The following is a 72089-nucleotide window of genomic DNA, read 5'->3' as shown; positions in this document are numbered from 1 at the left end:
TGCATATACGCTCCCTAACCAACGACTCTGAGACTCAAGCTCATATTGTGGTATCATAAAAATATATTTAAAGTCCTACCATATCCATCCATAAGAAATCCAGTTGGCCATTCAGCTTGTGCAGCTTATTTGACTCAACATAGATAACAAGTAATCAAGCTAGTCATGCAGCTTGTGCAGCTTCTTTAACTTAGCATAAATATAAGTAGGATTTATTTATAATCCATTCCCTTATTCTAGTATAGGTTGGATTTAGTATTTTTTTGAAACTAAACCATTCCTGGTATGTCATCATCCCATATCGGTGCATACAATCCAATCCATCCAGCAGTTGATAGAATAAATACAAATTATAACTATCAACTAATCCATACAACCTGCAATTGATAATAAAACATTATGTACAAACATCAATCGTTCCAAATTAAGCATGATAAAAATATTGTCAGTTAACAGGCTTAATCCATACTACTCCGCAATGTCCAATAATTGATACAACAGGCCATATATGTAAAACAATTATTTCAAAACAACTATAACAGAATATAGACATTCACAGGCTTATTTTTATAACCCTGGAATGTAATTTAAAATAAATCATCCATAAGAATTGCTATCATAAAAGTAAGCAATATAAAATCCTTTCTTTCTGGAAACCGTAAACCAACTATGTTCCAAATAATCATACTATACTATATATATCCACATGCTTATTTTTATAACACCGAGATAGATTTAACTATGAATTTTATTACTAAGAATTTCCACCCTAAACTTTAGGCAATTCAAAATCCTTCCATCCAGAAAAAAATAAATTGATTTACTTAACCTTTGCTTACAGTTGCATTAAACAAAGTCGCTCTATTTTACATAAATCTTCTCTCAAGGATTTTAATCAAGCTTAAACCACCTCTAAACACCTCAATATAGCTTCCAACATAAACTGAAAATTCCAGAATCCAAGTTCTGTAGCCTACACAGTCATAGAAAAACTGAAAAATGCACATCCAAGGGAAGAGAGGGAAGAACCTGCTCTACCCAAAAGAAGAGCCTGCTCTTCTTATCTTAAAGCCAGCTCTCCTAGCCTTAGAGGATGCTCTAAGACCCCTTAGAGCCAGCTCTCCTTAAATGAGAGCCTGCTCTTTGGCTCCAAGAGCTGTCTCTCCTCTGTTCCTTCATCTTCTCCACGTCCTGTGAATTTCTGATGAACTGTCTTCCAATCCTAAGGTTCTTAGCTGTTTAAACTAAGTTCCACGTGTTCCAGAATCTATTAAATTCTCTGTTCAATTACCAAAATCAATTTATACATGGATTTTGCAAAAAGAATTTAATACGATCAATTTAAGCATGCCTGAGCACCGACTATTGTAGCAAATCAAACTTGCAAACTAAATTAATTCTAGTGGTTTCCAATATGTTATAGAACTAATTAAAATCATTACTCATCAATTTACATAAATTAAAATAGAAGTTACACAAGGAAGAAATTAAAACAAACAGTACACACGTTACAACTATAATCAGTTTTAAATCAACAGAGGTACAAGAAATCCAGTTTAATTTTAAACCTTAACGGTTCCCTTGGGTTGTGTTAGACATGCAAAGAACACGAGGCAAAGGGAAGGAGTTAGGAGTAGAACTTGCCTGCGAGATTTTGAATTAAAATATCTACGTCGTCTTCCTAAGTTTTCCGGCGTAACTAGTTCCCTCTGCTTCCCAACCTTCTCCAAATTTTCTCTGCCTTTACTATATCGTGACTAAAATCTTAAACCCTAGGCAGAGCAGTCATCATATATTTATAGGCCAAATAAATCCTAGGTTCAATTTAAACCCTAATCGACTTACCTGGCCCATAAACCAGCCTATGATATAAACATGTTGGCACATACGTGAAATTTAAACCAAATGTGTAACTATATGAGTGCAACAACAAATACAGTAACGCTAAGTAAGAAACAAAAATTAAATTCAATTAAAGAAATTCAATTAAAACAATATATTAACTAACACAATAAATTCAATTAAAACAATTAAATAATTAACACAATTAAGTCATAATCTAAATAATTTAAATAATTCACATACAACAAGAAATCAAATAATCAATTAAACAAACCAAATTAACAAATAAACAAATAAAATGCAACTTAAACAATAAATTAAATACCAGAACTATCCTTTTGAAATTAGGGGTATTACACTGACCCCAACGGAATCCCGAGAAGTTCTAAAACAGATACATGAAAGGGAGTGCGGGAATCATTCTGGGGGCAGGTCGTTGGCTCATAAAGCTCTCACTCAAGGTTATTTCTGGCCCTACATGGCGAGGGAAGCATAAGAATACTCTCGTAGATGCGACAAGTGCCAAAGGTATGCCCCCCTCGTCCATCTACCCCCGGAAGAAATACACACGATGAGTAGCCCATGGCCGTTCGCGCAATGGGGAATGGACGTGATAGGACCCCTACCAATGGCAACATCACAGAAAAGGTACACCTTGTTAGCCACTGATTATTTCACTAAATGGGTAGAAGCAGAGGCATATGCGAGTGTGACTAATGTCCAAGTGAAGAAATTCATTTGGAACAACCTGATATGCAGATTCGGAATCCCAAAATTTATCATCATGGACAATAGGCCAAATCTGGATAATCAATACACTCAACGTTTCTTCGACAAGTACGGTATCAACCAGAAAGTGTCAACTGTATACCACCCCCAAGGCAATGGGCAAGCGGAGATAACCAACAGAACGATTTTTGCCTATATCAAAAAGAAGTTTGAAGATAAAAAAAGGGAAGTGGCTAGAAGAATTGCCAAATGTCCTATGGGCATATAGAACCACCCCGAGACGTCCCACTAGTGAAACCCCTTTCTCTCTAGCTTACGGCACCGAGGCCGTAATCCCTACCGAAGTAGTGGGACCTACCATCCGAAGCTTAGCTTGGAACCAGGAGTCAAATAATCAGCTTCTGGAACACAGTCTGGATCTATTGGAAGAAAAAAAGGAAGCCGCAGCCATCCGGCTAGCAGCCTACCAGCAGAAGATAGCAAATAGTTATAATAAAAGGGTCAGAAAGAGAAGCTTCAATCCGAGAGATTTGGTGCTCCTGAAATCAGAAAAGTACATAAGCAAATTGGAACCTAACTAGGAAGGGCCATACCAAATATTAGATGTAATTGGAAAAGAAGCTTATAGACTTCGACACTTGGATGGCACCGAAATGACCAAGCCGAGGAATGCAATGAACCTGAAAAGGTACTTTTAATAAAGTATATCGTACAGTGCTTTCCAGTACTCTACTTTTTGAATAAATAAAGCTGCTGACAGTCTCTTTTTAAAATGTCCCACATCGTATAAAAACAAAACTTTTGACTATTATTTAAATTGGAGTAGCACGAGATCTAAACAGTGGAGTGGACCCCCTGATGGTAGGCAACCCATAACGGGACCCACCATCAGGGGTCTCCACTTCACACTTTTTAACTTTTTATCTTACCACAAAAAGGTCTTATCACCTACGAGAAACGATGTCCCACATCACTCAAAAAGTAGAATCTAACCCTTTTCTTATAAGGATCCACACTTAAGTGCCTATTAGTGTGTGGGACCCATTGACAATGGGACCCTACTTACGACACTAAAGTGCCCCATTGTCAGAGGTCTCCATACACTCCCCCCACATATTTTTCCTTTTTTTAGAAAGTACGGTCCCACATCGACAAAAAAGGAAAAGAATCCCTTATTATTATAATATAACCGGCCGGGTATACAATCAGTGGGTGAAGGCCCTAAATTATGAGGCCCGTGGATAATCTCAGCTCATTATAAGAGGGGGCCCATAATGTACGGTCTTCCCCGCTTTCTTTTGGGATAGGTCACTTCTTTTCAAATCCCTATCTTACTTTAAACAGACAATGGGTTTTCTATAAGACAGGAATCGTTTAAATTCTAAACGTCAGCAAGGGAACGCCCACACAAAGAAGGCCCAACAAAAAGGGGTGCAACACGAGGACTTCCCACTCAAGACGGACTTACAAACGGGCTTGACTGGATAAACCGCTCAAGTCCAAAAAAAAAAAAAGCCGAACAGCCCCAAGAGCCGATCGCAAAATAGGCGAAGGCCCCAAGAGCCTAACGCCTGAACAGGCCTGACCAGATAAACCGCTTAAGTCCAAAAAGCCAAACGGCCCCAAGAGCTGACGCAAAATAGGCGAAAGCCCCATGAGCCTAACGCCTGAACGAGCTTGACCAGATAAACCGCTCAAGTCCAAAAAGCCGAACGGCCCCAAGAGCCGATCGCAAAATAGGCGAAGGCCCCAAGAGCCTAACGCCTGAACGGGCTTGACCAGATAAACCGCTCAAGTCTAAAAGAGCCAAACGGCCCCAAGAGCCGATCGCAAAATAGGCGAAGGCCCCAAGAGCCTAACACTCGAACGGGCCTGACCGGATAAACCGCTCAAGTCCAAAAAAAGCCGAACGGCTCCAAGAGCCAATCGCAAAATAGGCAAAAGCCCCAAGAGCCTAACGCACGAACAGGCTTGACTGGATAAACCGCTCAAGTCCAAAAAGCCGAATGGCCTCAAGAGCCGATTGCAAAATAGACGAAAGGCCCCAAGAGCCTAACGCCCGAACAAGCTTGACACGATAAACCGCTCAAGTTCAAAAAAAAAAGCCAAACGGCCCTAAGAGCCAATCGCTAAATAGGGAAAAAGTGCCTAACGCCCGAACATTAGTTGCAAAGCAGACAAATACATAGAAACACAAGCAATAATGTAAGCAAAAGCAATTCCAAAGATCGTCTAAAGAAAACCTTCATGTTCTGAGTAAGGGTTTTTACAAAAGAGGCAGGGCATACCCAACACCTCCAAAAAAGGAAGCTACGCAGGATCACCATCAGGCACAGTTCCACCCTCCGCATTGAACCTTTTCGTAAACCAAGTCTACTTTAGTAGGAACAGAAGAAGGGGTATCAAGCGACAAGGCGAATAACCCCTGAGAACCCGAAGGGTAATGGAGAGGAGGCGGAACCTCACCAGACACCTCACCCTTCAGCAGAGCAGCAAACTCTATCTCTCTAGGGCCAGCCAAAGGCTCGGCATACTCACCTGCAACCAAGAGCCCCTGTTCAGCGTCATGCTCATCAACATCACCATAATCTCTCTCCTCAGAAGGAAGCTACCCCTGAGCAAAACCAAGCCTGAAGCCTTTGGCATAGCAAAGATTCGCAATATGGGAAAAGCGGTTAAACATCTCCAAACCCCCATCCTTTCAGGTTTGAATAAGAGAGTTGGCCTTCCCAAGCTGCAGGTCAATCTCAGCAGCTTTGTCCTCAAGCTCCCTAGCTCTCTTGCTGAAATACTCAATTGACTTCAGCTACTGAGCTTTTTCCCTCTTTTCCTTGGCGAGGGAAGCCTCTAAAGCACTTACCCTCTTCTGAAGGGCAGCAGACTGGTTCGCATGAAGGGAGTCAGCTGAGAGCTTCTTCATAAGAGCAAACATCAAGAAAGAGCTCTGCGCAAAAACAGCATGGAATTAAAAAAAAAAAAAAAAAAAAAAAAAAAAAAAAAAAAAAAAAAAAAAAGGGTTACCTCCATTATGGATTTGGGAGCAAGGGACAACAGATCATCAACGCTCATCTGTTGTTGTAAGATTTCATCTCTGGGAGGCCACATCCCTCTAGCCAAACCCATCAATGTCTCCGGGTCTTAGGCTCCAGAGTCGCCAATGGTGATGGGGACCCATCAAACTTCATCATTTCGGGGAACCACTTCTTGATAGACCCCGCGAAATCATCCCTAGCGACATTAGTAACGCTAGGAATCAAAGCACTTTTTCATCCGAAGGCCCCAACCATCAACTTGGGATGCTTCGAAGAAGAATCATCCTTCGCTGATGGACGCTTAGTCCCCGACTGGGCCCCTTTTTGCTTTTGAGAGGGAGAAAGCCGGCCCACCTCGACAAGAAGGTTCTTCCTTTCTTGTAACAACTTAGTGGCCGCTTCCCTCTCTTTCTTCGTCGTACGAGGTTTTGGAGGAGGAAGTTTCATCACTAATTGAGAGAGGGTAAGTGGGGCAGGCGATAAGATAGCCTCAGAGTCGGAAGCGTCAAGGTCAATGGGCTCTTTAGGATTTAAAGCAATTATTGGAGGGTCTCTCGAGATAACCTCAAGAATAGAATAGGATAGAAGGGACTTGGCAGAAGGAACGTCGCTCCAAACTCTCTCCTGCAAGTAGACAAGACGACTATTTGTAAATTTCGAAGAGAAAAATTCAGTTTTGTAACCTAAGAAGTCATATATACAACAAAAATGCTTCACGACGCAAATAAAGCAAGAAGACTCGCCCGAATCATCAAAGGCGGGGACAGATGAATGGAAGAAGACCGCCACGCCCCTCCGACCTTAACAATTTTGTACTTCCATTCTTTGTCAGAGATATTAAGATGAGAGAAGAGAGTTCTACCCGGTCTAAAGTGAAGGTGAAACCTACCCTCACCTCCCTTCAACCTATCAAGCAAGTAGCAAAACAGAAGGTCGGCAAGATTCAAGGTTAAACCTCGAACCCTGTTCAGAGCAAGAAGACAAGAGAGAATACGGAAGAAATTAGGGTTAACCTGCAGAAGAGCCAAATTCAACACTGACAAAACCCGAAGATAAAAAGGGTTCAAGAGGAATCGAAAGGTGGGAAAATGCAAAGTCGAGAAAAGTATTTCGCCCTCCTCCAAACCCTCACCTATGCTAAAGTTTAAATCATGGTCATGCTCCTCAAGGGTAACATCAGAAGGAACATGATTCTTCTTTCTCAACTGAGAAATCAAAAAGGACTTCCTTTCTACAACATCTGCAAGGAGGACTATGGGACCCTCAGCATAATCGCTCAGACTCGCCGCCATAGTACTTGACTCAGAATCAGACATGTGAACACTACAAGTTCGTTCACTACTTTCTTGACTCATTATATAAGAATGATGGAGCGAAAAAAAGACTAACTTCGGCGGATGGAATGAGACGTCGAAGCATCTAGCAATCAGGTTCTCACCAAAACTCAGGAACAAAATCACAGATGTAGATGCCCAAATCACAAAAACGCAATATATAAGCTGAAAGGGGCGGATAGCGGAAGGGCAAACACGAAGTCCCAGAATCGACAGCACGAACGGTAATGATCAGCCGTAACAACCGCGAAAACTTCTCCACTTCCCGAAAACGGTTACAATTCCTTTTATGAATCAAATGCATAAAAAGGAATTGGGGTAAAAGTGTGGAGGGAAAAAAATCACACCAATCGCAAAACAACACGTGGCGACAAAAGGCAGCCCTTAAAAAGGCTAAAAGCCCATAATAAAACATAAGCCCAGCAAAGGAAGGCCTACTTAAAACAGAAGCAGAATAAACAGGCCCAATTCTGATAAGGCCCAAACTCCATAACGCTCGTAATAAAGTCAAATGCACGACCTGTAGGCATAAATTACCCACGTTTGGGAATAAAATCCAAGAAACGGCTTCATGTAAATTCCTAAGCTAAAACACACTTATAAATAGAACCTGAACAAAGGTAAAAGGCATAGGACTCTGAATACAATCACTATCTCAAAGATTTACTTGTTCCCTTCTTAATTTTTTCTGTGTGTTTTCCATAGTCGATCCCTCTAGGTGTTCGGGTGTAAAAAATTGCACCCATACACTCTAAGTCTCTCAAAAATTGGATTAAAGTGTGTATGTATGTAGTTGTAAAGAGAGAGAGCACTAGCCAATATTAAGAAGAAGAGGAGATGGTCTTGCGAATCAAAAAATGTGATGTGGTCCTCATCTTGCCAAGTGTCAACATGTGGGTGAATACTAACTTTTACAAAGATACTCATTTGCCCTCTCTTATTCATTGCAATGCCATTTATATTTCCAAAATATCTCCTCTAATGCATAGATACATACATATATATATATATATATATATATATATATATATATATATATATGTATGTATGTATATGCGTGTGAAATGTCTACAATGCCGCTCACTTAAAATGAGAAAGCCGGGAGAAATTCCCAAGCTCGGAAATCATCCCGACTACCGAAAAATTCTAAAAATAATCCTTTCACTCAAATTGGCTTAAAATAAATATATAAAAAAAAAAAAATACATTTCTAAAACTCTTGGCTCGAGAAATGACCGCATGGCACACAAAACGAGGCATAAAAAATAATTAAAATAAAAATCTAGAAAATTCTGGGACATTACAGGTACCAACCCCATTCTTAGATTCCAATTACACTAAGACTTATAGCTGTTTTAGTAAGGAAGTGTCGGAAAATCCTTTAAACCGAGAAGGGGTATTTGTGGGAAACCATGACTAACTCCCTTGAAACCTCTTAAAATGTCATGAAACGACTAAAATGGATTGTATACACGTCATTTGACTTACTTAGGGTCAAATTATTCCTCTTTGATGTAAAACGACCGTTTTACCCCTAGAAACCTTAGGAAGTCTAGCGTGAACCTGAGGTCATATCTTTTACCTTCTCATGGTCCTATGTGATTAGAAATGACCAAAGCAACTTCATTTTAACTCCTAATGCATTGAAAGGTTCATAATAACCATTTTGCCCTTAGTGTCCCTGGGTCGAGTTAGGACCCGGTTAGCAATCCGGATCCCCCGGATTTGGGTCATTACAAAATTAATGATGAAGTATGAGTCATTCTTATCTTAGGCATGGTAGAGGGGTTGTGTTGGTTGGTCAAGGTTTGATTGAATTTCAAAAGTTTTTGTGAAAAGCTTTTAGGAAAGGAAGGATCGGAAGTCGTAATCTGGTAATTAATTCAACCTAGAGGGAGCACTTGTTGATTTAGGATGTGTATAATTGAACTAATCTAGGCCTCAAATGGTCGTTGGTTTTGAGGCTAGTTAGTCAATTTCGCCTCAGTAAAGTTGATTAACGATTTTTGATGTGTGTGGTGTGAGTTGGTTTCAAGTCGGGATTACATGGCATTGCACGATCCATTAGCATTGACATTAAGCATATTGACAAATATGAGTTGTTGTTTAGAAGTTATGTGTTGACTATGTTCTATGTTTTTCCCTAAGCATGATCCCTAATTCACCTTACCCTTTCTTTGGGTGTTTGGCTCACAAGAGGCCAAAGTATGTGTTTTAGGCATTTCCTACTAAGTCGTCGTGCTTACCCCTTATTTTTACATTTTCAAGACATAGGAAAGAAGTGGCGGATGACACGCCTCCACAAGTATAGACGTGATGTTTGGCTAGACAGATAACCTTATTTTGATATTTTGATGTAAGGCATTGTAACATGACCTTAGTGGTCTTACTTTTGTAACTATATTCTTTTTAGACACGAACTGGTATTGTTTTTGGACATGTATGTGATGAAATTATTCATACTTGGTATAAAGGATATAAATGATCGATTTCAAGAACCTTAATGAATGAAATGACTCTTATTTAGTTAAATTTGTGTATTAAGGTGTGTTGATGAACCTATGGTTTTGCTAATGTTTTGGGACAGGGTTGAATGAAGGATTTAATCGATTATGTTTAGTTCAAGATCCCATCTGATCGGTTAGATGATTGATCTGATCGATTATATTAGATGCAAACCACCATTTGATCGAGCACATCTGATCGATTATATTAGATGCAAACCACCATTTGATCGAGCACATTTGATCGATCAGATACCCCTATCTGATCGGTTAGATGACCCATGGCATTTTACCAACTCTGTGTTTTAGTCATCTGATCGATCACTTCCTTGGATCTGATCAATTAGATGGACTAGCATTTGCACCCTTGACTTAAAACTTAATTATAATCTCATAATTGACCCAGGATTCCACTCTAATCACTATAGGACCATAGTAAATGATCGTTATACCCCTATGATGATGTAAATTAATTGTAATAGTGTAAAGTGACCACTTCACCCTTAGATTACCCTCAGGTTCGGGTAAGGACCCGGCTTGTGTTGCACCACTCTATAGCGATTCGGATCCCCCGGATTTAGGTCATTATTGTTACGCTGACAAAATAAAGAGAATTTTGGGAGGTTATGATGTTGTTAATGTGAATCCTAGAGATATTTATGGTGGTTTAGCTTTGTTTTACTAAATAGATAGTCACTAATTAGATTTTAATGATTTTAAAATTTCCTATAAAGTTGATTTCAGGGTTGGGATTGTGGGCTTTTTACAGCTCTCTATGCAGTGGAACTATTTGGCCTCACTAGGTTGCATCCCAATTCAGACCCATTACCTTATGCAATGTGGCTTATAAAAAATAAAAATAAAAAATTCAAAAGCCTTAGCCAATAGATTGAAACCATGGTTACAGACGTTGATTTGAGAAAATTAAAGTGTCTTTGTTCCATCAATGGTTAGTCACGATATTGTAATGGCGGCACATGAAATTTTACACTATATTAAGACCAGAAAAAAATAAATTAAATTTCTTTGCCTTAAAGCTAAGACATGGCTAAAATTACAAATTTAATGCTTCAAATTTGTAGCAGAGGGGGTGGCAGCAAAGGCAAAGTCTCTGAAGGGAAAGCTCATTAGCAAAGCGGGAAGGGAAGTCCTTTTTAGATCAGTCCATAGGCAAATATATTATACTAGTTATCTCATGACAAAAAGAGATCCTCAAAAATGAAATGGATTAATTGAGGATTCATGTGTAGACAAAAGAAGTTTGGTGGTCGAGGTTCACCATGGTGGATATAACGTCACTGGTCTTACCATCTTCCCGCCAGCTAGGGAATCTTGAATCCACGTACGATTCTTTGGAGCTACCTCTAATACCAATTAGATGGAATGACACTTACCCAATATAAATCCCATATTTCTTACCCAATATAAATCCCATATTTCCTTGTTCACTAATCGATGTGGGACTCAACTCGTTCAACTACTCAACATCAACCATCAATTTCATACTTCAAAATAAGAAGACTTGGTCAGAAGCATTTTTAATTCTAGAGAAGCCAATTCTATTCTACATATTCCTTTGAGGGAGTTTGGAGGTGAAGACACTAAAGTTTGGGGTTTAATGGCAGATTCAGTGTTAAATCAGCTTATTAGTTCTCTAAATGTTGCTACCTTCTGTTATCTGAAAATAGAAAAATATCCTTTGCTAGAATCAAGTAAAATATCTAATCAATTGTTGTAACGTCTATATATATTCACAAAATATAACATAAATTGTTGGAAAAAAAAAGAACCATATTCATCAACAAAACTAAGCCCATGGTTGGTCTAATTCTGGCAATTCAAAAGCCTGAGAGCAAGTACCCAAAATTTTTATAATTACCAATGGACTAGGAGCTGTCCCCATGAAACTTTAAATCCACAATAACATAAGCAAAATTGTAAGAAATTAAAAATAAAAAACTCCCTTCAAAACTAATCATCGATTTTGGTATCCTTTATAATTAAACTTCCTTTGAAAAAAACAAAAAAAAACCAACAAAGTACTTATAGCATATTAATTGTCAACTATTCTAAACACCTAAACTGTTAAAAACAAGCATTGCAGAAATCCCATGGCTGAATATAAAGAAACTGCCTTCATGATGCCTTGCTCAGCATTGTAAGTTTGCAACATGGTCCCGAGCACGGAGTACATTTTGCATCCAACAATTCGCTTTCGAAGCGATATGACAAGATCAATAAACAAACAGAGACTATGCTTAAAATGTCTTTTACATTATAAGATTGCTAATCAGGTAATAAGAAAGCAATCATCCAATTGTTGGAGTGACACACATACACACACACACACATATTGCTTTTAGAACCACCTTTCTCGAGAAAGAACATTCCGTTCTATGTGCATCTCCACAATGTTCACATCTATCATAAAACATTTCCAGTTAAAATCCCAAGGTTTTAGTTCACATATATTCATTAATGGGATCTTATTCAAATTAGTAATGCAAATGGGTAGCTAGTTCCTAGTCCTAACCAAAATAAAAAATAAAAAATTTGGATAATGCAACTAAACAGATCATTCAGAAACATGCTGAAGGAGCATGTTACACCCTTCCGAGCACAGCTACGCTAATGGAAGATATCCAAAGTTGTATACACCAAATCTTTTAATTGACATGTAAAAAAAAAGACTTATGGCCTATTTGATGTTAAAAGAATAACACCACCACAATACTTTTCAAAGCACCAGAGCATGTAAGTGCCAAAGAACACTTTATTACACTAAAATTTGAATGTGTAAAGGGGGGATTCAACAGATCAAACCTCCACAGTTCTACAATCTTATATTGTTATGTTAATTTCTTCTCTAAAAGCAACATAAAATCCTAATTACTAGCATTCCAGAAGCCCAAGATGAAAGTTAAAAAGTCACTTCAATTCTTATGTTTTTTCTCCCTAAAATGCTGCAAAATCAAAGCAAGCGATTGAAAATCAGAGTGAAATCCCAGATGATTCAGCTTCAAGATACTTACACATCCTCTCCATAACTTCTCTACCTTTCACACTGTTCTGCTGGAACTTATCAACACATCGTTGCTCGATCTTCTCTGCCATTGACGCCAGTGCTGACAACGGCTTTATACGTATGCTAGTCTCCTGCTTGCACATTGTCCACCCTTGTGGATTATCAGGATGGGGTTCATACCTTATTCTCTCCTCCACCTCTATAAACTTTTGGAGACTGATATTGCGGGTGGTGAGCTGCATCGATCGAGAATGGGCATCAACAACTGTTGATTCAACACAATGGCAGATATCCTGACCGACAATTTTGCGAATGAACCATGGTCCTGGAGCATGAATAGTAATGGCACGTGTGGTATAGAGCTTGCCAGCTTCAGGGTCAAGCTTGCGGCTCAAAGTTTCAACTTCAAGGATGTGGGATAAAGTACGCTTGTTCTCAGGATCAGCAAATTTCCTCCACGATGCAGAGGTTACTCGCTCCCAAGGGTGCTTGTAAATGTGCTCTTGTGCATATGCTCTAACCATCACGACTTTCTAGTGTCCTTCTCCTTGATAAAGAAAAAACTAAAAATTGTGAGTAAAAAAGTTCAGGTATTATCTAATTCATTCATTTTCTCAACATAAATTTGCCAAAGAAAGGAAACAATAAATTTTCTTACAAATGATATTTCATTGAAAAGTGCTTAAAAGGAGAGCTCATCCCAAAAACTACAAGAGGACCAACAAGGCCTGCTATACTTTCAACATATCCACAAAATACACTATACCCCACACAGATTTACAAGCTTTCTAAAAAAACAATGGACCCATCAACTGGTTTCTCAATTGGTTAATCTGGAAAAAGCTAAGAAACTAACAATAGATAACTTAAGCACCCATGTTGGAACCTCCCCTCAATAACGCTATTACTACTATTACAACCTCGGTCAATCACGATGGAAGATATTCTACTATACTGCTTGGAGAAAAGTGAAAAAGGCTAATCCAGGCCATTAATATTTTATATGTTGTTAATAATAATAAAACAATGGTTCTAAGCCACAAGACATAATATATATTGATTAATTCCTACATTATCACCACTAAGGGTTGCAGTCTAGCAGTTTTTCCTTACCTTTCAAAGTAAAAGATTGAGGATTTAAGTTCCCATAGGGGCAAATGGATGTTTGAATTTCTTGCCAAGGTAAATAAAGGGAAAATATATATATATATTTCATACGTGATCAAGTGGTAATCAAGAATTACTACTACGTCTTAATAATTAAACAAGCTCTACGGGGTCACCCATCCCCCTTCCTCTCTCCTCTCTGCCCACACGCATGCCCAAGTTCTGCCATTGTTACATGAGAAAAGCCAAATTCAAACAAAAGAGAGGGGCTGTGGGCCTCACCACTGCTTTTCCAACCGAAAGGCATTTTCCTTGTTACATTATTTCAAAGCTAAACAGAAAGAAACCCAAAAACACAAGGATTGTGCTATTTTGGACGAGGGGGCTAGCCGAGCACCTCAGGCCCCTTGGATTATTTGTGTGGGACATAAGCATGTGCCCCACTCACAGGATCAAAGGGTCTTGAGGTGCTCGGCTAGCCCCCTCGGCCCAAAAACCATTTTCCAAACCACAGTAGATTGATCTGGGTCTCAACATAATGTAAGAACGCATTTTGCTTATAACATCACTACTTAGATTCACAATTCACTCTCAAACCAGGCGAAATTAAGTTGTGTCCTATTCAATCATTTGATATTCAAAACCCTAAAGGTACAAAAATCCCGCAGTTCACCCAAAAAACCCAAAAATTCACAAGTGGATACGATGTGTGTAGACATACATATACACACATGATACAGATGTATATTCATCTATTATGGCACCTTCAGGAAAATTGTAGATGATGAAACAATTGCAGACATATATGAGGAAAAAATCAATTAAATAACACAAAAATTATATAAAAAAATTTCAATAATAGATTTCTAAGGCAAACCACACATAACATGGCCATTTAATCATATACGATCTTCTGAAACGAGCATAATCACGAAAGAAAAGGTATAATTAGAGGTTTACAGATCGAGTTACCTTTTTGCAGAGATTGAAGTCGACCTATGGATCTCGTAGAGAGGAGATAGAGAGAGACGACAATCAAAAATGTTTATATATTAAGGCATTTTGGTGCTTCTGCGGAGTACGTTCTCCTTAGTGTGATGGCGGTCAAAGAGGTCCACGTCTGCGGTCATTAGGGTTCGGCAATTGACCTCTTGCTGGGCCTGGTAGCATAGAAAAGGAGTTTCGTGGGCTGTGTTATTTTTGGGGTTGGTAAATTTTTTGTGTGGGCTTGGGTTCTGAAGATATAGCCCAAACCTCCCTTGAAAAGCCCAAAAAAAGTTATCCTCTCTTGTATCCCTATATGAGAGATGGGCTTTTAAAGGATTAAAGACCATCACAGTAAGAGTTGGGCTTTCAAAGGATAAAAGACCATCATGACGCGAGATGGACTTTCAAGGGGATGAAAGAGGTTGAATCGAACCCGACCCGAAATGAGTTTAAGGACTCCGTCCGCATGACCATGGGAATGAGCCTTGTGCTAGCACGAATTGAGTTTTAGAGCCTCCGCCCACATGAAGTGAAGGGAAGTCAGTCAAATGCGAGTCCAAAGGAGTTTAAGAACCACCATCTGCATGTCATTTTACTCCACCGGGTAAAAGTCTATTACAAATATCATATCATTTTAATGACAAGATATCACTCAACAATATGCATGTTTAGTAAAATTCTCGAAATAGAAGTAAAAATAACGTCTATTAATATATGTTGTTGCCACAATTTTGAAAGCATAAAATAATAACAGTATTTAGTAATATATTTATTACAAAATGTATACAGTATATATATTTGTTTTATTTTTAGTTTCGCAAATATTAACAAAAATCAATACATGATAATAAAATATAATATTCAATTTAAAATCACAATCCTAAATTTTTTTTTTTTTTTGAGCAAGTCATAATCCTAATATTACTAAATAATATGTACCAAGTAAGATATACTAAGACACAAATGTTCTTACCAATTGTACGTATATAAGTTATGTGATTTATAATATACTTAAATATATATTGTAACTCAAAAATGTTAAATAGTATATCTTATATGTAGTAGAATACATAATGTATTAGAACATTATAAATTAATTGTAATATAATATTTACATATAATGTAATCTCAATTGCATAATAATTTATTAATATTATATAAAATAAATAAAATTATACATATTTTTGTCTCAAACCATAATTTTCACTATTATATAATATTTTTATTAAATAAAAGTATATATTTTACACTCTTTATAATATATTAATATTAAAAATATATATTTTTATTACTATTTAATATGTGGCATTAGCATATAAGATGAATTTTGTTTGAAATGAATAGTATCCGTGCGTAGTAACAGTAGCTGGAACATTTTTTTTTTTTTTTTTTTTGGTTAAATGGATAAGTTTTATAAATAAAAAAGATATGTACAAAGATGGTTCAACAACTTATACCAGCCGAAGGGACATTCCCCTTGTCAGCAAATGGAACCATATCAGACCAGCTCTGTCTAGGACATACAACAAGCTTAATATATTGTAGTCCAAGTATGCACTAGCCAGAATCTAGCAGAGGCAACAACCAAAATTGAACAAAAGGCATCATAAGTGGTATCAAGCAGCATTGAGCCAGTGATCAAACAAATCATAACAGGAACCATGAATTTCCTCTGGCATATGAGCAGCCCTAGATGAAGACCTGTTGCATTGCATCAAGGGATCGAATCTTCCTTATCTCAGCACCATTCTTTAACTTGAGAGAAGCAAATCTTGCTCTGATGCAACCTTTGATGAGGTGGATGATTTGGTTGGTCGCATTTGACCTGTTCCTAAATGCTCTTGCATTTCTCTCCTGCCAAATGAAGTAAATGCCACTTGATAGCAAAAGCTTGTGAGTGATGAAGTGATCCTGAGTCCATGTTGTTGAGCACCAAATAATCAATCACTCCAACTATTAGGTTTAATGTAAAAACCAGTTGCATGTTGGATGAAATCCTAAATGATGGTACTGTAATGACATTTGAAGAATAGGTGGTCCACTGATTCCTCATCTGTAAGTAGGGATGGCAATTTGCCCCACCCCACCCCACCCCACCCCACCCCGTTTTTGGCGGTTTTGGGGGACCGTTTAGCTTATTTGGGTAGGAATGGTTTGATATAATGAAAATCCGCGCGTGTTCGGTGCGGAGACGAGGAGAGGTCGCCCTGCCCCGTTTAGATAGGTATATTACTTAAGTACCCTTACTTCATTAGTATATATATTTCATTAGTATATATATTGAGGCAGTTTGTTTTGCAACAAAATCTAAAAATCTGGAACAAGTAGCTTGCGCAACCATTTAAAATGTTTTTAATGTTGAATTTTATGTTAAACTTTTTATTGTCCATTATTTTTATGAATTTTTTCAATAATTATATAATTTTAATTAGTTAATAAAAAAAATTAAATGGAGGAGAATTTTTGGTCTTAAACGGGATGGGGCGGGTACCCGCGGAGGTAAAGATTTTAAACGGGGGCGGGGATGGGGTGGAAAGTCCCCCCGTTTTTGCGATTTTGGGCGGGGATGGGGGTGGGGTTTTTTAACGGTTGCGGGTGCAGGGGAGGGTGCACCCGTCCAAACCCGCCCTCATTGCCATCCCTATCTGCAAGGCATAGGTAGTAAGCATTGGTGTAATGCTTCTTTAGCATTGGCTTGGAGTCCAAAGTAGATAGTCTCTCTTTGAGTGCTAGCCAAACCATGTATCCATGTTTTGGGATGTGGTATTTGAACCATATGAGATGGTCCCAAGCAAAGACTAGAGAGGGGGGAGTGAAGTATCTAATGAAAGCCTATGGGAGTCGTCATTAGGTGAACTTGGAAGCTATTCAACTTGATCATCTTGGTTCTTAGCCATGGAAGGGGGAGGAGTATTCTGCAACTGTGAAATGAAGTATTGACTTTGGAAAAAAGGAATGTGCTGTAGTGAGCTTGGTATTACCCACTGATTGTTGGAAATTTGGCTATCAACTTTGACTTGAGTGTCCAGATGAAGAATTTCCACATCAAAGAGTCCAAACTACTGAGAGATGGGACCATTTGGTAACCAGTAATCCAACCACATACTTGTGCAATCTCCAGCCCCCAATCTATGCCTAACACCCCTAGCCATACCCCTCAACTTGAGTAGTCTTCTCCAAAATCCTGAACTTAAAGATGAGGCTTTGACAGTCCAAATGCTTTTAGCCTTTATAAGGTACCTGTATGTCCATACCACCCAAAGGTTGTCCTTTCTGGAGCATAACCTCCATAGATGCTTTAGGCTTGACACCCTATTAGTGAACTCAAGGCTGGGAAATCCAAGAACTCCACAGCTTCTTGGTTTACATATTACTGTCCAGGCCACTTTAGCACCTGTATTCTTGAGATTAGTCCCAAACCAATAGAAGCTTCTCAATATTTGGTTGATTGGTCAATTACACTCATAGGGAGGATAAATGATTGTGTCCAGAATACCTGAATTGAGAAGAGAACAAACTTGATCAGCACAGCTCTCTGCATGCATAGGAGAGAAATCTTAAAGTCCACATGTTAACTCTAGGTGTTATTTTATGGACCAATGTTTGACAGTCAATGGCATTGATGGCTGCAGAAGACAATGGTAATCCAAGGTATGTAATTGGTAGTACACCCATATCAAACTGTAGTAGAGAAGTAATGCTGGTTCTTATGTTTTTATCTACACCTGCAAAGAAGACTTGGCTTTTGGCCAGAGAGAAATTGATGGAGAGTCCAGAAGCTGTAAGGAATCTGTTTAATGCTGCATTCAAGACTTCAACAGAAGCTAGGTCACCATGAGAAAATAACAAATAACATGATATCATCTGCAAATGCTAAATGAGAAATAGATAGCTTGCTACATCTCTAGTGGTATCTAAAACTTGTGCTTTGAGAGATAGCTTTGTTGAGGTATAAGGTTAGGACTTCTATAGCAAGTACAAACGAACAGTCGGGGAAAGATGGGGTCTCCCTGCCTTACCCCCCTCTTGCCTTTGAAGAATCCATCGAGTTGACCATTGAGTGAGATGGAATAGGATAGGGTGGTTATACATTATGCTATCCAATGTATGAATTGGTTTGGAAATCCAAACAAGAGAAGTACATCTAGGATGAATTGCCAATGGATAGTGTCAAAGGCTTTTCTAAGGTCAATTTTGAATGCAAAACAAGGTGGATGGGATGATTTATGGTAACCATTTAGTAAAGCCAGAACATTTTTGTGAAAAAAAGAACATTTTTGTTTCCCTTTTTTCACAAAAATGTAAAGAGTTTTCTATTATAAAAACACAAAAACATATTGTTAATTAAACAACAATCATTTTGTGCATATATCAAGGGTTCTTTATTGTCATTTGAGAACAATCATTTTGTGTAAATAATATTTATGCCATAAGCACAATTATTTATTTTAATAGTGATCTCAATGAGTAATGGACTATACTAATTTGGGTCAAGTGCAAAAAACACCCCTCAAGTATGCTTACGGTACATATCATACCCCTCCCGTGCAAAAAACACCCATCAAGTTTCAATTTTGTGCAATCAAGTCCCTCTGGCACATTTAAAACCAAAATTGACTAAAATACCCCCAGTCAACAATTTTATAAAATATAGAAAAATATAATTTTTTGTAAAAAGACCATAAAGGACAATATATAAACAGTGCTTCGTCTTTTTGCACACCATTCTGCAATTAATTATTGGAAGATATTAAAAATAAGAGAAGTAATAGCATATATAATAACATCATAACAGAAAGTGTCCCAGCACATCCTTTTTTCCAAATTTTAAGATCAAAAAATCAAAAGGGAAAATACTTGCATAAATCAATGCAAAAAATTCTGAAACAAATCACACATACTCACTTGTCCTACTCTTCTGTTTCATATAAATCCCTCTCTCTCTATGTTTCAAGAAAAAACAGAGCAACCCCATATACCCACTTATCCAACTTTTCTGTTTCATATAATGTGATACCCCCGAATTTCCGAATGCGGATTGGCCAGGCCCACGCCCGAATACCCGAGGATATCAAAACAAATTGATAATAAACGAACACAGAGTACAAAAGAATAAAGAAGAATAAATAAAATGCTGATAAGAAACTAAAATGATAATCTAATAATAAACCTCATAATATATTTCCATTAATTAATAAACTCTTCTGATACAACTGATCCTCCAAAATACAACTCGGGAATCCATACTGTGTGGACCCCTAGAAAATCCAAACTAAACAAATGACAGTAATCTAAAACAGGAAACTGAATCATAAAGGAACTCCTATGTAGCATCGGAAGAATGAAGTAGACTGATCCCCACTCAGCACGAACAACCTCTACTCGTGACGAACACCTGAAAAATAATGGTGGGTCAGGCCCACAAACAAGTTCTACTCTACTACAGTCCAAGCAGAGATCCGATACACGTATACATCCTAGTCAATCCAACAGTAACTAGTAGTCCGTATATATATATACACACACTAAAGGAACCTCACTAGACTATAGGGTTGTCTCAACCTGAATAGTAGGCAACATCCAAAACGCACGTATAGTGGGCATGAGTACCTAGACCTACTAGGGTACACAACTACACTATATCTAGCTACACATCCCTGACGATATACGCGCCCTAACCATTGATCCTGAAACTCAACCTCATATCATGGCACCATACTTATATATATAAAATCTAGTAACCATCCTATCCAGTATAAATTAATCCTCCATAAGTCATTCAACTTGTTCAGCTGACCTGACTTGAATATAAGTAGGACTTAACATTTTAGTTAATCCATTCCCTTATATAATAAATTAATCATCCATAAGTCATTCAACTTGTTCAGCTGACCTGACTTAAATATAAGTACGACTTAACATTTTAGTTAATCCATTCCCTTATATAAAATAGGTAGGACTTAACTAATAAGTTAATCCATCCCTAGAATGCCACCGTCCCATACCAGTGCATTAAACCACACAATCCAACAATTGATGTAACAATTAAGGAAATACATCAAACATTCCATAAATAACTATGATAAATATGATATCAAGTTATCACATAATAGGAATGACTTATTATTTCTTTAAACTTCTTATATCATATGTCCTACACAAACTGAATCTTATACATGATGATATTTTATTATACCGTTAAATAAGGATTCTCCATATCTAATTCATCCTACACATTTAATCTAAATTGCTAAAATATTTTAAAAGATTAAATCCATTCGTTTGTTTAAAACATTCAAATAGTAAGTATCATTATGATTGAGTCTATTTAAATTTACTAAAACCCAAACCTAGTCCCTATTTAATGTTCAGGAATCTTAGGCATGTTTCTACGTTCCATCATTCCACAGATATGAAAAATACATAATTTAAACATGCAAAAATTCATATAAGAAATCAAATCAAAATAATGCATTTTATCAATTCATAACACAAGAACAGATATGAACCAATTTCATAAAACCTATGTTCTAACCCAATTAAACATGCATAATTATTTAATTTTATGTGTTTAATAAATCCTGGAATTTCCTAGGCATGTACAGAAATACGAATCAAAGGGAAAGAGATAGAAGAAGAACTTGCCTTAAACTTTCGGATTGAAAGTTAAACTTCTTCTTCCTTGATCTTCCCTCTAAAGGGTTTTCTCCTCCTTCCTTCCTCTTTCTCCTTTTCTCTCTAACTCTCTCTCTCTAGAATATATTACGTGATATATTTTCACTCCTTTTTCAACCTATAGTTGTGTATTTATAGGCTAAATAATAACCCTATTCCTTTTCCCAATCCAAGTCAACTTAATAAAGAAAAATAAAAATGAAAATATTAAAAAGGTAACTTAAAATATGTTACGTATATAATCTATGTATATCCTTATTAATTAAATAAAATATATACATTAGATTATTTATTAATACTAAAGTTACCATAATATTAAAAGGTAACTTAAAACATGTTACGTATATAATCTATCTATATCTTCATTAAATAAATAAAATATATACATCAGATTATTTATTTATACTAAAGTTACCATAATATTAAAAAGGTAACTTAAAACATGTTACGTATCCTTATTATATAAATATATAAAATATATACATCAGATTATTTATTAATACTAAAGTTACTATAATATTAATAAATTACTTTCCTTTTTATATATATGTATATACATATATATCTATATATATACATATAGAACTATCATTGGGTAATTATCCATACCCATCCAACCTCCTATCCAAGTAGTCCATGGGACCCAATTAGTTAGCCAATTACCACTAACCATAACCATAAAATAAAATAAAATAAAACATTTAATCATTTAATTTACAATTAATTACAATTAATCAAATACATCATTTAAGCACACAATTTAATTAAACAAATAATACAAATAATACCTAGACAAAATACAAATAACACATAAATAAGTAGCCAATTAATCAAGTAACACTTAATTCAATTAAACACATAAACAATTAGTCAAATAATCAATTAAACAATTAAAAAAAAAATACAATAAAAATAAATAAATAAATACCGAGACTATCCTTTTAAAATTAGGGGTATTACATTCTTCCCCCCTAACAAAAGGAATTCTGTCCTCGGAATTCGCCCTTACTTCCTTCAATTATTCTTCCATTATGCTTGAAAACTGTGAGCGAAAAACATCTTCCTATTCCCAAGTAGACGCAACCTCACTATAAGGGCTCCACTTAACTCCAATATACCAAGTGGTAGACAGGGTTCCTATATTTTAAGAAACACAATAATCATACGATGCGTAGGTTGTATCAAATAACAACGTAATCCTCCCATGTCGACAAGGGAATGATCTACATACCTCCAAGTGCCATAGAATATACGCACAAATTCCTATGCACCTAGCGCTAATAATTTGGTAACGCTAATTCAGAGGCGACTGCCTCAATTGTGAAACACAATCTTCTAAAAGTCAATGTAATAAGTAAAATTTACCTTTCTCCAAAAATCGCCGCCTTCCTATATAAAAAACAGAACGAGCAAACTACTCCCTGATAGAAAAACTCTAGTATACGAGTTCAACTATTTACAACATCCTACTGTTGCCTCCCAACTGCGCGTAGTTCAATATAAAGGGAAGTATCTATTTCCGACATATTTTTAAATAAAGTCGAGGTCTGATTGTACAATCCTTACTTCCATTTCCAACCAGCAAATGAGAGGTATGCATTGTGAAAGATACAAAACCTCCAAAGTTGTCACACTAACCTCCTTGTGCCAACAATATCACAGACAAAATTTCGACAAGTGAAGTAAACACTTCCAACAGTCCATGAAAATCTAGGATATACGCTTCAAACATATCCTTTATGGTCTAATTTAATCTCTTGATTAATTCCTCCGTCTATATATATGAAGTAGAACTGCTGCTCCAAAATCTTCATAAAGCTCCTTCGAAATAGCACTTTGCATCCACTAATATGGACATCCACATGCTATAACACCACTATCATTGAACTATATAACTACTATGAAGTTCTAAAATAAGCATCACTCAAATTTATGTCTTCAAGCGATCTTTCTCAATCCACCACTCGGATTCCATATGGAAAATTGAAATTCCAAATCAATGTCGATCCTTCCCACCAACTATCACTCCTGTTTAGTTCAACTTCCATATTTGTTATAGGAAGTGGCTAAAGATTCCTATGATATCTAATGATCAACTTTCCACCTTTGTAGCAGGTTTTACACTTAGGGCAATTATATACACGTCCCTATCCGTACCTGTTCACCAAAACTGACATTTGATGTCGTGATGTACCTTCTAACCGTCTGGGTGTACCAAGAAAAATCATAAATTTCCATCTCAGTCGCCCGACAGTCATATCACTATTTATAGAAACTACTAACTCCTCCTCTAGTACCTTAAACTCCATCTGAGTAAGGTAACACCTTCTCTAGGGTCAGCTCCGATATTCAAAATTGACCTCCTGAACTACCTTGGTAATAACAAGTGTTATTATTCATAATATGCATCCATCTAAGCCGTCTCGTGATCCGTTATATTCGTATGAACTGATATCTTACCAGCTCGATCAAAATAGACAAAATGAAACTGATTTAATTTTATAAGTCAACCAATATCCCATCTAGAATCCTGACCCTTGCATCAAATCAGCAATCCCTCAACTAAATCCGTGAAAATGCTCTGTCATTTCCACTTCAGTATAGAAAATAGCTGCAAGAATCCAGTGATCTCTGATGGTCCATCTCTACTATTTAATAAATATTAAACTTAGAGAAAAAACACTATATTCCTCTTCCCGCCTGTCCTCCAAACATCTGCTTCATACTGTGAAGCATCATGTTTCTACTAGGGTGAATAAAGAATTAAGAGTTGTGAAACTCAATCCTTGCATCCTCCATCAAATTTGTCTACAGAAAGTACCGTTAGTCCGGTACCACCAGCTTTCGTCTGTAGCCATTGTTTAAATTGGAGCATCTTCAAAAGCGAATTCTGTAACTAAATCTATCCACCACTGATCCGTGATAAACTTGCCGATATTAAAAATCAATCGGTAATTCAATTTATCAATAGTTAACTATGACTTTAACTCAACAAAAGTTAACAAACTACGACATTTCCATACATACCATGCACCTCATCTTTATATAAGTATTTGGTCTCACCATCTTGTCTTTGACACACCCTGCTTCTTTAAGACAAGTTAATGACAATCCGACTTCTTTATCTAACTTCAAAAGAATATGAAACCTTCCTATCCTCTACATAAGTCATCAATTTCCTTGCAACAGCTAATTGTTGCAAATTGTGACTAAAAAAATAATTCCATATTATTTATGGAAATGAAGAGACTTAATTTCCTCCTCCATGTGCAACACCGGCAAATTCCTCCCAATGACACACCCTCTTGAATAAATTCTTGATTAAGAATTTACTGATGAATATTTATTCAGTCTCCTATCCTCACTCGGTGTCATTCCAATAAGTACTTAATCCAGTACTAAATCCTCCTTTTGACTTGGTAACAACTTCTGAAATTTTCAAGAAGATGTTCAGCAAATCCAGCACCTCTGATATATCATCATGGCGTTTTAGTGATCTTTATTTACCACTACCTCAGGCATACCGAAATATTAACAATCACCAATATCATGACGTTGTAATCTGATACGAATCCATACCTAACGTAAAGTATATCAAATTAATTGTTTTAGATTGTTTGACTCGTAGTGATGGTTTAATTATCCCATCCCAAAACACACCATAATGACACATGTCCAGGTCCAATAGATTGGTTAGATTTATGTGTATTTACCAAATCCTATGACCGTATGCTTACAAATTTAGCGTAAATAGCGTTATGACTCCATGTTATTAAAATAATAATTGGTTGATCACACACTTATGTCCCCAACTAAACCACATACCAAATCTCGAGTAATTAACAAAAAAATAAAATAAAACACGTATGATAAACACAATAGAACAAAATATACTCATACTTAGGACATCGTTCTTTCTAGAAAAGAAAGTCTCCTTTGAAATCAACCTTACTAGATTGTTTCAAAATTTCCTTTTATAGTTTCTTAAATAATCATTCAACCTCGAAACATATCCTTTAAAACATCGCTTAAAAGTACAAATGTTTTCCTAAGCAAATACCAAGGGCTTAACCCTCATCCTCCTTATATGCAGAATGTAAACTGTCTTACTTGACTTTATAAATCGAATTAGAACGTCACAACATAATACCAATACCTTTTTGTATGTGATTTAAAAATTATGTATTTCGTTCTGATAAGAACACATCCGATCCCCAAACTCCTGAACAATACTTCTTATATACCTCTTTTAGAGATGATAAGAAAGATTTAATTATTTGTAGATTGATCAACCCCAATTCTACTAATAACATTCGCTATACTACTAGTAATTCAGATCACCTCGCGCAATCATCCCTATTCAAAATTTAGTTCCCTCTCTATTGGATACACATAAATCTCCTCCATTAGGATCCTTTTCGACTCCTACTCCTTGCTTGTCTCCTTTTTGAGATCAACTGAAGTCGTGTTGATCCCGATATGCGGTGACCTATCATGTACACCTAAATCCTTCTTTGGCTTATACTTTTAAAGTAACGCCAAACGAACCTAAACCGTCAATCCTTAACTCTGCCTTCTGGCAACGAAATCGATAACATACTTCTCTACTCCTTTGGGTCTTTATTACTTTCGCCTTGAACCCATCCTTTTTCTAGTGCCAACCATTCTATGACTACAGAATATAATTGACATCAGTTCCTTCTAACAAACCGTAAATAAAGTACAACGAATCCTAATATGGGCTCTAAGTTTTAAGAGACGCAACGCGGAAGTCACATAACGAAAGACACTCCTAAGGACACTTGAACCTAGAGTGCTCTGATACCAACTGTGATACCCCCGAATTTCCGAATGCGGATTGGCCAGGCCCACGCCCGAATACCCGAGGATATCAAAACAAATTGATAATAAACGAACACAGAGTACAAAAGAATAAAGAAGAATAAATAAAATGCTGATAAGAAACTAAAATGATAATCTAATAATAAACCTCATAATATATTTCCATTAATTAATAAACTCTTCTGATACAACTGATCCTCCAAAATACAACTCGGGAATCCATACTGTGTGGACCCCTAGAAAATCCAAACTAAACAAATGACAGTAATCTAAAACAAGAAACTGAATCATAAAGGAACTCCTATGTAGCATCGGAAGAATGAAGTAGACTGATCCCCACTCAGCACGAACAACCTCTACTCGTGACGAACACCTGAAAATAATGGTGGGTCAGGCCCACAAACAAGTTCTACTCTACTACAGTCCAAGCAGAGATCCGATACACGTATACATCCTAGTCAATCCAACAGTAACTAGTAGTCCGTATATATATATACACACACTAAAGGAACCTCACTAGACTATAGGGTTGTCTCAACCTGAATAGTAGGCAACATGCAAAACGCACGTATAGTGGGCATGAGTACCTAGACCTACCAGGGTACACAACTACACTATATCTAGCTACACATCCCTGACGATATACGCGCCCTAACCATTGATCCTGAAACTCAACCTCATATCATGGCACCATACTTATATATATATAATCTAGTAACCATCCTATCCAGTATGAATTAATTCTCCATAAGTCATTCAACTTGTTCAGCTGACCTGACTTGAATATAAGTAGGACTTAACATTTTAGTTAATCCATTCCCTTATATAATAAATTAATCATCCATAAGTCATTCAACTTGTTCAGCTGACCTGACTTAAATATAAGTAGGACTTAACATTTTAGTTAATCCATTCCCTTATATAAAATAGGTAGGACTTAACTAATAAGTTAATCCATCCCTAGAATGCCACCGTCCCATACCGGTGCATTAAACCACACAATCCAACAATTGATGTAACAATTAAGGAAATACATCAAACATTCCATAAATAACTATGATAAATATGATATCAAGTTATCACATAATAGGAATGACTTATTATTTCTTTAAACTTCTTATATCATATGTCCTACACAAACTGAATCTTATACATGATGATATTTTATTATACCGTTAAATAAGGATTCTCCATATCTAATTCATCCTACACATTTAATCTAAATTGCTAAAATATTTTAAAAGATTAAATCCATTCGTTTGTTTAAAACATTCAAATAGTAAGTATCATTATGATTGAGTCTATTTAAATTTACTAAAACCCAAACCTAGTCCCTATTTAATGTTCAGGAATCTTAGGCATGTTTCTACGTTCCATCATTCCACAGATATGAAAAATACATAATTTAAACATGCAAAAATTCATATAAGAAATCAAATCAAAATAATGCATTTTATCAATTCATAACACAAGAACAGATATGAACCAATTTCATAAAACCTATGTTCTAACCCAATTAAACATGCATAATTATTTAATTTTATGTGTTTAATAAATCCTGGAATTTCCTAAGCATGTACAGAAATACGAATCAAAGGGAAAGAGATAGAAGAAGAACTTGCCTTAAACTTTCGGATTGAAAGTTAAACTTCTTCTTCCTTGATCTTCCCTCTAAAGGGTTTTCTCCTCCTTCCTTCCTCTTTCTCCTTTTCTCTCTAACTCTCTCTCTCTAGAATATATTACGTGATATATTTTCACTCATTTTTCAACCTATAGTTGTGTATTTATAGGCTAAATAATAACCCTATTCCTTTTCCCAATCCAAGTCAACTTAATAAAGAAAAATAAAAATGAAAATATTAAAAAGGTAACTTAAAATATGTTACGTATATAATCTATGTATATCCTTATTAATTAAATAAAATATATACATTAGATTATTTATTAATACTAAAGTTACCATAATATTAAAAGGTAACTTAAAACATGTTACGTATATAATCTATCTATATCTTCATTAAATAAATAAAATATATACATCAGATTATTTATTTATACTAAAGTTACCATAATATTAAAAAGGTAACTTAAAACATGTTACGTATCCTTATTATATAAATATATAAAATATATACATCAGATTATTTATTAATACTAAAGTTACTATAATATTAATAAATTACTTTCCTTTTTATATATATGTATATACATATATATCTATATATATACATATAGAACTATCATTGGGTAATTATCCATACCCATCCAACCTCCTATCCAAGTAGTCCATGGGACCCAATTAGTTAGCCAATTACCACTAACCATAACCATAAAATAAAATAAAATAAAACATTTAATCATTTAATTTACAATTAATTACAATTAATCAAATACATCATTTAAGCACACAATTTAATTAAACAAATAATACAAATAATACCTAGACAAAATACAAATAACACATAAATAAGTAGCCAATTAATCAAGTAACAGTTAATTCAATTAAACACATAAACAATTAGTCAAATAATCAATTAAACAATTAAAAAAAATACAATAAAAATAAATAAATAAATACCGAGACTATCCTTTTAAAATTAGGGGTATTACATTCTTCCCCCCTAACAAAAGGAATTCTGTCCTCGGAATTCGCCCTTACTTCCTTCAATTATTCTTCCATTATGCTTGAAAACTGTGAGCGAAAAACATCTTCCTATTCCCAAGTAGACGCAACCTCACTATAAGGGCTCCACTTAACTCCAATATACCAAGTGGTAGACAGGGTTCCTATATTTTAAGAAACACAATAATCATACGATGCGTAGGTTGTATCAAATAACAACGTAATCCTCCCATGTCGACAAGGGAATGATCTACATACCTCCAAGTGCCATAGAATATACGCACAAATTCCTATGCACCTAGCGCTAATAATTTGGTAACGCTAATTCAGAGGCGACTGCCTCAATTGTGAAACACAATCTTCTAAAAGTCAATGTAATAAGTAAAATTTACCTTTCTCCAAAAATCGCTGCCTTCCTATATAAAAAACAGAACGAGCAAACTACTCCCTGATAGAAAAACTCTAGTATACGAGTTCAACTATTTACAACATCCTACTGTTGCCTCCCAACTGCGCGTAGTTCAATATAAAGGGAAGTATCTATTTCCGACATATTTTTAAATAAAGTCGAGGTCTGATTGTACAATCCTTACTTCCATTTCCAACCAGCAAATGAGAGGTATGCATTGTGAAAGATACAAAACCTCCAAAGTTGTCACACTAACCTCCTTGTGCCAACAATATCACAGACAAAATTTCGACAAGTGAAGTAAACACTTCCAACAGTCCATGAAAATCTAGGATATACGCCTCAAACATATCCTTTATGGTCTAATTTAATCTCTTGATTAATTCCTCCGTCTATATATATGAAGTAGAACTGCTGCTCCAAAATCTTCATAAAGCTCCTTCGAAATAGCACTTTGCATCCACTAATATGGACATCCACATGCTATAACACCACTATCATTGAACTATATAACTACTATGAAGTTCTAAAATAAGCATCACTCAAATTTATGTCCTCAAGCGATCTTTCTCAATCCACCACTCGGATTCCATATGGAAAATTGAAATTCCAAATCAATGTCGATCCTTCCCACCAACTATCACTCCTGTTTAGTTCAACTTCCATATTTGTTATAGGAAGTGGCTAAAGATTCCTATGATATCTAATGATCAACTTTCCACCTTTGTAGCAGGTTTTACACTTAGGGCAATTATATACACGTCCCTATCCGTACCTGTTCACCAAAACTGACATTTGATGTCGTGATGTACCTTCTAACCGTCTGGGTGTACCAAGAAAAATCATAAATTTCCATCTCAGTCGCCCGACAGTCATATCACTATTTATAGAAACTACTAACTCCTCCTCCAGTACCTTAAACTCCATCTGAGTAAGGTAACACCTTCTCTAGGGTCAGCTCCGATATTCAAAATTGACCTCCTGAACTACCTTGGTAATAACAAGTGTTATTATTCATAATATGCATCCATCTAAGCCGTCTCGTGATCCGTTATATTCGTATGAACTGATATCTTACCAGCTCGATCAAAATAGACAAAATGAAACTGATTTAATTTTATAAGTCAACCAATATCCCATCTAGAATCCTGACCCTTGCATCAAATCAGCAATCCCTCAACTAAATCCGTGAAAATGCTCTGTCATTTCCACTTCAGTATAGAAAATAGCTGCAAGAATCCAGTGATCTCTGATGGTCCATCTCTACTATTTAATAAATATTAAACTTAGAGAAAAAACACTATATTCCTCTTCCCGCCTGTCCTCCAAACATCTGCTTCATACTGTGAAGCATCATGTTTCTACTAGGGTGAATAAAGAATTAAGAGTTGTGAAACTCAATCCTTGCATCCTCCATCAAATTTGTCTACAGAAAGTACCGTTAGTCCGGTACCACCAGCTTTCGTCTGTAGCCATTGTTTAAATTGGAGCATCTTCAAAAGCGAATTCTGTAACTAAATCTATCCACCACTGATCCGTGATAAACTTGCCGATATTAAAAATCAATCGGTAATTCAATTTATCAATAGTTAACTATGACTTTAACTCAACAAAAGTTAACAAACTACGACATTTCCATACATACCATGCACCTCATCTTTATATAAGTATTTGGTCTCACCATCTTGTCTTTGACACACCCTGCTTCTTTAAGACAAGTTAATGACAATCCGACTTCTTTATCTAACTTCAAAAGAATATGAAACCTTCCTATCCTCTACATAAGTCATCAATTTCCTTGCAACAGCTAATTGTTGCAAATTGTGACTAAAAAAATAATTCCATATTATTTATGGAAATGAAGAGACTTAGTTTCCTCCTCCATGTGCAACACCGGCAAATTCCTCCCAATGACACACCCTCTTGAATAAATTCTTGATTAAGAATTTACTGATGAATATTTATTCAGTCTCCTATCCTCACTCGGTGTCATTCCAATAAGTACTTAATCCAGTACTAAATCCTCCTTTTGACTTGGTAACAACTTCTGAAATTTTCAAGAAGATGTTCAGCAAATCCAGCACCTCTGATATATCATCATGGCGTTTTAGTGATCTTTATTTACCACTACCTCAGGCATACCGAAATATTAACAATCACCAATATCATGACGTTGTAATCTGATACGAATCCATACCTAACGTAAAGTATATCAAATTAATTGTTTTAGATTGTTTGACTCGTAGTGATGGTTTAATTATCCCATCCCAAAACACACCATAATGACACATGTCCAGGTCCAATAGATTGGTTAGATTTATGTGTATTTACCAAATCCTATGACCGTATGCTTACAAATTTAGCGTAAATAGCGTTATGACTCCATGTTATTAAAATAATAATTGGTTGATCACACACTTATGTCCCCAACTAAACCACATACCAAATCTCGAGTAATTAACAAAAAAATAAAATAAAACACGTATGATAAACACAATAGAACAAAATATACTCATACTTAGGACATCGTTCTTTCTAGAAAAGAAAGTCTCCTTTGAAATCAACCTTACTAGATTGTTTCAAAATTTCCTTTTATAGTTTCTTAAATAATCATTCAACCTCGAAACATATCCTTTAAAACATCGCTTAAAAGCACAAATGTTTTCCTAAGCAAATACCAAGGGCTTAACCCTCATCCTCCTTATATGCAGAATGTAAACTGTCTTACTTGACTTTATAAATCGAATTAGAACGTCACAACATAATACCAATACCTTTTTGTATGTGATTTAAAAATTATGTATTTCGTTCTGATAAGAACACATCCGATCCCCAAACTCCTGAACAATACTTCTTATATACCTCTTTTAGAGATGATAAGAAAGATTTAATTATTTGTAGATTGATCAACCCCAATTCTACTAATAACATTCGCTATACTACTAGTAATTCAGATCACCTCGCGCAATCATCCCTATTCAAAATTTAGTTCCCTCTCTATTGGATACACATAAATCTCCTCCATTAGGATCCTTTTCGACTCCTACTCCTTGCTTGTCTCCTTTTTGAGATCAACTGAAGTCGTGTTGATCCCGATATGCGGTGACCTATCATGTACACCTAAATCCTTCTTTGGCTTATACTTTTAAAGTAACGCCAAACGAACCTAAACCGTCAATCCTTAACTCTGCCTTCTGGCAACGAAATCGATAACATACTTCTCTACTCCTTTGGGTCTTTATTACTTTCGCCTTGAACCCATCCTTTTTCTAGTGCCAACCATTCTATGACTACAGAATATAATTGACATCAGTTCCTTCTAACAAACCGTAAATAAAGTACAACGAATCCTAATATGGGCTCTAAGTTTTAAGAGACGCAACGCGGAAGTCACATAACGAAAGACACTCCTAAGGACACTTGAACCTAGAGTGCTCTGATACCAACTGTGATACCCCCGAATTTCCGAATGCGGATTGGCCAGGCCCACGCCCGAATACCCGAGGATATCAAAACAAATTGATAATAAACGAACACAGAGTACAAAAGAATAAAGAAGAATAAATAAAATGCTGATAAGAAACTAAAATGATAATCTAATAATAAACCTCATAATATATTTCCATTAATTAATAAACTCTTCTGATACAACTGATCCTCCAAAATACAACTCGGGAATCCATACTGTGTGGACCCCTAGAAAATCCAAACTAAACAAATGACAGTAATCTAAAACAAGAAACTGAATCATAAAGGAACTCCTATGTAGCATCGGAAGAATGAAGTAGACTGATCCCCACTCAGCACGAACAACCTCTACTCGTGACGAACACCTGAAAATAATGGTGGGTCAGGCCCACAAACAAGTTCTACTCTACTACAGTCCAAGCAGAGATCCGATACACGTATACATCCTAGTCAATCCAACAGTAACTAGTAGTCCGTATATATATATACACACACTAAAGGAACCTCACTAGACTATAGGGTTGTCTCAACCTGAATAGTAGGCAACATGCAAAACGCACGTATAGTGGGCATGAGTACCTAGACCTACCAGGGTACACAACTACACTATATCTAGCTACACATCCCTGACGATATACGCGCCCTAACCATTGATCCTGAAACTCAACCTCATATCATGGCACCATACTTATATATATATAATCTAGTAACCATCCTATCCAGTATGAATTAATTCTCCATAAGTCATTCAACTTGTTCAGCTGACCTGACTTGAATATAAGTAGGACTTAACATTTTAGTTAATCCATTCCCTTATATAATAAATTAATCATCCATAAGTCATTCAACTTGTTCAGCTGACCTGACTTAAATATAAGTAGGACTTAACATTTTAGTTAATCCATTCCCTTATATAAAATAGGTAGGACTTAACTAATAAGTTAATCCATCCCTAGAATGCCACCGTCCCATACCGGTGCATTAAACCACACAATCCAACAATTGATGTAACAATTAAGGAAATACATCAAACATTCCATAAATAACTATGATAAATATGATATCAAGTTATCACATAATAGGAATGACTTATTATTTCTTTAAACTTCTTATATCATATGTCCTACACAAACTGAATCTTATACATGATGATATTTTATTATACCGTTAAATAAGGATTCTCCATATCTAATTCATCCTACACATTTAATCTAAATTGCTAAAATATTTTAAAAGATTAAATCCATTCGTTTGTTTAAAACATTCAAATAGTAAGTATCATTATGATTGAGTCTATTTAAATTTACTAAAACCCAAACCTAGTCCCTATTTAATGTTCAGGAATCTTAGGCATGTTTCTACGTTCCATCATTCCACAGATATGAAAAATACATAATTTAAACATGCAAAAATTCATATAAGAAATCAAATCAAAATAATGCATTTTATCAATTCATAACACAAGAACAGATATGAACCAATTTCATAAAACCTATGTTCTAACCCAATTAAACATGCATAATTATTTAATTTTATGTGTTCCAATAAATCCTGGAATTTCCTAGGCATGTACAGAAATACGAATCAAAGGGAAAGAGATAGAAGAAGAACTTGCCTTAAACTTTCGGATTGAAAGTTAAACTTCTTCTTCCTTGATCTTCCCTCTAAAGGGTTTTCTCCTCATTCCTTCCTCTTTCTCCTTTTCTCTCTAACTCTCTCTCTCTAGAATATATTACGTGATATATTTTCACTCCTTTTTCAACCTATAGTTGTGTATTTATAGGCTAAATAATAACCCTATTCCTTTTCCCAATCCAAGTCAACTTAATAAAGAAAAATAAAAATGAAAATATTAAAAAGGTAACTTAAAATATGTTACGTATATAATCTATGTATATCCTTATTAATTAAATAAAATATATACATTAGATTATTTATTAATACTAAAGTTACCATAATATTAAAAGGTAACTTAAAACATGTTACGTATATAATCTATCTATATCTTCATTAAATAAATAAAATATATACATCAGATTATTTATTTATACTAAAGTTACCATAATATTAAAAAGGTAACTTAAAACATGTTACGTATCCTTATTATATAAATATATAAAATATATACATCAGATTATTTATTAATACTAAAGTTACTATAATATTAATAAATTACTTTCCTTTTTATATATATGTATATACATATATATCTATATATATACATATAGAACTATCATTGGGTAATTATCCATACCCATCCAACCTCCTATCCAAGTAGTCCATGGGACCCAATTAGTTAGCCAATTACCACTAACCATAACCATAAAATAAAATAAAATAAAACATTTAATCATTTAATTTACAATTAATTACAATTAATCAAATACATCATTTAAGCACACAATTTAATTAAACAAATAATACAAATAATACCTAGACAAAATACAAATAACACATAAATAAGTAGCCAATTAATCAAGTAACACTTAATTCAATTAAACAAATAAACAATTAGTCAAATAATTAATTAAACAATTAAAAAAAAATACAATAAAAATAAATAAATAAATACCGAGACTATCCTTTTAAAATTAGGGGTATTACATATAAATCCGTCACTCTGTCTAGCTTATTGCAGAAGAGATGGTGCGCTATCAGAAATACCATCAGCTGAGAAAAGGTGAAGTGGCTATTTTCGAAGAAGATGAGGAGTCAGAGGCCTTTGTTTTTGTCTTTGGAAAGTCTTCTTACAACAACAAGAGAGCAGGGCCTAAATAATCCAATTCAACTTCCTCAATTTGGATCCTAACTGGACTCAAAATTTTAGTTGGTTTAGAGTCCTTGTCATTGATAAAAAAGTAAAAAAAAAAAAATAAATAATTTTGCTCTTCTCTGTTATGTTTCGATTGAGTTTTACAGAGGGTAGAGACAGAAGAATGGGTATTTTAGGAAAATTAAAAGGGCAAAATGGATATTACAAGAATAATTTGTCTCATATTTTTTACGACAGAGGGATAATTTTGCACAATTTCAAAAGATTAAGGTTGTTTATTACACACTTTTTTAAATAGAGAGTAAAAATACTACATAAAGTATACTTAAGGGGTGTTTTATGTACTTATCCCATACTAATTTACTTTGTAAAGTATTATACACAATTTCATGTAAATGAACAAAAAAATGCAGTCAATGAAATTTCATACATGCTTTTGATTCAAATGAATAAGATCACTTGCTTATAGCACCTGTGGTTACATTAACAATTTGCTTTCCTAATTAATAAGATCCAAACATTGTGGTAATCCTTTTGAATCAATCTATGAAGAAAGTCAAACTTGAGATGATTTCTTACTCCCTCCAATCTAGGATCCATATATATATATATATATGGCCATTCCTAATAATTTTTTAATTAGATGACTAATTATTAATACTTCTTCCACTGCTTAAAACAAGACAATGTCATGCACATGCACTACAGATATTCTATTCCTTTCACAGTGAAGCTTTTGAAGTCATCCCTTTCGCATTCTATCAAAATTGAAACTCTCCCGGTAATTAATTTATATGCATGGCATTGTCCTAGGGTATGCAAGTGGTTGTGAATCTAAAAAAATAAGTATATATATGTATATATCTATATCTTGATATCTTGACGAATTATATAGAATATTTACCAACAGCTGAAATGCCACTGTTTTGTTTCAAATTAATCAATTAATTATCACGTTTCATATAATTGTCAAAAGGAAATATATATATATATAACTGATTTTTTTTTTGTTACCTACTGATGTGGTAATTTTTTTAGATAAAAACCTTAAGCTTAACAGTGAGTACAAAAATATAATCATCATGTGTAACATTACTTTGTTAGAAGAGATGCTCTAGTTCTATTTTTTTTTTTTTTCATTGATCAATTATTAGTTTTATGTTTTATAGTTTACATCAATGAGGGTTTATGATATATATATATATATATATATATATATAGAGAGAGAGAGAGAGAGAGAGAGAGAGAGAGAGAGAGAGAGAGAGAGCTCAATTAGTGACGTGGAACCTCAATTAGAAAAACCAACAGGCCACATGCTTATAGACATTGTAGTTTGTATTTCGAGAAGAAGAATCGATAGTCTAAATAACTTGGAACTTGCCTCTTCACGTCTATATACTGATTTTGTCATGTTGGAGAAGCATCGCATTTGCATGCATGGTCATCGATATATGTAAATTATATACAAGTTGTGCATATATATATATATATATATCTATATATATGTACAGGTAAAAAAAAAGCCCTTACCTTGGCAATGCTTCAAATATCTCTCAAGTTCAAAATGGTAATCATTGCAACACTTGTACCAAGTTAATTGAAGTCAAGATTAAAGCACTTTATCTTACAAGTATGATTTATAGTTTAATATTATGAAGCAAATTTTAGAATGTGATGTACATTCCTATCTTTTTGCATTTATAGCAAACTATTTTTCGATTAAACTCAGAAGTTAGTAATGATAATAATGAGAATTGTCTCAAGAATTCAAGGGAAAACAGTACAATCTAAGCAGTAGTTATTTATATATATATATATGAGAGACTCATGATAAAATTTTGAATGTTTGAATAGAGAGATTGTAACTTACTGATGCACAAATTGAGAAGTCAACCCAACTTCATCAACTTGAGTTGCGAAACTCTCTACTTGAGTAATTAATTCCAACCTCAATCAAGTAAATTCAATGAGCCTGACTCAAGTATATATTCTTTTAATTTCATGTTAACATTGAATTCAGTTAAGAGTAATGATACATCCTTCAAATTTGAAGAATGCCGAATGAAGAAAATGTGGAAGGAGGATGTGAATCCACCACATGACCATAGTATCAGTGATAGGATCCACAGCCCCACTCCCATACCATTCTTTTGAAAACAGAATTCGGAGGATGAATTGTTAGGTATCTAATTCTCTGGGTAGCGAACTCCTCGGATTACTCCAACTCACTTTATTTGCCTATCGTTAGCTGGCTATGTTCTCTTAATTAATGTCAAAATGGAAAAGAACTCTCTTTGGGGGCAATTTGCAGATGCATTTGCCTATCCATCGCTGGATTGAGAATGTCAACCAAGAAAACGTAAAACCAACACAAGAAGGTGGAATTCCATCCCAAGATCAAAGTTTAAAATAATATATGTTAGAATATATAAACGATCTATTGAATGAATAATACAATAGAAAATCGGGGATTTATATAGGTAACGCAAAACACACACACACATATATACATATACACACACACACGTGTATGAATTTTGGTATTTGCTTGTTATTGACAAGAAGATATATAAATTCAACTTCATCTTTAGGCTCTTTGGACGTAAAATATTCTTCAGAAAATATTTTTTTATTTTCTGGTATTTGGTTGTCGTAAAATATTTATGAAGAAAAAAATTATTAAAATTTAACAAAAATAACTTATCCATCAATTTTCGACAATTTATTTTGCATATTCCGTTCGGTGGACTCGACTTCAATTTCAACGTAGATCTTTGTTAAACACTAACAAAGTAAAAATAAAAGAATATTTTACCTGAAAAAAAATATATATTTTTTTTAAAAAATATTGGGATAATTACACTTACCTCCCTCGAGTTAGGCCTAATTACAGGCACTGCCCCTAACGTTTTAATAATTACACCAACCTCCCTCAAAGTTAGCTCCGGAGTAACACTTTGCCCCTTCCGGTGACGGTCAACGCCGGTCAATAATGATGTCAGCAATTTTTAACATGAAATACCAAATTTGCCCTTACTATAATTATAAAGACATTTTCACCCTTACTTTTAAATTGAAAATTACTTATTTACCCTAAAAACAATTCTGTATACACATCTGACATCTCACTCTAAAACCAATTTAGAAGCACGGCTCACTGCAAATCATCACGCCACCGGAATCGATGGAGCATCTCGCCACTGGAATTTATGGTATGCTCTTTGGGGAAGTGGGAGAAGAATGATGGATGAAAATTGTGGGTTTCCAAAATTAGAGACACGGTTTGTGGTGTAAGATGCATGGTTTGGGAAGTGGGCTGATGATTGACTTTTGGCCCAATTAAGGAAATTGCTTGGTTGTGTGTAGTTGGCAAATTTGGAGGAGAAAGAGTCATTGACTTCGAATTGGACGGAAAATTTGGAATAATGATGGACTCCGAATTTGGCTGGATATTTGATTGAGTTGGAGATTATTTTTTATTGTATAAATGAAATAGGCATTTATTTTTTATTTTTTTTTTGTGGGCAAAGGGGTTGAGGGGAGGTGAAGGTTTCATTACTTATTTTTTTTGTTGGAATGATATGCCGATATGGGTTTTGATACATGTAATAGGTTTTGAACTTTTAATTCTTGCCGACAGATGCTGCTGATGCCAAATTGGTGAAATCCTATGAGGAATTGGCTCGGATGTTGCAGGTTCTTGGAAGAATTTCATTGAATTTTGAATTATTATTTTTTTGGATTTGATTTGGTAATTGTTTGAATTTTCTGTTTTTGTCAAACTATGAATTCATTGATTTTAGGCAGAAGAAGCCTAAAATCACACCACAACATCAAGTTAGCAGTTGCAGAGAGAGAGAGAGGGGGGCAAGCTGAGAGTTGAGAGACAGCGGCTGAAGCTTGCGAACGGCGAACCCTAACTGGAATAGCAGACGATGGAACCTAAAAGATAAGGGTTTTGATTTTTTGAACAATCTGAAATGATATGCCGATATGAGTTGCAATATGTGTAATAGGTTTTGAACTTTTGATTCTTGCTGACAGATAGATTAATTGAAATATATGGGTTTTGAACTTCGGATTCTTATAGATTTTGTAATTGCAGTTGCAGAGAGAGAGGGCAAGTTCAGAGTTGAGTACGAGAATAGAGATGGAGGAGATTGGGGAGGCTGAAATGATTTGCCCTAAAATTATATATATATATTACCTTGATTAGTTGATTTAGAAAAAATAATTTAATGTGATATTAATAAAATATTAGGGATAATATGGTAATTTCAAAAAAAAAAAAATTCTTTATGTGATATTAATAAAATACTTGAGGGCGTTTTAGTCATTTAACATGATTAATGGCCAGAATAAAATGCCGATCAGTTTGGAGGGAGGTCAATATAATTTTTGAAACGTAAGGAGTACCGCCTGTAATTAATATTTTACGTCAAAACAAACGAAGTCTTAATGTGAAATGACATTATTGTTCTTTACTTTAAAAATAAAAAATAAAAATGTGTTATCATTTCGAAAATGACGCACTCAGAAAATTATGAAAGGGATAGCTTTGAAAAATAATAATATATAGTAGTATTATTAAAAATTGAGTGGAAGCATTTTTAATATTTTAACAAAAATTATAGATAATTTTGTAAATAATTTTTTTTCCAAACTGTTTCGAATTTTTTTTATTTTTTTTATTCTACTTATAGGCATGTAGCCGTGTCCTAGCTGCCTATACATGATGCAAAAACCATATATTTAGCCAGTGCACCTACAAAATTATTTTTAATAAGTAATTACATGCCTCATTTTTTTGTTCTTTTGGTATCTAAGGTTTGTCCCCGCAACGTCTTCATTTTGATTGTGCTAAAATGAATAAATAAAAATTATCACCAATATTAATTAATGTTAATGGGATTCAAAAGCAATATTTTACGAGTAGAAAAATTACATTAATTAATTTTCAAAGAAATTGTTAGGCACAAGTTGTTTTTGAAGAATTCAATGTCTCTCTGCCTCATATCCCAAGAAAACAAACCTAATTAAGTCTAAACATTAACCCTAACCCTAACCCTAAGTAGCTAGTACTATAGGTTTTGCACAAGCAAGAAAATTAAAGTAGTTTCCTCAGATACAATTTTGCCTTTTCACAAGCTCCATTTCGAGGCGACACGGGCACTTTCCCGGCGTTACCTCCCACAACCCTTCTTTGAAACTCTCAAAACTTTCCTTTGGATTCTCGTCTGCCACTCCATACCCGTAATGCCCTCCTCTCTCCATTTTAACTACCAAAATGCCCCTTTGCCCTTTTCCCATCTTCTAAATTTCTAATGCTTACCAAACTGTAAAAAAATATAGCAATAAAATAAAATCTAGAGTTCGATTGCCAAACCGGTTGACTGTGGGTAGCCTGTTCGCACTGTTCACGTGGCGAGAGCTGGTAGTCGTATACGGGGACGAACTGAGAACGGCACTCAAGTGATAAACACTCCACTCAAAATTGGTACGAATTTTTTTTTTTTTTTTTTTAATTCAACTGTTTAATTAAAACAAAATATTGCGGAGTCTTGTTCAAATAAAGTGAATGCATGAATTTTTTTTATCAAGGCAAAAAGGATTAACTTATTTCACTAGTCTTCTGTGGTTACAGAATCGATCATCAAATGTATGAGTCCTAAAAAGCACTGACACTTTCCTTAGGAGTGATGTAGCAGTGTTAGTCTAACACTCAGACATCGATTGAACATGTGTCAGACACACGGTTAGAAGTGTTTTGAATAAATATTTATTTTTTCCTTGGGCACGAATGAGACAAAGTAGGGATACGAGACAATGACACATTTTGGACACTTTTTACGAGTAAGTGAGATGGTTTATAATTATTGCTTTTAGAATAATGGGATTTAATGCAATTTAAAATATATTATGAGTTAATTTAAAAATTAATAAAATTATAAAAAATAAAAATAGGTTGCTCTAAGTTTCAAACTAGTGATTTCATTTTATGGATAAAATAGATAAAAAATATTATTTTTATATAATATAATATACAATATTATTATTTTTGTGAGATATTCATATTATATTCGTATTCTATTTTTTCAATATATATCGTATCGATGTCTCTGTATCATGTTGTATTTGTATTTGTATTTGTATCCGTATCCTAAACATATTCTTACTTCTTTTATATAAACTATTAACAAAGTTTAGGGCCCATTTACTAACGTTTTCACTTTCTTATTTTTACTTTCTTCAAAAGTAAAAGTAAAAATATGATTTTCATTTCTAAAATTGAAATATGAAATAGAATCATGTTCATTAATTTTTCATGCTTTCAATATTTTCAAAGCAAGAAATTAGAATGAAAGTTTAATAATTATAATTTTGATTCTGTATGTACAAATTTTTTTCAATCCTTCTCTCTCATATTTCTGTGACTAATTGAACCCAATTCACTATCAAATTTGCTGATCCCTGCCCACCACCACCCAAAACCTCCCTTACCATCACTTAAACCAATTTGCACCAAACAAATCACAACCAACAAAACACAAACACTGCAACCCTAAAAAATAAAAATTAAAAAAAAAAAAATCAGTAGCATAGAGCTGTCGTTGCCAACCGCCAAGTGCAAACACTACCACATCCACCCAAAACCTCCATCGCCACCACCTATCACCGCCTACTGCAAAACTCAAACTATCGACACCCTAGCCGCTACAACAACCTTATCACAGAGAACCCAAGTCCCAATCTGAGGAACAAAAACCAAACCCACCACCGGAATTACATAGTCACAACATCTCCGTCCTCGAAATTATTGGTTGTTGTCACTGGAATTGTGAATCCTTCATCGCCGGAATCCGTAAAACCGTGGTCATCGGAGCTTGAAATCACCATCTTCATAAATTAAACCAATGAAGGACAGGTCTTTGGTTGATTTTAAACAGAGAGAAAAGAGGGGTGGGTGATGCGTTAGAGAGAGATAGGAGGAGGAGAGGTGGAAATTGATGGTTGTGGCAGTGGTTGCAGTCTGCTAGGGCTCGGGGATGCGGAGCAGAAGAGGGATTTTGATGGGCTGCGATGAGATAGGTTATAGAATCTTCTTCTTCTTTTTTTGATAAGTGATGCTACAGTAGAGAAAGTGATTTCAATGAACAGTGTAGAAAATAGAGAAAGTGATGATTTCTTACTTTCTCTTCCCTTTACAAAACTAGAAAGTACTTTATTAAAACTCAAAAGTAAAAGTATTTTATTAAACATGATTTTTACCTTTGATTCTCAATTTTAAGAATTGGTAGTAGAAATCAGGAATTATTCCTGTTAGTAAACAGGCCCTTAGAAATTCAGTTCCTTTTTCAAACGACAATTTTACTTGTTTCACCGTATTCTCTATATTGGGACGGATTTAGATGTATATTTATGAGCTTGAAAATGAGTTTAAGATTTGGAATGGAGTGGCTAAATCCCAAACTCTCGTTGCAATCCCAATGTGTTTTCATTTATTTGTGATTCATTGATACCCATGTAACTATAAAACTTAATTACATTGATAGCTACGTCTAATTCAAAATGTTGTCAAATGATACGCTCATCGTTGCCTAACTATAAAACTTAATTACATTGATAGCTACGTCTAATTCAAAATGTTGTCAAATGATATGCTCATCCTTTCCGCCAAAGTGTGGCTTATAGAATGACCACAACCATCATTTTTTGGCCGTAATTTTTATAGCTGTTGGTATTTGACTTATGGGCTCCGAATTACTATGAATTAAAGCATCATGTCCGGTGGCGAATTGTGAACATGGGATGGTGTGAACTCAAACCACTAGGTTTGATTGAATGATTATTTGAGTTAAAGAAATATTAATTTAGAAGCTTAGAGTAGTTACAACATTTTGTATAAGTACAATGCTTTCATCCATACAACTATACAAGTGATATGGCAAGATAATAAAATGACGTCCATTTTATTATTGTGTCACGTGCTGTGGTAGTGATGATTCATCTTGTTTATCCAAAATAATAAAAAATAAAAATTTATTTTAGTAGTTTTTAGCTTTCCTCAATAACATAAGAACAGTGATACTCACAGTGAACACTTACAGTAAATTACCTAACCACCGAATAATTTTTAATTGATTATTTATACCAAATACAATAAGTCGAGGACTTCACCTCTTTATTTGTTACATAATTGACCAGTTAAAAAATTAAATCTAGTAATTCACTCTAATTATAGGGTGCAAGAATCATTTTCCATAAAATAATTCATTTTGTAATTAGGGAAGTTATGAGTACATGCAACCATTATGTCATTCGATCATATTCTTATTTTACTTGATATTGTTATGAATATTTGTGCATTACGTAGGGTCATAAATGAATTATATTGTAAATTCCGACCTTGATTTAGATTCATATTCCAACTATGACAGATTATAACTCAAATGTATGTGATGGACTAATTAATAATGGTACCAAGATTTGCAACATGGTGCTGTCAGGTCAATCAGGAGAAGATATTCAATGTATATACCCGGCGTACCGTGCACCAAGCCGTCACAACCTCCCATATCTACTTGTTCCGAGTATATTGAATATCTTCTTCTGGTCCACTTTTCAAAAAAATTAGAGGTGAGATTCACATAAGCCGATGGCCACGGATTAGATCCACTCCCAACGGATTAGACAAATCTTAATCCGCCAACAATTCGTTATACCACGGATCGGATCAGATCAAATCCGTGTAATAACGGATCGAATTAAATCCGCAAATTAGATTTTATCTAAGTTATCCATTATTATTATTATTATTTATTTATTTATTTATCTTTTAACCATAACCCAATAAAAAAAATTTTAATTTATTTATATTAATTCATATATTTAAATAATTATTAACTAATACATTTTTAGAATCCATTAAATTATCATTAACTAATTAAATTAACTAATATATTATTTTAAAATATATATATAAATTTAACGAATCGGATCGGATCATATTTTTATCTGCTCAATCCATGATCCGATCGGTAAATTATGGATTCGATTTTTTTGAATCCGCCACCGATCCGTGGGTGTAGCAATCCAATCCGATTCTATCCGAAACGAATCGGATTCGCAAATTCACGAATTACCAATCCGAATCGAATTGGATTCACAAATTGACGAATTATTTGCCTACCTCTAATTCAAATATCAATGAAAAAAAATGAATGCCTAAATTTCTTATCAAAATAATAAATAGATGATAACTAAGTTATTAAAATCACACACAAGAAGTGAGTTATTGTCATTAGTGAGTTTCATGGCATGATTTTGGAAACAAATTAAATTTATAGGCATGATGGTCATTTTGCCAAGTTACAACAAGTTCACTCCTTATTTACCGACAAAAAAATAAATAAATACTAATAAATCACCCGTTCATTTATATGTCCTTTTCTGGTGTGTTTTTTTATTTTATTTTTCTTATTTGGTTATAGGGCAAGCATGCAAAGCCGATAATAAAGTCAAAATATTCAACTTCCAACACTAAAATGGAACCGACACGTGGCAGTCACATTCCTCCGCTGCGAAACCTGAAACGGCGTGGCGGTCTGATTAAATTAATTACCCTAAATGGCCGGTGGCGAATCCCCAACCCCTGCACTCTCTCTCTCTCTCACTACAATTTTCAAAAACATGCATCTGGACATGGATAGTTTCTGTAGAGAGAGAAAGAGATTCTTCTTCCTTGGTTAATTAGGCAGTTGAATGAATACTAGTAAGTTCTTCTATAATTTCTCTGCAATTTTTTTTTTCTTTTATTTTCCGTGGTTTTTTTTTCCCTTATTCTCACTAACAACTCTTTGTTTAAGCATATTTTTTGTTGATTGTGTTAGTGAAAAGGGTTTGTGTATGTTTCTCTTTCATGGTAATAATATTTATGTTTTAGGGTTTTAGAATTTGCTCGGAGTTGGAGTTAAAAAAAGGTTGAAGAAAGCGAGAGACGTGGGTCCTTGTCTCCTTATTGCCAAGCACTTCAGTCAACCCCAGTCCAAATTTTACACATATATATAAATATACACATATATCTATGAGAATTTGGCGGGAAATGTGTCAATCAACAATCGCAGGTGATTTCATTTTCATTTTCATTTCATTTTAAAGTTGAATAAAAGATATTAATCATCTTCATCCTTATTTTGGCTTAATTCGGAGTGGTTTTTTTTTTTTTAGTGTGCATGTCTATATATATATATATATAGAGTGTGCATGTATAGATATATATATATATAGAGTGTGTATGTATTGATTATTTATTTATTTATTTATTTTTCCTTTTGGTTTTTCCTGGTAGATTACTAGATTTTAACCATTTCATTTGTAAATATAATTGGCAAATAAACTGATTGGACTCGTCAGAACCCTTATCTTTCCTTTTCTGTTTTTCTTTGATTTATTTTTTTCCTCTTTTGATAGCAGTGTGTATATATATATATATGTACACGTGTGTCTGGGTCTATGTGTGTCTGTGTCTATATATATGGTGAATATGTATAAAAGATATTAATCACCTTCATCCATATTTTGGCTTAATTTGGAGTGTTTTTTTTTTTTTTTTCTTTGTGTGTGATATATATATATATATAGAGTGTGTATCTGTTGATATATATATTTTGCTTTTTCCTTTTAGTTTTTCCTGGTAGATTACTAGATTTTGGTTCTGATTGGACTCGTCAGAACCCTTATCTTTCCTTTTCTGTTTTTCTTTTATTTATTTATTTTTTCCTCTTTTCATAGCAGTATATATATATATGTGTGTGTGTGTACACGTGTGTCTGGGTCTGTGTGTGTCTGTCTATATATGGTGAATATGTACATGTGTACCACTTTTCATGCATATAGATATGCATACATGTTTATGTGTATATATTCAGATAAATTACATATGAATTTAGAACAGAAAATTAATTATTTTTTATCAAACATAATGTTCATCGATCCTTTGTCATGTGTGTGTTCTTTTTCTTTATGTTTTTTTTTTTCCTTCGTCCTCCTTGTGGATTACATGCGCGTTATTTATATTTGTCATCAATATTTGAACCATTTTATTTGTAAAATATAATTAGAAAACAAACTGATTGGACTCTTTTCTTTTCTATTTTTTTAGTTTTAATTTGATATTTTGATAGCAGTTTTCTCCTATCACTCTACACACACGAGTGTGTGTCTATTTGTCGTGAATGTCTATGTGTGCTTGCGTATATACAATATGCATGCTGTGTATATGCAGATAAAATATACCAGAATATAACAAACATAACCTACCTAGTAGAAGAATGAACATATATGAACACACAAAAGAACTAGCTAGCTAGATGGGCTAGAGTTATGTGTGTGTAAATATATATATATATATATATATATATATATATATTCAAAAGAAATGTACTGTAAACAACAAGATCTGTCAAACTGCACTGAATTTTTCCATTGATCCAGACTGTCTGATGAGTTCAGTTCATCTCAATTCTAGGATCATAATTTTTTTTTTTCCCAAAAATTTAAAACTAAGGCACACACTTTCACATTGTTCCAATCAGAGCTCGAACACTCTATCTCCCAAAGAAGTTAAATAGCATTTGAGCAAATGGCCAGTTAACATCTTTCAATTTTATTAGACTTTATTGGTTTTTTTGAGTGGAAGACAGAACGCTCATAGACAGAGAGTGCTACTAGTACAGTAATACAAGCTTCTTGTTTGTAGAGGACATGCTCATGCACTACAATATATATATACATATATATATAATTATGTATATATATATATATATATATTATATTTAAATCTGCTTTAACGTTTTGACGAGTGCGGTTTCCAATCAGATGGTCAACAGATTTCAACTTGGAAAACCAAACGAAATCGTTCAATCTTTCTTAAATATCTTCCAAGTCAATTTTATATTGTGAAAACCCTTGGTGTATTTTGGATGAGTAATTCTCACTCATCACCAGTCCTTTTATTATTTAATATGTCGGATATTTCTGTTTAATATTTATTTGTCCGTACGCATAGATTTTTAACACATGCAGGACTCGGGGATCTACAATTTACTAAATTTGCTTTTTGGTGACTGATACATTAATTAAGAGCCCTTGCTCCTAGATTATATGGTTTAAGATGATTTGATATGAGCTGAGCTACTCTTGCCGAATCGAAAATCCCACTAAAAGATAAAAATTATTACAAGGTCTCGTAATCATTAATTTTGGGCCAGTCACATAACAACGTATACTAAAAATATGTCTTTATATGTTATTATCAATCAATTTTTTTAATTTATGTATGGCTTTGTGATGGACCAAGATCAACAATACCGAGTGCACCCTAGTTGGAATGTAAGTTGTGCTAAGTCCACTGACTAGACACAAACCCTTGACACAAATATTGTGCCCTACAAGATACTTTGTCCAAGTCGGGAATAGTGGGTCCCACAAGACCCTTAAGTCCTGTCAACACTGTGCAATGTTATTTTTAAGTTCTTTGATATATATTTTAATACAAAATATTAATTGTATATATATATATATATATATATATATTAGAGTATATGCGTGGACAATAATATTAACTGGTTGCACAATAGAGAGAGGAGAGAGGTCGGTAACTTTACGTAGACTGTCGAGTTTTACTCCAAGAGATGATTTGCATAGTGTGGGAATGCTGGGCTTTGAGGAGTCATTTATTACACATAACGAGGAAGAGAGTTCCAATAAACCAAGTGGGTGGTGGGTTAGAGAGAGAAAGAGAGAGAGGAGAGAAGAGAAGAGAGAGAGAGGGGTAGTGTTTGGATTGGATTTTTCCAGTTGGAATTGTGGGTTTGTCCCAGTACAAAGACTGGATAGTGGACCACAAATTTTAGTAGTATTATTAGTAAGATAAGACACTCATGTCCCTTGTTAATTAGTATGTTAAAATTAAAATATAAAAAAAAAAAAAATTGTTGTATGACCAGTTTAGAAGTGTTGGAATTTGGTAATCAGTGTCAGTACACTTAAAATGACCATTGCAAAGGGGGTTGGTAGACAAACCTATACACTAGAGAGAGAGAGAGAGAGAGAGAGAGATTTAAATACCTTGTTTCCTTCTCAGTACATCTCTTTTCCACCTCTACTCCTCCCTCTCTCTATCAATGGTCTATAATTGCATTCTTCACCAAATATAACATTTTAGGGAGAGAGAGAGAGAGAGAGGCTTCACTGCTGCAGACTATCTCTATACCCTCACTTGGGTAAATCTATATCATGCAGTTCATCTAACGCACACACACACACACACACACACACACACACTAGATGTCTCCTCTTGCATTAATATGTTAGTGTTTGTTGCCAATATATAGATTTTCGTATGTATATTTGATTAGATTTTGGTATGTGCAGGAGAATTTTGATTGATTCATAGGCAGCAGTGTTGTGCTTAGAAAACCCTAAATTAAAGCAAATGGGCTCCATGAACTCAAACAACTGGCTTTCCTTTCCTCTGTCCCCTACTCATTCTTCTTTACCACCACATCTCCATACTTCTCAGTCTCATCATTTTTCTCTAGGCCTAGTGAGTGATAACATTGATAACCCTTTTCAAACACAAGGTATACAATATTTTTTCCCCACATCTCTCTCTCTCTAGATCTCTTCTGTTCGATTTAATTATTTCTTTCTCTCTTTCACAGAGTGGAATATGATTAACACTCATGGAAGTGGTGATGTTCCGAAGGTCGCGGACTTTCTTGGCGTGAGCAAATCCGAAAACCAGTCAGATCTTGTGGCATACAATGAAATTCAGGCGAACACTAACACCGATTACCTATTTCAAACCAGCAGTCTTATGCCGGTGCAGAACAGTACCTTAGCGGCCACTCCCACTAATAACTATGAGCTTCAAGAAAATGCCGGCAATTTACAGTCATTGACATTGTCTATGGGGAGTGGTAAGGGTTCAGCATGTGAAACCAGTGGTGATAACAGTACTACTGCCACGGTCGAAGCTGCTGCCCCTAGGAGGACTCTGGACACATTTGGGCAAAGAACATCGATTTATCGTGGTGTAACTAGGTCAGCATCTAGATTTGGATTCATCAATACTCAATATTAAAATTTTATTTTAGGTTTGTTTGAAAATTGTTTTATTTCTAAATTTATTTTGTAAGTTGTATTCCATGGTTAATATAGGCATAGATGGACAGGAAGGTACGAAGCTCATCTCTGGGATAATAGTTGCAGAAGGGAGGGACAATCAAGGAAAGGTCGCCAAGGTACAAGCTCGATCATACTTCATGTATATATACATATATAAAGCTTTTTAATTTGTGCAACTGATTATTATTTGAAAAGTTACTAACTATTCTCCACTGTCATCATGGGATGTCTTTGCACTCTTGTCATTTGCGCAGTCTATTTGGGTGAGTAATATTAACTTCTTTCAGTTAATCATTTCTAAAGTTTCTTAGAACTTTTTTTACAGAACAGATCTTTGTACAATTTTCTGATTTTCGGTTTTTAAAATAGGAAACTGTTCTCAGAAAATTGGACCAAACAAACCTGAAGTTGTTAAAACTTATATACTTTTTTTTTTTTTTTTGAGAGCAGGTGGATATGACAAAGAAGAGAAAGCAGCTAGGGCTTACGATCTGGCTGCACTGAAGTACTGGGGAACATCTACTACTACCAATTTTCCAGTCTGTATATGTTGCAAGAAGTTTTCATTAGTACCCATGATTGTTTTTGAGTGTTAATTGCATGTTGTTGTTGATTGATGCATATTAATGCTTTTGTAATTAATCACAGATTAGTAACTATGAGAAGGAACTAGAGGAGATGAAAAATATGACCAGACAAGAATTTGTAGCCTCTATTAGAAGGTAAAGAGACATGTATCTGTAGTTCTGACTGTTACAGAAAATGTATTCTATCTTTAATTAGATTTATTATTGGCACCATATGATAGTATGAACAAGATCTTCTGCACACTACCGACCCCTGCAGAGGCATATATATATATATATATATATATACACACATATAATATTAATCTACATTGTCCTATCTGTGCTGTTGCACTGTTTAATTCTACAGCATTTTTATATGATCGATCTTAAGGCTAGTTTTGATTTCTTCTGGATAAAATTTCAGGAAAAGTAGTGGTTTCTCCAGAGGTGCATCCATGTATCGTGGAGTGACAAGGTATTGAAAACACATCACATACTCACACACACACACACACATCTCTCTCTCTTTCTCTCTCTCTCACCCAGGTCTATTAGCAGGCATCATCAACATGGAAGATGGCAAGCAAGGATTGGGAGAGTTGCAGGAAATAAAGACCTCTACTTGGGGACTTTCAGTAAGTCACGTGACTAAATTAATTCTGGACAACTATAAATTGTAACATTTGAACATATAAATCAATTCTTTGGAACATTCAATTAATGCAGGTACTGAGGAGGAAGCTGCTGAAGCATATGACATTGCAGCAATAAAGTTCAGAGGCCTCAATGCAGTCACCAACTTCGACATGAACCGCTACGACGTGAAGAGCATACTCGAAAGCAACACTCTTCCAATCGGAGGAGGTGCCGCGAAGCGCCTGAAGGAGGCTCAAGCCATCGAATCATCGCGAAAGCAAGAAATGATAGCGCTCGGCTCGAGCTGCTTTCAGTATGGAAGCTCAAGCTCAGGCAGCACTTTACAACCGTATCCTCTAATGCAGCAGCCATTTGAGCAAACCCAACCACTACTAACCCTACAAAACCAAGACATATGTCAATACACACACGAGTCCCAATTCCACCAAAACTACATCCAAACACAGCTAGGGTTGCACCACCAGACTGGTTCTAGTTACTTGCACCATTCGAACCATAATCAGAATTCTCAGTTCTACAACAATTACCTTCAGAGCAACCCGGTTTTGCTGCATGGGTTGATGAACAACATGGGTGGCTCTCCATCATCTGTCATGGAGAGTAATGGAAGTTCGAGTGGTGGTTATAGTGGAGGTTATTTGGGGAATGGTCTTGGGGTGGCTCTGAATAGTACTGCTACTACTGCAATATCAGCTAATGCAGGAGGGCCGGCGGCGGAGGAGCTTGCGCTGGTTAAGGTCGATTATGATATGCCGCCTGGTGCCGGTGGTTATGGAGGGTGGTCCGGGGACTCGGTCCAGGGTTCGAATCCTGGTGTGTTTTCGATGTGGAATGAGTGAGATGTTGGGAAGAGGAAGAGCTAGTGATGGGGAACAACCATGCCGGAAGATAGTATTGATTTACCGGCCATGCTTTAATTTTTCATGTTTTTGTCATTAGGTTTAAGAGTTTGATAGGGCACAACTAACTATGCTTTAAATTTTGCTATTGTTAAAGAAGGGTTTATTCTGAGTGATCTGAAAAACTCAACAACCAAAAAAAAAAAATTATAAGTTTTCTATGGTTAGATAATAATTGTCTAGAGTTTATGCTATTTTTCGTTTTTAAGTATGGGCATGCAAATTATACCAAATTAGGCACATGCATGTTGAAAATGAAAAATATACCAATTGTTTGTTTTATAAAGCTATTATTAATCAATGGATGTGAGATAGCCTTCTAAATTTGTAAAAAGTACATGATTCTTTTCATAGTTTTACTCTTAGTTTTTTTTCATATTAAATATCATTCTTCTATAATGATTTATTTTCCCAAAAGAACAGTACTTGTATATTCACCGGTAAGTGCAGCCTACTGGCAGCTTATGTGGGCATCACAAATGCACACATTGTCTTTCATTACAAAATCGAAAAAATAATAATAAAAAAAAAACAGAGAGGATTGTTGAATACAAAATACCATTAACGGAATTAGCTATTTTATTTATTTATTACTTTCCTAATTTTGTAATTAAAGACGATATGTGCACTTGTGACTGGACCACATCTAGGCTGCACCTACTAACCGGTGAGTATGCAAGCATTGTTCTTAATTTGCTAAATATTGGACTAGGAAACTTGATTAAATAATTGAGGCGTGGGATGTATGCAATATTTTTGTACTTAGTTCATTCATAATATTGCTTCTAGGAGGACTCGAACTCTTAAGCTCCTTTTTAAGAAAAACAATATGTTTTTTTTTTTTTTTTTTTTTTTTTTTTCTCTCTTAGAGCAAGTGTATCAACTTCATAACACACATACCGTTAATAATGTCAATTATGCATATTAGTCTTATATAATTCTTTGATCGAATTAAATTTAATTGCTATATAACCTTCACTTCTTTTTTTTTTCTTTCTTTTTTTTTTTCTCATTAGCAAGAATGCACACCCACTTTGCTCTCTTTGGTGACTTGAACCTTTCACCTACTATTTTGAAAGGTGAAAAGATACCATTAAACTACAATACCTTTTATTAGCCTTTACTCTTTTTCAAGTCCTATTTTAGTAAATGATAATCTCTTTAACCCAATCTTCTCTATATTGTTCATAGATGTTATTCACCACCTTCATTGTTATCAATTGATCCAATTTTTACCATTCAAAAAAAAAAAAAAAAAAAAATTGATCCAATTTTTATAAAAATGGATTTTAGTGTGGAAAAAAGAAAAAGAAAAAAGACTACTCTATGTTATATACAGAATATGTAAGTACTCTTCAGATATTCGAAACATCCTTTGCATTTTTAAATTTAACAAATAAGGATATTTTGTCAATTTTAAAACTAAAATACCTAAAATGCCCTTAAGACCTAAAAAATAAAAACCACGGCTTTTAGTTTTTAAAGGTATTTTGAAAATTTTATATTAAAAAAAAAAACCAAAATTGACAATCAACGAATATTAGAAAGCAATTTGCACACATTTTAAAATGTTAAAAATTGATATGTACATGCTATATATTATATACATATACATATACATTTTCAACAAAAAATTTTTAAAATTTTTTTTGAGGCAAATGAAAACACACCTAGTCAAAGAAAAGCTTTGATAGATGGGGACCAACTTGGAGCCTCAGGAAGCCCGTCATGTCACGCTTATCTGGGCCACCATTCGGAAAGGTAAAGACAACCTTTTTGTGAGCTCGTAACAAAGTAAACAAACGTGGCTTTTATGCCCATTAATTACAAGTATACATCCTTTGATTACGTAGGAATCAGAAAAAAAAACAAATAAATAAATAAAAATTATTTTAATTATATTATTATTAAAATAATATAAAAAAATAGCGGTGTAGAAAGCCTACTTTGACCAAGAGAGAAACCATGTTTTTGCCCCAAATGACCGACACCTTTCAGTTTGGCCTACTACTGGCAGTTTGGGAAATTGTCAATGGTTGTGCGTGCAGTGTGTGTCCATTCAATTACTTTCCAGCCAGCAAAGCATGTTTGCGATTATATCCATGTCCCTTGACATTTTTGAAAATTGTAATAACCTTCTTTGAAGGTGATGCTAGACTCATTCCCATCAGCTGCCAATTTTGAATGCAGACCACCACTGCAAATTCCTTGTTTTGCCAAAGGGACAATGATAAAGATTAAAAAAAAGGATGAGAGAAATTAACTAAGGGGAAAAAATTAAAAAAAGGATGAGAGAAATTAACTAGAAAAATAAAATTGCGTAAACTACACTAACCTCCTTTGATATTTGTCATAATTACACAAATTTTTTTTATAATTTTCAAAATTACTCTAACCTCCCATAAATTGTCCATTTGATGGGCTTTACCATGTCATATCTCATAATATAACAAGACTAACTTTTGGAGGGGAAAAGTCTCTCCTCTAAGTATGAGCTTCTCTCTTCGTAAGAGTTTCTCTGGTTCTCTAAGTTTGAGATTCTCTCACGTTGTTAGTGTTTCCATGGTATGACTTCTAGCGAATCTTGCATCAGTTATGCCTATAGTATGGCCCATGTGGGGCAAGAAGGACCTATGGGTTTGCTTCCCCGGACCGGTGAGCCGATGGTGGTAACACCAGGCTTTTGGTGCCTTGGATAGAGTTGGATGCTCTTTCCTTTTGATCCTGGTATCGGTAAAGTTTTCTTTATGCGTACTTCTCTTCTTACTCTCTATGTCTTCCTTGTTATCTTTTGTTGTTTATGTTTGCCTTATTTTTTCTATGTTCCACCATGGTTCTCGTCTCCTTGGTTTCCTACAGCGGGTCAACCTGTTATCAGTGAGGCGTGTCTTTTTGTTGGCCATGCTTATGGACTGTGGCTAGATGATGCCAAATATTTTGGTTAGGGTGGTAAGAATTTGGTGAGGGGGCTTTCAATTGTTCGCAATGATCAGAGTTGGGTTTCTGTTATGATTGCAATTCCACTGCCGGTGGTTTTCTGGTGCAATCTCTTTCTTTTTCGTCTCGGTTTCCACATCAATTGATGCAGCAAAAGTATGAGACCTGGATTGGCGTTCCAAAATTGTTAGCCTGGTTTCCTTCACATCAGAATTGCAACTATCCGACAATGGATTTCATAGTAGCGGCGGACGGCGGCGCTTATGGTTTATGGCTGTGTGCCACAAGAAATCTTGTTTCGTTTGAGCTTTAGGCACTCAATGGTGTCTTGATTGATCGTCCAATTCGTAAATTGTTCTATGTTGCCCTCGATGCTATTGAAAGAATTTCGCCGGTGAACTTGTCTTTACCTACTGTTTGGTTGCCGGGGATGATGCGATTTCCTAGGTATCCGTGCTAGCTGTTGGATTGTCAGACGGCTTCTCAAAAGTCAATAATAATGATGTTCTCCTTCAGCGTGGGTTATGAAGGGTGCAACCTTAGAGTTAGCTGGTCTAATGGGGTTTGAACTAGAGGCAGTTCTACATGTGGATTTGGGCTTAGTATCTAGCCCGACCCAAAGTCCAGATGTTTTTGTGGGCGTCCAAGTGCGAATTTCATTAAAGCATCAGTCCACCATCGAGGATTGTGGACGTGTAAAGGCCAGGATAGGTATCTCATAATACAAGGCGTGGACTAATAAATACTCAAATGTGACGCATTTTAGTACCTAAGTTAGGGTATTTTAGTCCATTCATCTATTTTACTCTCATGTTTATGTTTTTGCTTATTTCAGGTCAATAAAGTTCAAACAGGCTAAAAAGAGTCATTTAACTCAATTTTGGAGCTAAGGAGCAAAGTTGGAAACAAGCCAGAAAAATGCACCAGAGGAGCTTCGATCGATCGAAGGGAATCCCAATCAATCAAAGATGTCTACAATCGATTGAAATGAGGCGGTGCCAGCTCAGCAAAGTAGATAAAGCTCAGAAGATATTTTGAGGACACATCAGCTTCGATTGATCGAAGCTAAGTGTTGGATCGATCGAAAATCTTCAATCGATCGAACTGACTACTGGCAGTGAGCTGTTTTAATTCCCAAGCGCGCCGGACTCTACTTAACTTGTGTAGCTGCAAATTTCCTCCAATCAAAGGCTGTACTTCTGACTTGGTGCCTACTCCAAGGACTTTGTATTTAAAGGGAATTGAACCATTTTGAAAAACATCTTTTGTCTTCAATTTTATTTCATTGTAATTTTATTTTCTCTCTCTAAAAAAGTTAAAGATTAGGGTTAGAAGAAAAGAGAAGAGTGGAGGCACGAAGAACACATCTTAAGATTTACACACACACTCTTTCTAGAATTTAACAAAAAAGAAGAAGAAGAAGATGGAGCCATGTTTGGGGATTGCCCTTGAGGGTTTCAAGATCACATCCATCTCCTCCATGATTGGCTAAACTTGTCCTTGGGGCTTGGATGAGCCCGAAGTTTGTAATCTAAACCTCAATCTCTTTCATACTTTTTGGGGAATAATATCTTGTGATTAGTGTTTTAGTCTTGTGAATTTAATGAATCTTGGGTTCTCCTTTAATTTTTATGGATTAATTCTTTCTATTGATTCTTTATATGATTACATGTTATCTTATGTGTGATTATTTGGGAATTGATCTCTACACTAATTTTTTTATATTAATTACATGTTATTGCATATTCAAGCGCCCTTAGTCGCATTAGTTAAGTCCATTATTTGATTATTCTATGTAGATTATCTTCATTTGCAAGTTTTTATATTTTTTCAGGTTCATTGGCCAAAAAGGAGCAAAAATGATGTTTTGTTCAATCTTTGAATAGCAATGTGCTCAAGGCTAAAGTTCTGGCAGCAGTGGAGTCTGACCTTGCTTGCCATTTTTGACCTAACAAACTCAAGAACTGGACTTCCATTAAAACATGGCGTATTTAGAGCTTTGAATTAGCTTTCCAAATCTTCAAACGGTTCGTCATTTGGAGTTCGGAACAGAAAGTTATGGCTGTTTTACCAAAGTAATGCAAAACAGGTCAAGAGAAAGGAGCATTCTGTCCAAACTTCGAGCGCTTGAAGGGCTTACTTCGAGAGCTCTAACTTTGAGTAGAATGCTCTCCGAGATCCATCACTTCAGCCCACTTGCTCCTTGATTCCCTCATTTCTAATTTCCATCTTTATGGGTTGGTTGGAGATGTCTTTTGGTGGGAGTTGAGCCTTGTTTGGTGAGGGTTTAGTAGGAGAATGTCTACAAGAAATGAGGGGGAACCACACACAGCATCATATCTCATCTTGTAAGATTTCTAGAGAGAGAAGGAGGAGAAAAAGAGGGAGTTCTTGAAGTCACAATAAAGGAGCTCAAAAATGGAGGATTTTGCCTCTTATAAGCATGTCCTAATATAGTTCTATTTTGAGAATTGCAATGTATAATCTTTGGTCTTTTCATGGTCTAGAGCATTTTGCCTCTTATAATGGATCTTCATGTATTTAAATGATTAATGTTGAGTCAATTATCTATCTTAGATGGTTTATTCTTTTTATCATATTGCTTACACTCTCATGGTGAGATCATGGAATAGTTTTAATGGCATGGAGTTGGAGAACTTTGATAGATCATTGCTTAGGTGATGCCTTTGATGGTTTATGCTTATTTCTTACCTTCATGTGCTTCATCATTTTATCTAGGGCTTGATAATCTTTCATTCAAGTAAATGTGGTTAAACTACACCTTAGTTAGGTAGTCTAAACATGTTCACCTTTGATGGATCATGCTTGCTTGAGATTTAATGAACTTCTTGAGGATATTATAGTAACCAAGTGTTACTATGTATCATGACCATAATATATATTGTTTTTCCCCCAATTTAGCTCTAATCTAGCATGTGCATAGGAATGGAGGCGGATTCACTTCCCTAGTCCTCTTTACTTGTATTTCATCTCCCTTAAATTCTTGCAAGCTTTTATTTTATGCATCTTAATTTCATAGCTTAAGTGACAACCAACAAATCCTCTATGAACATCCCGTATCATTCTAAAAAGACTCTAGAAACTTAGGTTGCCATAGATTAGCGCAGTCCCAGTGGTTCGACTTACCCGACCAATAGCCCTATTTTACAATGATTCGTGCTATTGCGAAGGTTGATTTATTATAGATCGAATTCTCAACCGATCAATTTTTGGCGCCATTGCCGGGGACTGCAAACGGTTTTAGCAACCGAAGTTTTAGGGATAATTTTAGTTTGATTGTTAATATCATGAATTGTGAATATTTCTTGTGTAGTTTGACCATCTTGTGTTTTAAGTGTTTGTGAGATTCTAGGAACTCGGGGCTCATTAAAGGAACGCTAGCAAATTTGTAAGTCTAGGGGACTCCAGGTAAGTTTCTTGACCTTCTAGTTTCGAATTTGTAATATATTGTGCATGTGTTAAACTTAGTGATAATTTAGTTTTAAAGCCCTGGTTGAGGCTTTTATCTTGTTTAAATTTCGTGTATAAGCATCGGTCCTTGTCGTGGCCATTTCAATTCTGTCTTGATAATTGAGGAGAATGTGAACATCGTATGTGGAGTTGTGAATGATGAATAGTTGCGTTGATAGCATTATGTATTGTTGATGTTTGGTCATAGATCATTCTCCCTATCAACTCTTGACTCGCCAGTTGACATAATTCACTTGAAAAAACTCTTAGACGAAACCTTAGGGAATCTTCTAGCGTAAGAGAACTTGAAACTAAATTTAACATAATGGCTGAAAATGTAGGAGATGTCAGAAATGAGGGAATTAATAATGATAGGGCCGAAATTCCAAATATAGAGCCAATGACTCTCAGAGACCATTTCATCCCTACTACCTATGCTTCACCTTCATGCATAGTGATGCTAAACATCGATGCTGCTCAATATGAGATCAAATAAAGTACCATTCAAATGCTTCCATCTTTCCATGGCCTTGATAATGAAGATCCGTATAAGCATCTTGATGAATTCCTTGAAATCTATTCGACCATCCAGTTGAGAGGTTTCCCTGAGAATGCACTCCATCTGCATCTTTTCCCATTTTCTTTAAAAGATAGGGCAAAGTATTGGTTGAACTCACTCACTCCAAATTCCATCACTTCTTGGGCTCAATTACAGCAAGAATTCCTTAAGAAGTATTATCCGGTGAGTAAAACCAACCAAATGAGGCATTCCATTCTTAGCTTTTCTCAAACGGATGGAGAACAACTCTACGAGACTTGGGAAAGGCTACAAGATCTTCTTAGAAAATGTCCGCATCATTTGATTCCAAAATGGCAATTAGTGCAAGCTTTCTATGCTGGCTTGACTGAACCCCATAGATTCATGGTTGACTCTTCTTGTGGTGGGATGTTCATGTCCAAGAATGCGGATGAGGCTTGGACCCTACTAGAGAATTTAAGCGAAAATTCACTTCAACATAATTTTCGTAGGGCTCCGACCTCAACCAATGCAAAGAACACCAACCTTTGTCAACCAAAATCAATAAGGGAGGAATCATCTCAAGTGGATACCATAGCTCATAAATTCTATCAATTGATGGCACCACATCTCTCTCCTTCATTATCTCAAAATTCGGCAAGTTCGGTATGCTCATCATGTACTAGTCCATTCCATCTCACGGAAGATTGCCCCACACCGGAGCAATTTTCCAATCCAAATCAAGAGCAAGCTAATGCCATGTTCTCAAGATCCGGGAATAATCCCTATTTCAATACCTACAATCCGAGATGGTGAGATCACCCAAATTTTTCGTGGCAGCAACAAGCCCCATAAAATTCCCAATTCCAAAATCAAGGGCATCAAAATCAGCCCCTTCCTCAATTTCAAAATAGGCAATTTCCAGCCTCTTCAAGCTACCGTCCTCCGTATAATCCAAATGTCTCTAATCAACCTCCGGTGTACCCAACTGATGAAATTGTGGCTGCAAACAAGCAAATGATGAAGTCATTAAACAAGCAAATGATGAAGTTATTAAACAAGCAACTCTTGACATCTTTGCAGCCTACTCTTTAAATGGTTCACTCTCATACTCAATCCATAGCTAAGCTCAAAAATCAAGTGGGCCTAATAGCTAACTCTGTGAACCAATTGCTTCGAAAGGACAAAGGCAAGCTTCCCGTTCAACCATTTGAAAATCCTAGAGGTATGCATGCGATTGATGAAACCCCTCCATCGAGTGGGCCGAGTCATGAGTATGTTCAAGCAATCACCACCCTTAGGAGTGGTAGAGTGGTTGACAACAAGGTTGATGGAGACAAAAATGAAAAAGAACCTCCTTTGAAAAATCCAAATTCAAGCTCTTCCAATCAAATTCCAAGCTCTTCTCGTCCAAATACCATTCACGGAAATCTCACACATGTTAACCTGAATGTGGAAATTACTTATGAGCCAAAAGCTCCGTTTCCTCAACGTCTTCAAGAGTCAACACATATTGGGAACAAGAATTGTAAAATTCAAGACATGTGGGAAGTTTTCAAGCAAGTGAAGATCAACTTGCCCCTCTTGGATGTTATTAAGCAAATCCCTCCCTATGCGAAATTCCTCAAAGACTTGTGCACTCAAAAGCGCACTTCTAAAAATCATTTGCCAAAGAAAGTGAGGTTAACTGAAAATGTTAGTGCTATCATTCAGCACAACACTCCTGATCGGTTGGTCAATCATACATCAACCTTCGCAATAGCACGAATCATTGTAAAATAGGGCTATTGGTCAGGTAAGTCGAACCACTGGGACTGCGCTAGTCTTAAGACAACCTAAGTATCTAGAGTCATTTTAGAATGATAAGGTGTAATAAGGAGTTGTTGATTGGTTTGTCACTAAGCTAGTAATTGAAGTGTGCATAAAACAAGATGCTAGTAAATGAGAGTTAGAGATAATAAAAGGGGAAACTAGGGAAGTGAATCCACCTACGCCCTAAATACATGCTAAATCAAGACTAAATTGGGATAAACACTATATAAGTAATGATCAATAATTATGTAGCAACACATAGTTGCTTCATAACCAATAAAAAGTTTATAAGACTAAAACAAGAATGGTCTATCAAAAGACAACACATTTGGACTACCTAGACTAGGGTGTAGTATCAAATACATTAACTTAAGCAAAAGACCATCAAGCATTCAATCAAATGATGAAACACATGAAGGTAAGAATCAAGCATAGTCCATCAAATGAGGTACCTAAGCAATGGAATATCAAGTTTCAAAATCAACATGCCTTGAAAACCATTCATAGTTAATATCTTCATTGTCACTATGAAAATAAAAGCAATAAGACTAATGTAAGAATCATCAAGACAAGCTAAAGAACTCACATCAATCATTTAAACATGAATATTCATTACAAGAATTAATAAGCTCTTAAACTATGAAAAGACCAAAGTTTATACATTATAATCCCCAAAATAGAACCTAATCTAGAACATGAACAAAAGGGGAGGCTTCATCACCTCCCTAGATGGAGTTTAGTTACCCATGAGTGAGCTAGAAGAAGGAAGAAGCATGGATGGACAAGCCATTTTCGAGCTCACTTCTTTAGGCTTCAAGAACACCTTTCTTCCTTGCTCTCTTTTCTCTCCTCTAATCTTGTAGAATGAAGGATAGCTAAGATATGTGTGGCTCCCCTCCTTTGTAGACATCTTATCCACCCAAAAAGGCCACCAACCAACATCTCCAACCAACCATTAAAGAGGAAAATTACAATTGAGGAAACCAAGAAACAAGTGGCTGAAATTGAGCATTTTCGGAGACCAATCTGCCCAAAATTCGAGTGCTCAAAATAAGGGCTTCGAGCACTCGAAAATGGGGCAGAATGCTTCATTCTTGAGTTGCTCCGCCCAGACCTACTTTGGTAAAATGGCCATAACTTTGCGCTCTAAACTCTGAATGATGAACCGTTTGAATATTTGAAAAGCTAATTCAGAGCTCTAAAAACTTTATGTTTTGGTGAAGATCCAATTCTCAAGTCTAGTTGGTCGAAATTGAAGAGCAAGGCAGAAATTCATTGCTGCCAGGCAGTTATGAGCACCTCTGATAACAAGGCCATAACTCTCTGCTCCGAACTCCGAATGACGAACCGTTTGAAGATTTGGAAAGCTAATTCAGAGCTCTAAATATGTCCTGTTATGATAGAAGTCCAATTCTTGAGTTTGCAAGGTCAAAATGGCGAGCAAAGTCCAGGATCCACTGCTGCCAGAAATTCAGCATTAGCACTTTGATATTCAAGACTTTGTCAAAACATCACTCTTGCTCCTTTTTGGCCAATGGACCTGAAAATATACAAAAACATGCAAATGAAAGTAATCTACATAATATAAGCAAACAATGGACTTAAATAATGCAATTAAGGGCGCTTAAATATACAATATTCGGCGTTTATCACACCCCGAAACTTACATTTTGCTAGTTCCTTAGCAAAACTAAAATGAAAAGACAACCATGGACATGCTACTACAAAAATATCATCCATGGTAAAATGAGATATATACATAACTCAAAAATAACTTGAAACAGAAAAAGAGCTGGAGATGGGGTCATTGGGAAGACTACCTTGCATATATGAAGCATTGATACTAAACACATTTCAACATGCATGTATCAACATCATAGTCCATATAAATAACTCAATTGTTATCTCTTAAATGGAAATCAACTCTAACTTCAGTGAAAGTGGATTGGATTCTCAACATGCGGCTTTTACTTTCTTTTCCAATTCCAAAGCACAAGTTTTCAAATTATTGAATTCCCCTTTAAATGAGGTCCCTAAGGCATGATTTTATTTACAAGACAACTTTTGTTGCTTGTTGACAATTTATTGTAACTCATAAGCGAAACATAGAATGGTTGTGCAATGCTGAAGTCCCTTAAGCTTTCTAACCAACCTATGTAGCAAGCGTTAGGCCAACAACTCCCAAACCAGACGGCTTTAGGGTGCTAAGTGTAGAGACACTCCATAGGGCTTAATAGCTCAAGTTGGAAAGGCTACGAACTCCAACGAACCATGTTTATTACCAGTTTATTTTTTTGAATGACCGTGCAATGTTTAAGTCCTTTAAGCTTTCTAACCAACCCCTGTAGCAAGCGTTAGGCCAACAACTCCCAAACCAAGTTGTAGGTAGACTGAATATGGAATTAAATTCACACTAGCTCCTAAGTCAAGGAGGGCCCTCTCGATTTTCCTGTCACCAATGACGCAAGAGATTGTGGGGGCACCCGGATCCTTATACTTCAGAGGAGTGCTATGCTGAATGATAGCACTAACATTTTCAGTCAACCTCACCTTTTTTGGCAAATGATTTTTAGAAGTGCGCTTTTGAGTGCACAAATCTTTGAGAAATTTTGCATAAGGAGGGATTTGCTTGATAGCATCCAAGAGGGGCAAGTTAATCTTCACTTGCTTGAAAACTTCCCACATGTCTTGAATTTTACAATTCTTGTTCCCAAAATGTGTCGACTTTTGAAGACGTTGAGGAAACGGAGCTTTTGGCTCATAAGTATTTTCCACATTTGGGGTGACATGTGTGGGATTTCCGTGAATGGTATTTGGACAAGAATTTGGATTAGAAGAGCTTGGATTTGAATTTTTTAAAGGAGGGTTTTTCTCACTTGTGTCTCCATCAACCTTGTTGTCAACCACTCTACCACTCCGAAGGGTGGTGATAGCTTGAACTTGTTCATGAGTCGGCCCACTCGGAGGAGGGGTTTCATCAATCACATGCATTCCTCTAGGATTTTCAAAAGGTTGAGAGGGAAGCTTGCCCTTGTCCTTTTGAAGCAATTGATTCACCGAGTTAGCTATTTGGCCCACTTGATTTTCGAGCTTAGCTATGGATTGAGTATGGGAGTGAACCATTTGGAGAGTAGGCTGCAAAGATGTCAAGAGTTGCTTATTGGAATCCATGATTTGCTTATTCAATGATTCCATCATTTGCTTGTTTGCAGCTACTATCTCGTCAGTTGGACACACAGGAGGTTGATTGGAAACATTTGGATTGTAAGGAGGACGGTAGCTTGAAGAGCCTTGGAAAGGCCTACCTTGATATTGAGAAGAGGGCTGATTTTGAGGCCCTTGATTTTGAAATTGGGAATTTTGTGGGGCTTGTTGCCTCCACGAAAAATTCGGATGGTCCCTCCAACCCGGATTATATGTATTGGAATACGGGTTATGCCCGGGCCTTGAGAACATGGCATTAGCTTGCTCTTGGTTGGGATTGGGAAATTGCTCCGGTGTGGGGCAATCTTCCGAGAGATGGAATGGACTAGTACATGAAGCACAAACTGAACTTGCCGAATTTTGAGACAATGAAGGAGGAAGATGTGGTGCCATCAATTGGTAGAATTTATGAGTGATGGCATCCACTTGAGATGATTCCTCCCTTATTGATTTTGGTTGACAAGGGTTGGTGTTCTTTGCAATGGTTGAGGTCGGAGCCCTACGAGAATTATGTTGAAGTGAATTTTCGCTTAAATTCTCAAGTAGGGTCCAAGCCTCATCCGCATTCTTGGACATGAACATCCCACCACAAGAAGAGTCAACCATGAATCTATGGGTGTCGGTCAAGTCGGCATAGAAAGCTTGCACTAATTTCCATTTTGGGATCAAATGATGAGGACATTTCCGAAGAAGATCTTGTAACATTTCCCAAGTCTCGTGGAGTTGTTCTCCATCAACTTGAGAAAAGCTTAGAATGGAATGCCTCATTTGGTTGGTTTTACTCACCGGATAATACTTCTTAAGAAATTCTTGTTGCAATTAAGCCTAAGAAGTAATGGAATTGGGAGCGAGGGAGTTCAACCAATATTTTGCCCTATCCTTTAGGGAGAATGGGAAAAGATGGAGATGTAGTGCATTGTCCGAAAAACCTCTCAACCGGATGGTCGAACAGATTTCAAGGAACTCATCAAGATGCTTGTATGGATCTTCATTATCAAAGCCATGAAATGATGGAAGCATTTGGATGGTGCTTGATTTGATCTCATATTGAGCTACATCGATGTTTGGCATTACTATGCAAGAAGGAGAAGCATAGGTGGTAGGGATGAAATGATCTCTAAGAGTCATTGGCTCGATATTAGGAATTTCAGCCATTTCATTCCCCGGATTTCCTATATTATCTCCCATTGTATTAAATTCAGTTTCAAGATCCCTTGTAAGAGTAGATTCTCTAAGGTTTCTTCTAAGAGTTCTTTCAAGAGAATTGATATCAATGGGCGAATCGATTGTGGGTAGAGAGAGTGACCTACGACCGAACATCAACAGCACATCATATAATCAACAAAGCAATTCATTATCCACAACTCCACATACGATGTTCCCTTTCTCCTCAATTATCAAGACAGAAAATAAATGGCCACGACAAGGACCGATACTTATACACAGAATTAAAACAATAATATAGCCTCAACAAGGGCTTGCAAATAAATTAACTACTTCTAAGCTTAACACATGCACGATATCTTACAATGTGAAACTAAAAGGTCAAGAAACTTATCTGGGATCCTCTAGACTTACGCTTTGCTAGCGTTCCCACGGAGAGATTCGAGTCCCTAGAATCTTACAACACGAAAATGGTTAAACCACACGAAAAATATGCATAAAACACAATATGCACAATCAAACTAAATTTAACCCTAAATTTTGGTTGCTAAACCGTTTGCAGTCCCCGGCAACGGCGCTAAAAATTGATCGGTTGGTCAATCATACATCAACCTTCGCAATAGCACGAATCATTGTAAAATAGGGCTATTGGTCGGGTAAGTCGAACCACTGGGACTGCGCTAGTCTTAAAATAACCTAAGTATCTAGATCATTTTAGAATGATAAGGTGTAATAAGGAGTTGTTGATTGGTTTGTCACTAAGCTAGTAATTGAAGTGTGCATAAAACAAGAATGCTAGTAAATGAGAGTTAGAGATAATAAAATGGGAAACTAGGGAAGTGAATCCACCTACACCCTAAATACATGCTAAATCAAGACTAAATTGGGGATAAACACTATATAAGTAATGATCAAGAATTATGTAGCAACACATAGTTGCTTCATAACCAATAAAAAGTTCATGAGACTAAAACAAGAATGGTCTATCAAAAGACAACACATTTGGACTACCTAGACTAGGGTGTAGTATCAAATACATTAACTTAAGCAAAAGACCATCAAACATTTAATCAAATGATGAAGCACATGAAGGTAAGAATCAAGCATAGTCCATCAAAGGAGGTACCTAAGCAATGGAATATCAAGTTTCAAAATCAACATGCCTTGAAAACCATTCATAGTTAATATCTTCATTGTCACTATGAAAATAAAAGCAATAAGACTAATGTAAGAATTATCAAGACAAGCTAAAGAACTCACATCAATCATTTAAACATGAATATTCATTACAAGAAGTAATAAGCTCTTAAACTATGAAAAGACCAAAGTTTATACATTATAATCCCCAAAATAGAACCTAATCTAGAGCATGAACAAAAGGGGAGGCTTCATCACCTCCCTAGATGGAGTTTAGTTACCCATAAGTGAGCTAGAAGAAGGAAGAAGTATGGATGGACAAGCCATTTTTGAGCTCCCTTCTTTAGGCTTCAAGAACACCTTTCTTCCTTACTCTTTTCTCTCTCCTCTAATCTTGTAGAATGAAGGATAGCTAAGATATGTGTGGCTCCCCTCCTTTGTAGACATCTTATCCACCCAAAAAGGCCACCAACCAACATCTCCAACCAACCATTAAAGAGGAAAATTATAATTAAGGAAACCAAGAAGCAGGTGGCTGAAATTGAGCATTTTCGGAGACCAATCTGCCCAAAATTCGAGTGCTCGAAATAAGGGCTTCGAGCACTCGAAAATGGGGCAGAATGCTTCATTCTTGAGTTGCTCCGCCCGGACCTACTTTGGTAAAACGGCCATAACTTTGCGCTCTAAACTCCGAATGATAAACCGTTTGAATATTTAAAAAGCTAATTCAGAGCTCTAAAAACTTTATGTTTTGGTAAAAATCCAATTATCAAGTCTGGTAGGTCGAAATTGAAGAGCAAGGCAGAAATTCATTGCTGCCAGGCAGTTATGAGCACCTCTGATAACAAGGCCATAACTCTCTGATCCGAACTCCGAATGACAAACCGTTTGAAGATTTGGAAATATAATTCAGAGATCTAAATATGTCCTGTTATGATAGAAGTCCAATTCTTGAGTTTACAAGGTCAAAATGGCGAGCAAAGTCTAGGATCCACTGCTGCCAAAAATTCAGCATTAGCACTTTGATATTCAAGACTTTGTCAAAACATCACTCTTGCTCCTTTTTGGCCAATGGACCTGAAAATATACAAAAACATGCAAATGAAAGTAATCTACATAATATAAGCAAACAATGGACTTAAATAATGTAATTAAGGGCACTTGAATATACAATATTCGGCATTTATCAACTCCTCCAAAGTATAAGGATTTGGGTGCCCCCACAATCTCTTGTGTCATTGGTGACAACAAAATCGAGAGGGCCCTCCTTGACTTAGGAGCTAGTGTGAATTTAATTCCATACTCAGTTTACTTACAGCTTGGCCTGGGAGATTTAAAGCCGACTTCCGTGGTTTTGCAACTTGCCGATAGATCGATCAAGCATCCACGAGGTATTCTTGAGGATGTTATCATCCAAGTGGACAAATTCTACTTCCCAGTAGACTTTTTGGTTCTTGACATGGAGCCAGTCCACGATCCAAAAAAGCACATTCCCGTGATCCTTGGTAGGCCATTCTTAGCTACGGCGAATGCATCAATTAATTGCCGAACAGGGGTGATAGACATTGCTTTTGGAAACATGCAAGTCAAACTCCATATCTTTCATGCAACTCAACATCCTTCCAAAGAGGATGATTATTTCCTTGTTGATGTCATTGATGAAGTGGTCGAAGAATCTCTCCCCTTCATTCTAAGCAAGGACCCTCTTGAAACTTGCATGTCTCATTTCGACTTCTCAAACTTTGACATTAATCAATCTATCCAAGAAGTTAATTCTCTGCTTGATGTTGCTGCTATCATGGACATTCCCCCTTGGAAATTTCCAAAAGAGCCGCTTCCTCAGCTCTCCACCACTCCTCCGGTTCCATCTCTGAAATCTCCACCACTACTTGAGCTTAAGCCGCTCCCGGCCCATCTCAAGTATGTATTCCTTGGTTCTAATCAAACTCTCCTGGTCATCATTGCATCGGACCTTCTAAAGGACCAAGAAACCAACCTTTTAGCGGTGCTACAAAAGCACAAAGAAGCTATTGGTTGGGCAGTGGCTGACTTGAAAGGAATTGACCCCTCCATTTGTATGCACCGCATTCATATGGAGGAGGACGCAAAGCCTACTAGAGAGGTTCAGCGCCGGTTAAATCCTAACATGAAGGAAGTGGTAATGAAGGAAGTGATAAAATTGCTCTAGACCATGAAAAGACCAAAGATTATACATTACAATCCCCAAAATATAACTATACTAGGACATGCTTACAAGGGAGGGGCTTCATCACCTCCTTAGATGGAGGTTTAGTTATCCATGGGAGCCTTAGAAGAATGAAGAAGCTTGGAAGATCCCACCATTTTTGAGCTCTTTTATTGTGACTTCAAGAACTCCCTCTTTTTTTCCTCCTTCTCTCTCTAGAAATCTTACAAGATGAGATATGATGCTGTGTGTGGTTCCCCCTCCTTTCTTGTAGACATTCTCCTACCAAACCCTCACCAAACAAGGTTCAACTCTCACCAAAAGACATCTCCAACCAACCCATAAAGATGGAAATTAGAAATGAGGGAATCAAGGAGCAAGTGGGCTGAAGTGATGGATCTCGGAGAGCATTCTACTCAAAGTTAGAGCTCTCGAAGTAAGCCCTTCAAGCGCTCAAAGTTTGGGCAGAATGCTCCTTTCTCTTGACCTGTTTTGCATTACTTTGGTAAAACAGCCATAACTTTTTGCTCCGAACTCCAAATGACGAACCGTTTGAAGATTTGGAAAGCTAATTCAAAGCTCTAAATACTTCATTTGATTGCAATGTTAAATCCTAATATGAAGGAAGTGGTAATGAAGGAAGTGTGGTTGATTGAGAATCTAGTGATGGCTAGACATGGTTTTTATTATATAGGTTTATCAATTAATTTAATGGATTATGCTATGCTAGATGGGTTGTTCTACAGTTTAATTCATGCTTGTAGGTAGGTAGACAATCTTTACTTGATTTGATATTCCATGACTTGTTATTGTAAATTCCATAATTCTCTAGATTGATGTGTGCTACAAATTATGATTAGTTTAAAGGGTTATGCTTCGAATTGATGGGTTGTGCTACAATTAGTTTATTTTGATGGTCCATACTTAATATTACAATTGGTAGTTGCATTTTTTTCACAAGAAGGTTTTCCCCAAATTAGTTGAAAGTGTGTGGTTTGGTGAACAAGCTTGGTGGCAATTCTAATGGACCCTAAGACCTCACTTCTCATCTTTTAAATCCCTATCTCCACTTAGTTTATTTTAATTACATTTTAATTGATTGTTTCTAGAGTAATCAACCAACCAATCCTCTTTTGCAATCATTTGGTACATTAGAGTCGAAATTAAATTCCAACACGTATAATCTCTATGGACGATCCCTACTCACTATACTTCATTAGTTGTTGTAGTAGTTTTTATAAATGTAAATTTGACTAGAAAGGTTTCCTAAACCACATTCATATTTTGACCTTGCGAAGCAACCTCTCGCATTACAAAGTTCGTTTTCTAAACATTTAGAAAGGGGCTCATCAAATTTTGGCGCCGTTGTCGGGGATTAACGGTTTTGTTAGAATTAGACTAAACAATAGTACTCATTTGATTGCTTACATTTTTATTTTATTTTCCATTGTATATTCATTTCTCATTCTTGTTATTATTTGTCAATTAGGTATTTGACAACAAGAAAGTCAAACTTTGGAACTTGAAGCGATCATTAGAGCTTAAAGCTAACATTAAAAATTTGAAGTTACTTAAGAACCGTTATGAGAAATTCTTAGAACTCTTGTATTTTTAATTGTGCACTTCTTTGCATACTTGTGATAGCCCTTGTTGAAGCTAATTTCGTTGTTTTATTTTAAGTCCAAGCATTGGCCCGTGTAGAGGCCAAAATTTTTTCTTGCATTGGGATTTTTAATGTGAATGGAGGAATTGTTTGATTCAAGTTTAAGGGGGAATTTCTTCCCTTCACCATATGCTCCTCCATCATATTTTAATCCGTATGAGATTGAGTCCAATGTTCAACATGCATCATTTTATTATAGACTTGATCACTCATTTAATTCTCCTTATGACTATTTCCCTCCCCCACTATTTTATGAAGAACCACCCCCATCACCTTATTTACCCGAGTTTCAAAAAAAAATGTTAGCTCTACTTGATGGGCTTAATTCACAAGCTCAAGATATCAATTCTCATTCTCAAATCTTAACGAAGCTTGAAACTCAAGTTGAGCAAATTGTAAGTACTCTTTCTCGTCAAGAGGAGGGGGAAGCGGCAAATGAAAAAATGGCAAGAACTTCAATTTATATAGATGAGGATGATGAGAATGAAAAGGAAGAAGTAGCAAGTGAGCAATTTGAGGAATTAATGAGTCCACCAATGGCTAGTCCAATAAAGCACAACATAACTTATAAGGATTACTCTTATTTTGATCATGATTTGTTTCCGGCCTTTGATACTTTAGAGAGTGAGGAGATGTTGACCACTATAGAGGTAGGAGAGGAAGAGGAGGACGTTGTTGAAGAGAGCCTTCCTTCTATTATCTCTAAAGACCCTCATGAGACATGTCTTTTTGAAATGTATAAAAATTATGGTTTTGACCTTGAAAGCTGCAAAAATGAAATAAACTCTCTAATGGACTCCTTAGCTAACTTGGAAGGTGAGGAGATAGTGATTTTTGAGAAAGAGAAAAATGATGAAGAGAATGTGTTTCTTGAATTTCCAATTGAGTCTTTGAAAGACATCACCTTGCCAATTCACAAAGGGAGTGATTCTTTGAATACACTTCAAGAGCACAAAAATGAGGCAAGGCCAACCATGATTGATTTTGTTTTCAAGACCGTGGATAAAAAGGAACGAAATCATCTCATTCATTTCTTTTCAAGGCATTTTTTTGGAGGATGATTTTATTGTTGTAAGTGAGGCATTAAATGAGAAAATGAAAAAGAGAGTCAATAAGGATGTTTCATATCCAGTTTTTGATACTTTTGACTAGTGAGTGACCTAACGTCTTGCTAGAGACATTAAACACTAGCATTTATAGAGTTTCATAACTCTATTCCTTCCATACTTCTTTTTATTTTTCATTTCTTGCGTCATCTAGATATGTCAATTGCACTTCATTGTCAAAAATCAGGTTTTTAGACTATATTCATGCATTTTGGGGCCTTAGAAAAATTTTTGCCTTTGAAATTTTTTCAAAATTCAGCATTTTGTGCCCAGGCAGTGTTCAGTTCAATCGATCGAAGATTTTCTCGATCGATCAATGCTAATTCTGATCGATCAGAATTACGTCAAAATTTTTTGATCTCAGGGCAATAATGTTTATGTTTTCGATCGATTATGGCCCAGCTCGATCGATTGAAGTAAATTTCGATCGATCGAGCACTGTTCATAAAATAAAAAAAAATAAAAAAAATTTGCATCCCTTATTTTCTTGCATATTTATTTGTTTTTTTTTTTTTTTTTTTTTTTTTTTTTTGTGTGTACATACTTGTTATGTCTAAAAAAAAAAAAAAAAAAAAAGAGTTTTTATTTTCATTTTTCATGATTTTGTTCTTACATCCTTTCTTACTTTTTATTTTTCATTTCTTGCATTATACATATTCTTTCATTACATTTTACCTTCTTTATTTTTCTTTTTGTATTTTGTTTACGCATTTTATTTTTTATTTTTTTTGCATTTTGTCTATACATGCTTTCATAAAATGAAAAATACAAAAATTTGTTTCACCATTGTACCCTTATGTATAGTCATCCATACTTTATGATTTATCTTGGGCTTAATCTTATATCTCTCTTTCATATTGTGTTATATTGCCTTAAAATGCTTGATTCCCATTTGATATTTGATGTGAGTTTGCTAGTGTGGTTATTCAAATCGGTTGTTGATTCCAAGTTTGGGGGTGCACTTTTCCCAAAGGATCATTACCGAGCTTCATGTCTTTGTCATCACGGTATTTTCTTTCCATCTTTTCCATTGTTCTCATTGCACATCGAGGACAATGTGCGGTTTAAGTTTGGGGTAAGGTAACTTTGTTACATTCTACTTAAATTTGAGACTTAATTACATGATTCAGATTTAAGATTGATGTTTGTGATGATTTTGATCTTTTGAGGACCATGATACTTAGAATTTAAAAATTGCTTGACTTGAGAGTCCAATATTCCTTGTATG

The 72089-nt window shown here is 35.5% G+C and overlaps 2 protein-coding genes across 2 annotated transcripts; one reads left to right on the top strand and one right to left on the bottom strand.

The window, feature by feature from the left end:
• Positions 1-12196: 12196 nt before the first annotated feature.
• Positions 12197-14656, bottom strand: LOC132311352 (uncharacterized). Its single transcript, XM_059809235.1, has 2 exons — positions 14546-14656; positions 12197-13013 (listed from the first exon to the last, which is right to left on the bottom strand). The coding sequence occupies exon 2, from the start codon at positions 12988-12990 to the stop codon at positions 12433-12435; it is 558 nt and encodes a 185-aa protein (XP_059665218.1). The 5' UTR covers positions 12991-13013; positions 14546-14656; the 3' UTR covers positions 12197-12432.
• A 34189-nt stretch (positions 14657-48845) lies between these two features.
• Positions 48846-51605, top strand: LOC132314849 (AP2-like ethylene-responsive transcription factor PLT2). The gene is made up of 9 exons (XM_059813647.1): positions 48846-48993; positions 49075-49456; positions 49574-49656; positions 49795-49803; positions 49991-50079; positions 50189-50262; positions 50534-50584; positions 50668-50744; positions 50836-51605. The coding sequence occupies exons 1-9, from the start codon at positions 48846-48848 to the stop codon at positions 51603-51605; spliced, it is 1683 nt and encodes a 560-aa protein (XP_059669630.1).
• Positions 51606-72089: the final 20484 nt, after the last annotated feature.

The sequence above is a fragment of the Cornus florida genome, unplaced genomic scaffold, assembly GCF_030987335.1.
Source record: "Cornus florida cultivar Cherokee Brave unplaced genomic scaffold, ASM3098733v1 CherokeeBrave_3.0.0_Hap2_Chr06, whole genome shotgun sequence".
In the NCBI taxonomy this organism is placed as follows: domain Eukaryota; kingdom Viridiplantae; phylum Streptophyta; class Magnoliopsida; order Cornales; family Cornaceae; genus Cornus; species Cornus florida.
This window is presented reverse-complemented; position numbering and strand designations above follow the sequence as displayed.

Bases quoted from the DNA above. Each gene is read 5' to 3' on its own strand.
- LOC132311352 (XM_059809235.1), bottom strand. From the start codon at position 12,990: ATGGTTAGAGCATATGCACAAGAGCACATTTACAAGCACCCTTGGGAG.
- LOC132314849 (XM_059813647.1), top strand. From the start codon at position 48,846: ATGGGCTCCATGAACTCAAACAACTGGCTTTCCTTTCCTCTGTCCCCT. The intron at 50,585-50,667 runs GTATTGAAAACA...GTCTATTAGCAG, and splicing joins ATGTATCGTGGAGTGACAAG to GCATCATCAACATGGAAGAT. The intron at 50,745-50,835 runs GTAAGTCACGTG...CAATTAATGCAG, and splicing joins CCTCTACTTGGGGACTTTCA to GTACTGAGGAGGAAGCTGCT.